A 71,223-nucleotide genomic window follows, 5' to 3' on the forward strand; every position below is an offset into this window, starting at 1 on the left:
AACGTGAACATAGATAGTACACCTCAATAGACTTATATCTAAATTTAAAAAAAAATTATATATATATGTATGTATATATATATATATATATATATAAATTTGAAATTGATGAATTTGATAAATGCATGTCAGATGTACATTGCCTATACTTTCTTTCTCACTTGGCAATGATGGTGCTGCTGATGACTGTAAGAATGAAAGTTCAAACGTTTTCCCTGAACCTCCTAAACAAGGAAATTATTTGTCCTTTAACTGGTCTATTGAAAAAGCAAGCAATTTTAAATCAAAATTAGACAATCATGTAAAGAACATATTAGATGATCTTGGCAATGCAGAAGGTACCATTACTCAAGCCAGTATAGATGGTTTATGTTCTCTTCTTTCAGATTCTTTTATTAACGCCGCCATAGGGGCCGATATCTGTAAAAAGAAAGCTGAACATCCCTGCCTTTTAAAAAGTCTCACAACCAGGAAAACAAACCCTGGTTTGATCATGAATGTAAACAAGCAGGGACATAATATATTTTCAAAATAAAAATAGACTGAAGCATAAAAGAAAAGGTACGCAAGGTCAAGAGAGAGAAGACATTAATGTGGATATTGCTAAAGCATCAGCAGTATATAAGAAGTTGCTTAGGAAAAAGAGGAATTTGTTTAATAGATCTCTTCATAATAGTCTCAGAATATCAAAAAAAAATCCCATAATACAGCCTCAGGAATTCTGGAAAATTTTGAGAAGTGACTCAAAAAAGACAAAAACCAGTAAGGTTTCTCTACTTGATTTTGTGCATCACTTCCAGGGCTTGAATGCAATTCAGCCTATATCATATCCTAGAGAGAATGTATAAACCAAGCATGAAACAGAAGCAGATTTAACAATTGATGATGAATTGAATGCACCCATCACTACTGAGGAGGTTCTTACCATGATAAAAAATTGAAAAATAATGAGGCATGTGGTACAGACCAAATTAGAAATTAGTTTTTAAAAAATTCATCGGTTATGGCTATTGAAGTAATAACCATTTTTTTTTACATTGTGTTAAGAAGTGGAAAAGTGCCCCATGACTGGAGTGTTGGTCTAATTGTTCCTATTTTCAAAAATAAAGGTTCAGATACGGATCCAGATAATTACCGCGGTAAAACCCTCCTAAGCTGCCTAGGGAAAATATTTACTTCAATATTGAATCGGAGGATTACACTGTTTTTTTTTTCAAGATAAGTCAGAGCTCGGTGAGGAACAGGCAGGGTTTCGAGGGGTTCGCAATTACCCCATTTTTAAGTGTGAAAATGATACCGTTGATGTTGTCCATGATTTTGTATATCTAGGAGTGAAGCTTAATTACAATGGGAGTCTCAACAAGGCAATTTCTAGGCAGGTGATCCAAGCTAGGAAAGCCCTTTTCTCGCTATATCATTTAAATCACAAAGGCTAAGTTTACCGCTAGATATTCAATGTGAGTTATTTGACCATTTATAGTTCTTCCAGTACTTATGTATGTGAGGTATCGATGGGACTTTGAAAATTTGAGTCAAATTGAAATTTTTCATCGGAAATTCTTAAGATCCATCCTTAAGAATTTGTATGGTTTATGGTAAGACAGGCCGTATATGATATATTGAAGTTCATATTAAGTGTAGAATGATAGGTTTTTGGTTAAGTTAAAGGGAAGTCATTGTAAATATACATTCAGACTATATGATATTTTAAGGTCAATTGAAAATCGCAACAACACCCCCATGTTGTCAAAATGGCTGTCATACATTTATTTTGAATAATGCTGGTCTATCATAGGACATGTGATGGCAGCGACAAGGAGAAGGGCACAGTGATACCTGGATCATTAATGCTCTCAAGCTTAGATTAACTAATATTGCTATGAAACAGGATATTATGTCAAAAATATGGTCTAATAGCGTTTGTATTAATTATCGAATTTTCAAGACAGATATAGTTGTTCGAAATTTATTTGTTAACACTTAGCAGACGGGATGCAATTTTGCTATGTCGTTTCAGGTGTAGATCATACCGTAATACCAATCGATAATGGGAGGTTTATACAATGTAGAGGACAGTGATATTGAATGCCCATGTTGTGATTTAAAAGTTAGAGGGGATGAATTTCACTACATTTTTGTTTGCCCTTTTTTATGGAAGACAAGGCAGAAACATTTAGGTAGTCAATTGCCCAAAGGCAACCCCAGTACATTGCATATGGAAAGTATATTTAACAGATTCAGTTTTAAGCATTTAAAGAATCTTGTGCGTTTCATAAAGATTATAATCTAGCATTTTGATTTGATTCCAAAGGCAAACAGGCTTAGTCCTGATCCTGTATATAACGTGTATTTTAAAAGCGTATCTATAGTTACTCGTAGTGGTTATAGACAAACCAAACCACGTGATATCCTAGATCTGTAGCCATCATTTTGTACGTTCAGTATAGTTTATAGCCTATACAGTATTTTATTTGTGCTTGCCAGTTTTTTTATTACAGTATTATATTATGTGTATTGTCATTATGTATATATCAGCCCTCAGTCGTATATTATTTTTGAACATGTGTTGTACTCTCATACCCCGGAAAGGGGTTGATATGACAGAGATAATAGAATATCAAAATATCAAAATATCAAATAGACTTGAAGCCCACCAAGATTTTCCAATTTTCAGATCATCAAATCCAAAGCAGAATCATTGACTGGATTCAGTTGACGATGGCACAACATTTTACATGTACATAACATGGTACATATTCGGACCCTTGTTAGTGTCCCGACAATCTAGATTTGGCCATAAATACTTGGGTTTGTTTATTGTTTATTTCATTTCCGTCACAATCAATCAAGCATATACAAATATGAAAAATAATAATACAATACTCAGAGCGGCTGGATAAGCCTCACTCAGTAAATATTGCCATCATGGCTTACTGTTTTTCAGGAGGGTCCAGTTACATTTACAAATCATTTTACTGCTCAAACTACTAATTACACAATTACAAACGAACAAATCAAAAATATATCAAATTCATCACTAATATAAACACATAGGCCTACAATGCTTTTGTACAAGAAAATGGGGCCTGGATGATATATATACTCGATATTAGGGATCACAGAAGTGTTTCTTGAGATATCCGCGTCCTGACTGGTCAGAATTCACGTTGCTAAAAAAAACAAAAAACAAAAAAAAACAAAAAAACAAAAAAAAACAAAAACGGAGGGGGAAGTCTGGGCCGAGTCACTTTTAGGCCGATGAGATACATGCGGCCTGTCCTGCACCCGTAAACACAGGGCGCGATCGAGCAAGGCATGCGATGAAAAAGCCGTAGGTACCAGCTGGTAGGTACACGTTACACTTTACTGGCTGGGTATGGGCATGCATGCAGTACATGTGAGTGTTTGCGTCAATGGTGTGGCCGTCAATTAGGGAGGAAAACAAGTAACAGCAGTCGTATTAGGACTTGATGGTACAAATTCACTGATCTTATTCTTGTTAAGCTACGTACTCTTCAGGCAGTTGTGGCCTTATTGCATTGTCATGGCCTCAGCCAGGCATTTGAATAAAGACGTCAGTTTGCGTTCCGCTACGAGTCGTCAAAAACATCACCAACCTCTATCCCACGAGCGAGGTGGTTTGGGCGCCACCACCACAGACTTCAGTCCCGTCAACCCCGGGAGCGCAGGGGACAGCGATGCCTCGCGCCAGTATGAGAAAGAGCAGCTGATTATCACTCTGGGCGAGGTGAGGTTTATGAGATTCTCACCATTTCGGAAGTTGTAACATTAGTCAGTGTGGCACTGTAGTACTCGTCTAGATCTACTCTGCATATCACTGACTTTGACAAGATCGAACTAGGTAGCAGCTATCTAGAAAAATGTCTGATAAAGAAAGTTTGTAGAAAAATACATTACACTTGTACATCATACATGCTAACGTTATATTGTCATGACGGATGTTTTGAAGCTTATCTTTTTGTTCAGTTTGTTAAGTTTACAGAGATGACAAGTTTCTCAAGTGGCTGGGAGTGTAACTTACTGTAAGCAAAGCAAACGAAGGGGACGGGATATAGCAGGATGCCCCCCCCTTCTTATTTACTATTAGGAGTAGAAAGTAACAATACCAATACAATAGTAATACTGGCATAATATAGCCATTATAGGGGTTCTAAATTTTACAATTTGGCACACATTTTCATATAATTCAATTTTGCTGCATAATTTTCATCTTTTCATGATGGAGGATTGTCCTGCAAGACATCAACTTGAGCATCCTTTTTTTTTTTTTTTTTTTTTTTGGGGGGGGGGGGGGGGGGGGTGCAAATTTTGGCCAAGGCCACAACTGCACAAGGCCCATGCCCAAGGGTGAATGAGTACCTAGTAGAATGTATAAACTATGACTGACGTCAATTTGACCAAAAAATAAATAAATAAATAAATAAATAAACAAATAAATAAATAAAATAAGATGAAGTAAGATGAAATAAATAAAAAAGAGACTTGGTGCATTAATAATCACTCCTGAGTGATAAATTCCACTAAAACCAAAACAACAACAGGAACAACATGACTTCCCCTACTGTAGTAGATAGTAGAATTTTAGAGACCTATATGGATGATTTATTCAGAAAAAAATAAATAGCTGTGAGATACAGCCATTTAGTGATTTACTAGTAGGCATCACGATATACTTTGGATATTGCATTTCTCCGTTCAGTACTGTGCTCCACAAATGCGAATGTAACCACTCGCAAAAAAAAAAAAAAAAAAAAAAAGTTGTAACAGAAGAAAGTTGATCTTACTCAGTTTAGGATAAGGAGGCTTCTCATCCAATGCTTTTTAATTGATCTACCATTACAGCAGGAGCCAAAGTTCATATAGACAGCAAAACTTAATCACATTTGAAATGAACTTCATTATGAAATTAAAAAGTTGATACTTCTGTTACATTGACGTCGTGCAGTTTGCTGACCCAACAGTTTATGCTTGTGGACTCAATGAATCCAGTTAGCAGTAGACATTACATTAGTAAAGTTTGAAGAAAATTGGGCAATTCGTTCAAAAGTTATGAATTTATCCAGAGCCTTCTGCACCAAATCACACTGCTGTCACTGTGGTTTGATATTGATCCGAGGAAACACCCTAGATTTGTATTGTGTTTTTATCATTTCTCCCCAGCAATTCTATCAAAATGTTATGGTACTCGCCCTGCAAGCAGCCCGGAGCACAAATGAGGCTTCTTTCAAGGACATTGTCGATGGCATATGCAAGGACACGACAAATTACATCTCAAAGGAAGCTCAAATAACAGCTTTCGCCCTCCTCATGTACCACTATGGCCTCGATGACGTCAACAATGCGGAAAACTCTGCCAGACTTTGTGCTTCACTGGCCCACCTGGAAGTCAATGGGACCAAGTTTCGCAGTCCACTTCTAAAGGAACTTGAGGTAAGTTCTCTGCAAGCAAACTTTTGTTTTTGTACATTTGTTTGACTGTACTTCTTTCTTGTGAAGCAAGTTTGCTTTTCGTTTTTATTCTGACACATGCTAGAGCAATAACACCTTTTGTACATAAAGTGTATCAATCTTGGAGCTCATGTTTTTTGAAGTTTGACACATAGTTTGCATGACAGCAGTGTTTTCCAATTTACAGTCTGTTGTTCAGTAATCATCACATACCAAAGTCACACATGGGCAGCTCAGAGTTAGAAATGTGTCAATAATGCCTGACTGTTTAATTCACCCCTCCCTCCCCATCCAAAACATTTTATGGACTGCAGAAGGACTTCACAACAAGGGCATCCTGGAAGGGTACTGACCCCAACCGATGGCTTGCATTTTGCTGTTATCTGTGCAGCCTTTTCAGGCACCTGAAAATTGGAGGAGAGTTCATCACTTTGCTCATCGAACCAGTCTTCACATGTCTGGAGAGTGTGAGTGTATCTTCTCTCAAGTCCATTTTGTGATCTGCTCATTATCACACATTTTGTCTCTCGGCCAGACAGTTTATGATTTAAGGTGATTCAACTTTGATGCTTTGGACAGTCAGTATACCATTTTTAATTGAAAGTACACTGTATCTTGAAATATTGCAATGCTTTTAAAGCTGATGTAAGATGAAGCAAACTTCCCTGGCACTCATTTCTTTTGTCCCTGCATATACATTTTCTTTACACAGATTCTCTCAGACTCTGACGCCAGTGATGAAGAAATAAAGTGTGCGTGTAATCAGGTAAGCCTTCTGTCGCTCTAAGAATGCATCTCCTCGAAGAATCACATTCTGATGTGGCACAGTCCCACAGAGATATCACTTCAATGTTTAAAATGAAAGAAAGCAAAACAATATACAGTCAACCTTGCTTAAGTCGACCTTGCATAAGTCATATACATGTAATTGCCTAAGTTGAAGGTCTTTTCAGGCCTTTTCTCTCTATATTCTATTGAATTGAATCCCTCATAAGTCAAATTTACTCTAAGTCGAAGCTATTTCTTCAGTCCAAATAGATTCAACTTAGGCAAGGATGACTGTTTATGCATTCAAAGAAAATGTTGAGTTTTGGATAAATGAAACCTTTTACTGTTACCAATGGTAGTTTGTGGCGTGTTTTGTGACTGCATGAGGTATTTCCTGTGCATATATTTGATGGCTATGAAAACACGTAAAGGATGCTATCAAAATCATAAAACTGTTGTATAGTTGGCTTGAAGCAGACAGTGATAGTAGGGTCAATATGCCATTTTTGCATACCAGAACCTGGGGGTGGGGAGAAGTAGGTTGTTTATTCTTTGCATGATCAATTATTGTCTTTTGCTGTTTACCAATACATAATGGACATGTGCTGTTTAGTTCAGAGTGATAATTTGAAATTATGACATGAATATATAAAAGGAAGAAGTAGTCTGCCTAAGTTGGTGCCTACCCCAAGATTGTAGGTTCCTTATACATATATGTGCACAAATATATGTTTTTCTTATTTGATATACAGTACATGGTGACTGAATTGAAAATGATTAACCTTGAATATTGTAAATTGTCATTCATTGTATTCTTTTTTTATTTAAACTGTGTATTGGTCATTTTGCCTCTGACTAAAATTCTGCTAGGATCAACAGCTCAGACCCCATTTGATTCCTTTTCATATTTGATTACAATTTGTACATGTCATGAACAATTTGTTTTAGATGTTTTCTTCACACTGACATCAAATTATTTTCGTTTATTTCCCCTTTCCATGTGAATTCACATTTACAACATCTTTCATGACAAGATACAAATTCCATATTTTGATAAACCACGTGTTTGTGTTTGATATTGACATCACATTGCTGTTACAGTGCACTCCCATTATAACGAACACGGTTATAATGAAATTCCGGTTACAATGAAATAAAAATTCAGGCCGCAACATTACCCACACTGTGTATTCTTATTGTTTATTTGTTCGGTTATAACTAAATTTTGATATAACGAAAGAAGACTGCCAGTCCTGAGGACTTCGTTATAACGGGAGTCCACTGTAGTAGTCATAGAAAGAAGCCATAATGTTTGTCCTTTTGTAATTTTTCATATCAATGATGTCAGCTGAAGGAGCTTGGCTCCATCCTGGATGGCCTCAAGCAGATTCAGATGGAGGTGCTCCTCAAAGTGATCAAGGAGAAACTCCTGGGATCCCAGACCTCCCACTTCTCTCGCCTCCTCCTCTTGGAGCTAGTGGAGCTAAGAGCAGGCGGTTGGCGGCTCAACGACACGCAGAGGCAGTATTACTCTGAGGTCTTTTGCTAACAATCAGAGAAGAGACAGTTGGTGGACACAGTCTGACCTTTCATTTTGCATGGAGGTATATTTTGTCTGGTGGAGCAAAAACAACCACAAAAGACAACGTCAACACAAAAAACAGCAATGATAGCAAAAGCAAGACCAGACTGCTTCTTTGTTTTCTGTATTCTTTTTTTTGTGTGTTGATGCAGCTGTTATAATTGGAAAAAAGGAGGCAGCAGAGTGAAGCTGGAGAATTGTGTTATCATGTTATGCCTTGGATGGCTGATACATTGTAGTAGTACTAATGAGGTCTATAGGTGTGACAGAATACTTGCCAAATATTCTTTTCCCCCACCCATTCCCCCCCCCCCCCCACCCCCCCCCCCAAAAAAAAAAAAAATGGAGAAAGGAAAAAAAAAGTAGCATTTATTGGTACCTGTCAAATGAGAAATTTGTGACTCTGGAATTCCCAACAACAGTTGGACTGGGACCTAAGAGAGAGAGAGGGAAAAAAATTGTTTTCAGTGTATATAATCTCTTTCCATTCAGATTATTGTTGATGGAACCATTAAGCCAAATGATGGAGACAAATCATTCAAGGAAACAGTATGATGCTTTAGGATATGCACATCAAAATTGTTTTTAAGAGGTACCATATGTTCATTCGCAGATGATGTTGATATGTGTATAACAAATGCTACCATCGTGCTGTCTATGAGTCAAAACCAGGCAATGTTCAGGGCTGGTGCCACGTTTGTAAAAGTGGGGAGCCCAGTCTATATTTCTAATGCCACTTCCAGGTTTCATCAGCTGACAAAAAAACAAAGGGCCTTCCGCGCAATTTTTTGATGCGACTTCCGGGTTTCTGCAGCTGACAAGCAAAAAGAAAAAGAAAAAAGAAAAGGCCTTCAGTGCAATTTTCTGAAATTTTGGTACAACTTCCCAGGTTAATCAGCTGACAAGCAAAAACCAAAAATTAATGGTGAACTACATTTTTCTGGTGCCTCTTCTGGAGTGAAAAAAAAAAGGGCGGGACCCAAAGTGGTTAGACCCTATGTATTCCTATGTACACTATGCAAAAAAAGTGGGGGCTTTCTTGTAATGTCTGCCAGAGTAAGTACATTGTAATCTCATTTGCATAAAAACAAAACAAAAAAAAAATAGTAATAAACAACTGACATACAAGAAATGTTCATGTGGAAAGTCCCACTCTTGTATAGAGATGCTTTGAAGCTCATTTCCTGGGATGTGTTTATAATCATGTTGTTGGCATATCGGTGCATTGTACATGTGCAATTGTTATAGATACATGTACAATGTACCCCATACTTTGTATTTTCTTTAATATGGGAGATTTTCAAGGCACTGTTGCAAATTCATTAAAAATTCATGAGAGGACAAGAACATGTATGTCATAGTATCGTGTCATAATGGTCATAACAAAAATATTCTGTACAGCAAAAAAACTGGATTTCCTCTGCTCTTAATCAGTCAAACATTTGCAAAAGGTGAGATTTTTATGTCCTGTCACAAGTTTTGACTGATGTGCAGTTTATTAAGATTGACACTTTGTTGAATGTAGCTCTACTTTTCATGTATTGTATACATTTCATGAGTAGGAGCCACTGAGAAAGGGGGGGGGGGTGGCTGTGATAAGAAAACAGACAAAAAACAAAGAAATCAAAAAAAACAGAAAGATGTCAACTTCTCTACATTGTTCCCGTGAAATGAGAGGGAAGCGAGCATTGACCTTTGACCAACTAACCACAAACACCGCCCCCTCATGCCAGAGGGCCCCCCCCCCCAACTGTAAAATGTTCTACGGCTCCCAATACAGTATGCGCCAAGTTGTTACCGTTTTCCTCTTTTGCCAGGTTTCCATTCTTTTTATACTCTCATGTAAATAATAGTCATTGTGTTTTGTAAAAAAAAAAAAAGTTATTCTATTATTGCAATAAAGTTCTTTGAGGTTCATTTTTGTGATGTGTTGTCTTTGTCTTGTATGGGGCAGTAGTTGCCCCCCCCCCCCCCTCCCAAGTTTTGAAGCATCCTTTTTCTCTGTAATGGGATGTAAGGTTTTTAACTACATTGTAATTTGATCAGTGGATGACAAATTCATGTCCTGTTATCCTATATAGTGTAACACATGGCATTACCATGATTATGATACCTGTCACCACTCCACTTTTGTTTTGTCATTGCCATTGAGCACTATTCATCTCAATAGACTTGGTGCAGTACACTGTGAAAGACATACGCAAAAGAGGTGACAGATACCTGAACAATGATTTAGCCATTGACATTATCCCTATACATAGCTGGATACTAATTTTTTGTAAATACTTTTTTCTTGTATGATTTTTGAGATATTCTTCCAAAAATTTTACATAAGGTTGTTGAATTTCACTGCATTTGCAAAATCCTCATGAAGGAGGGGAATACTTTGTACTCTCTCCCACATGCTCCACCTGATCTATTGACTTCATCCACATATATACAATGTACACACTTATTAAGGACAAGTTCACCTTCATAAACATAAGGATTGAGAGAATGCAACAATAATAGTAAAACACATCAGTGAAAGTTTGACGAAAATTGGACAATCGATGCAAAAGTTATGAATTTTTTAAATTTTTGTGTTGGAACCGCTGGATGAGGAGACTACTACAGCTTGTGAGTCATATGCGTACAACAGTATAAAGAAAATGTAAAAGAAAATTCAACCTATTTTCACTTTTCTCGCATAATAAAGGAGCTCTTGACTTGCCTCTTTCTAAAGGCAGGGGGAATAATATTACCCATAACATTTGTCAGTAACGAGTCAGGGGAATGTGTATTTTTTTCAAAAGATGGAATTTTGTGAAATTCTCTTTATATTTTCCTTATATTGTTGTACGCATGTGACATCTAAGTTATTCATACACTGCAGTAGTCTTCTCATCCAGCGGTTACTGCACAAAAACTTCAATAATTCATAACTTTTGAACGGATTGTCTGATTTTCCTCAAACTTTCACTGATGTGTTCTACTAATATTGCTACATTCTCTCAATCCTTATGTTTATGAAGGTGAACTTGTCCTTTAAGTGTGCACCAGATTGCTGAAATGATCCTTCATGTGCGTGTTGTGTGTGTGTGTGGGGGGGGGGGGGTGGGGGATAGACTGCAACAGTTCATGACGTCACACATGGACAATGACCAAAAGAGAGAATTCCACTAAATTTCATTTCTTATGAAAAGTACACATTCCCTCTTGATATGACTTCCTGCTCTGCATGAAAGAAGTAAGTCAAGCTCTCTCTCAATATGCTATTCTAGAAAAATGAAAATACTGTACATCCTGTACACATATGTTGAATTCTCCTTATGTGTTCTTTATACTAGAACATGTATCGTCGACCATACATGACGTCACGAAATATACTATTTTACTACACACTACCCCCCCCCCCCCCCCCCCCCCCCCAATGAATAGGGAGCTTTAGATTTTAGACGCGCGGACGTTCAAAGGAAAAAAACATGATCTGAGCTTGCGCAGTAGCGCGCTAAAGTCAATCTATTTTTAGCTTGCGTCGCCTGAGTTGTTTACTACGCGTACTGGGCTATTTTCACGTCCGCACAGTTTGCGACGTAGAGAGCTTTTTCATGCACTGATCATATGGGGGCGCGATTTTATTTTTTATACGTTGCGTCCCAGCGTAATCTAAAGCTACTTTTCCACACGACGCAGGGAGAGGAGAACGTCCAGCGCAAGCGTCGGCTCAAACGTCCGCGCGTCAAAATCTAAAGCTCCCTATTAAAAAAAATGGGGGGGGGGACCTAATACAATTAATGTTCTAGTACAGTACTGCATATCAGGTCCCATTGCATAAAACTTTTTTCGGAACCTTAGTAAATTCAGGTTGGGATTTGCCCAACCTGAATTTTTTAAGGTTGCTAATCTAAGAATGTAAAATCCGTTGCATAAAAACTCTGGTTGGGAGCTTCCAACCGGAATTTTGTGATTTCAACCGGAAAAAAATCCGGTTGGAGTTTTATGCAACGGGCAGTGGTCGCCGCAGTGTTATGGGGACTCGCGCTACCGCCGATGAGGGCGCAAATCGGGGGAAATGGGGGAAAACGAAATATCCTTGATCACTCGTATCAACTCTGTACTCTGCGATATCCGTGCTGCTGTGGTGAATGCTAAATTTATAGAGCTGGGGGCACGAAGATCCTGTGGTTCTTTGACGGCGTCAGTGAGGCGGACATCCTCGATCTTTCGAGCAAAGTTTCAGTAGACAAGCAGACTATTATGGAGGTAAGCTATTCTTCAGTTTTTATAATGCGAGTAATGGGGTCGAGTCATAAACATAATACATTACAAGCGCAGTGCTCTTAGTAATGTTAGTGCAGTGGCAATGGCAATGCAGTGTGATTATGATTGTGTGCAGTGTTGTCTGTCTGTGCAGTGTAGTGTTCCTCCGGCCCGCGGGCGCGGCCCTTAGCCCGCTGGCAGACTAGGGGTGGTATTCTGTAAGCGCGATCCTTATTTCGATCCTAGGAGCGCGCGTAGGACAGAAAATAGGATACCCTTAGGACAGGCAAAATCGGTATTCTGTAAGCCTGTCCTAAGCCTATCCTAGGACAGTCATTTATGAATAATGAATATTAATGAGGAAAGACAGGACACGCCCGGCGCAGTATCTATAAGCCAATCATCTGGCTAATTTTACGCAATGCGCGCCCAAGATCTACATTGCTCAAACATGCGCTTCACGCAGCTCTTACTGTGCGAGGAGTTAAAATGTATTGTCAGTCTAATTTTACAGTTAAGAATACAATTTTGATTATCAAAGCTTTAGCACGCACTTAGCCCACCATAATAGATGTGACCTTACGAGTTCCATTAATTAGCATTTAAAGTTTTTGCAGAAATTAGCTCAAATTTTGAACTTTTGGAGGATGTTGGGGTAAACTGGGATATCATCACTGCATGCCAAACTTCGCCCTTAATTCAAAGTTATTATAAAATATATAAGATTTTCTTAAATAAATATAAATAATAATAATGATAATAATAGATGCACTCACAGACACACACACACATGCGCTCACATTATTCTATAAATATGATCGATATGCTTGTAATAATAATGTCTTGCTTATAGTTAGGACCTACTGTTTGTCCCACTTAAACCAAACCAATGTTCCACTTCTCCCAGGAAAAAAAAAAAACAATGATAACACAAATATGAGACTTATACGAATAAAGCGTAGCAACCCGTTATATGGCTAGCATCAAAAGTCTTTTGGTCCGATACACGTGTGCCCGGCCATTCTAGATATTAGAAAGTTATTCGAGAAACTTCATCAAATCACAATTTTTGTCCCTCTTAATTCACCCCGCTAGCTCTTCCCTATCTTTATGGTAGTATAGACTAACATGCAGGGCAATGATAACAGAATAAATAAACAGAATAAATAAAGGAGATTACTGATAGATTAAACAAAGATATAAACATGGAGCTACTATAGCTCCATGATATCCTTGTATACGGGTGCTGTTCGCTATTCCGAAGGTTCGTTAATCCGAAACACACAAATTCTCCATACCTAGAGGTTCGTTAATCCGAAAATGAAAAAGGGTTCGTTAATCCGAATATTTGTGGCGTTATTTCGAAGGTTCGTTATTCTGAAGATTTGTTAATTCGAAAATGAAATTTGGAATAACGAACCTTCGGAATAACGAATCTTCGGACTGGAGCATTCGGAATAACGAACCTTCGGAATAACGAGCTGTAACCGTATAAACACGTAAGTTCACTACATTTTGGAAAAAAAAAATGTTAATCCATGCACATGGACTGTTAGGTCACCGGGTTGCGTCACACACTATACGTACGTCTTAACAATAATGTGAGCGTATGGATCGTTGCGTTACTAATACTTTACATGGCCGGCGGAACACAAAGAAATACATAAGGTGTCATCACTTTGGGCCCCCACAATTTTTTTTAACCCGGAAGTACGTAAGTGGCACTAAATAGAAATAGATAGAGATCTTGAAGTGTGCGGAGCGCGGTAAGGTTATGTTTTTCCAATGTAGACTTTTTTTTTTATTCGCTTGTCAGCTGAAGAAACCCAGAAATGGAAAGGGTGAGAGGAGCTGAGGACCTTTTTTTATTTTTTTTTCTTGTTAGCTCATGAAACCCGGAAGTAGGCCCCCACGCTTTTAAAAACGTTCAGTCGGCCCTGCTTTATTCTTCACGCGACCTAGAAGCACACTGCGTACGTTTCTTTTTCTTTGGTTACTAGATCTTCATAGCAACGACTTCGAGGGTCACGTAATGTGGGCGGCGAAGGTAGGCTACTTGCACCGCGTCCGCATGACGTTCGGGCAGACGTTGAGCATAATAATAATGATAACAACAATAATGACAATAATGATAATAATAATAATAGTAATAATAATAATAATAACAATAATAATGATAATAATAATAACAATGATAATATTAATAATGATAATAATTATTATCATTATTACAATATTAATTATAATTATAATAATAGCTTTTGTTGTTATTGTGTACATAATGTACTTTTTATTTATTTTGTGCCGAATAAAATGAAGTGTGAATTGAATTGAAAATGGCGAACAACAAACAAATAAACACATACCAGCTAGATAAAGAATACAACTGTTTCGAACTTAATAGACTGCAGTTTTAGAATCCTCAGTATGAAAGGGACAGATAACTCTGTTATACGATTCATGTATCTATTTTCTTGTTCATGAACATACAAAATAAGAGACAGTGGGTCGTCAGTAGGCCTATATACGCAATAGCCCGGCATAATCACCAGAGAAAGATTGCCTAGAGGCTATCCTTATTTTTGCTCCTAAACTTGATCCTACTTGTGCTTACAGAATACCACTTATCTTAAGATCTCATTAACATCTAATTACATCTAATTAACATATCAAGTTACGCCCCTATCCTAAACTGGGAGAGAAATAAGGATCCCTGACGTCACTATCCTATTTCTCCTCCTACGCGCGGTGTTACAGAATACCAATCGCGTATTTAGGAGCGAGAGCTGTCCTAGGATCCTTACAGAATACCACCCCAGACGTTCCGGCTGGGACCCATCCAGTACCCACGCTGCCCGGCCTACTGGCTTGGGGCCTCGGGCCGAGTAAACAGGGCTTTGCTTTGCATTCATAGCCGCGTATGCACGTAGGTTTTTCATGTAGATGTCGGTGAATGTCACAGTATGCTGCATGTGTAAAGACGGCGATATGAATGATAATTCATTGATCAAGGCAAGGCCAGTGAGGGCTGCAGGGGCAGGGCACTCTACTCTGTTGTATTAACTTTAGCCTTAACGTTAGTTGTATGACATGTAGCCCCGGAGACCCGCCGCTCTGTACATTGTACGTTGGGGCTGCTGGTCGCAGTTATATGACATGCAGCTGCAGTACGTCTGCAGATTATGGTATTTACTGTACAGTATGGTAATTGCGAACACACATATCTCCGCATAATTTCAATATGTGCAGGACTAGTTAATCATAGCCTGACAGTGACTAGACTTGTGACAGAGCATTTGCCATTGTATGGGCTGAAATCGCAAAAATATGACACATATAAGTATAATGTAGACACTAGAAACACCAAGAAATTCACATTTTACCTCATGTTTAGAAGAAGATGTTGATTTATCACAAGATTTTATGACGTAAATTGTTTGAAATGATTATGTTGGACCTTTTGGTAAACAATACAAAATTTGAGCCTTATTTGCCAATTTTCTCTTCATCGTCCGCTCAGTACAAATGTGTTTGTTGAATCTTGGATGTCATGATAAGGAATTGCGATTCTGGTGCATGAATAAGATGTAAAAAGACATCAATAATTTGATTATGAAAATCGTGTCCGGAATTAAAATGCGATTTTGCACTGCGCTTAAAAAGTTAAAGATAAATTTTTGTAAATGGGTTGACATGAAGTCTATTTTTTAAAAATTAGAGCAAACAATTCACATGGTTTTGCAAAATTTGTAATTTTCAGGACTTTTTGAATAACCAGTGTTATTCTTGCTTGAAATTTCATCCTCTGAGTAGACCTACGGACTTCACAGCCACCAAATAAAAGTGTGCGGCGATACGATCCACTCTCCTACTACTACTACTGTGGAAGTGGGAGCACCCTGAGTAAACAACCTGCAACCCTGCGGCTTACTCGTGAAATAGGCCCCACCACAACTGCCTGTCTGTACTAATACTACAGTGGCTTTCCTGTTATACTCGTGAATAAGCCAGTTCGGAGATAGCTCATGTGCACATGGGTACAAATGACCTTTCGTTTCTCTCAGTTGGTTAGGCACTTCACTCAATTCAAAGTGACATAATCTAGCAGCTTGCCCAACATAGCAATTTATGGAACTTGTATTCTAACAAAGTTCTTTAGAATAAACCTGTGTAGATGAAGTGACCAGAATGGTTTCTAGTCAATCAACACTTTGGGAAGCATCGATTTCATTGTGCTGTTTTGAATACATTAACAAACTTTTTCTGTTAACCCTGCCAAATAGCAGGCTTGCTGTCAGTTGGATGTACTGGCAGGCACCATTTATAAGGATTCCATGAATTATCATAGCATTACAGATGCTTATTTAAAATCTAAGTGAAATTAAAAACCAACCTGTCTCTCGGTACAAATGACCTTTTTCTACTCGTGCTCAAACTGGAACCCCGAACTGGCTTATTCAGCCCCTCTGAGTGACATTTAGCGGTACATAAGCACAGTGGTGGGGCTTTCTTCCACAGTATAGTACTTGTGAATGCGACCCCACCAAACGGCATATACGCATGAATAATACAGTGGTGGGGCAGATTTCCGCATCATAGCATCTTTCATCTTTCCTTCTTTAATTTTTCCAGAGCTCTTCTTTCTTTTCTTTCCCCCTTTTATTATTGGAAGGACTTCCTAATGTCCCTCGACTAATTTAACCATAAATTCAACCCTACTAAACCTAACCCTAACCCTAAACTAACCTTACTTGCCAACACATGGATGCATGCGCACTGTGGTAGGGCCGATATCAAGATTTTCCAGTCTGCTTTCTTTGACTCTGTATAATGAGAACAAAATCATGAATTCAGGAACCTCTAAAAGTGCCCTATATCACCAGCAGTAGGCTGGTATATCTACTACTAGTAGTTATTTACTGCATCTATGATTCTTTTTAAAAAAAATCTAACTTCTATACCTGATGTGGAATTTTCCCATTTCTACTGCTTGCAGACCGTCCTCATCTAGCCTTTTGTCAAGGCCCTCCGACTGTATGGTAAAGAGAGCCCTGCCGAGTGGGGTTCCACGAGGGCCTTTTGAGATCTGCTTAGCATCCTTTCGTTAGCCCTTTGAATTACCTACTTTTGCTCCCGATTTCGGGAGCAAAGATCGACCAATCTGCGTGTCTGTCTGCTCGAGCCTGATTTGCATACAGCGAATGCATGCCACAGACCGCCACTGGTGGTCAGTGATGCATGCAAACAGGCCGGACAATGCAGAGACGAAGGATATGGGGAGTGCGCAGTTATTTTGATCAACGGGAACCTGTTAATAATGACTATTCAGTAGGGTTCATGTGTCATCGCGCGCCTGTTACAGCGAGAGGGCCGTGACAAAAGGCTAGTCCTCATCATGCTCATGGTCTTGAAAAGACATTTTTCTTTGTGTTCATCTCCTTTCTGCCATTCATTTTCAGTAAATTGTTAGTGTGCTACGCTTCATAGATATCTATAATTGTTCATATTAGTAGTATGGGATGACGTATGGTGGGAGACATTCCACCAATATACATTATACATCTAGATACGATGTACTGTGTATGTAAACAATGAATGCCTAACGCAGGCGCACAGTATCCAGATCCTTCAAGTTCATCAGTTGTCATAAGCTTTCGCTTGACCAAATCAAGAAAATCATCAATTTTGATGAAAAGGGAATTTTGGAATACCCAGATTTAACAAGCCTTGAGATATTAATGATTGAACTACATTTGTACGTATTCAAATTGTAAAAAAATCCAGTTTTAAAGTTAAATTTTACAGCTATATGTCCCATACCACCAAGTAAGAGACACAAAATCCTAATATACGCAGCCCAAATGCTTTGCGTTTAGGCTGGTCGCAGTTTGGGCTGCATGAACTAAAGCAGTGTATGCATGTAGATGTTTCAACATATTTCTACAAGCTCATATAGCATTTTTATATGCCGTGAGATGATGAGATCACTTCAGAGTCACATTTGCTCGCAAATAAGCAGTCGTATCACCCATGCCATGCCTAAACATGATTATGCACTTTCCTCAGTGGGGATCTGTAGGCCTATAGGCTATAGCTTACTGAGATTATGAAATTTTCCTTTATTTTGATGGTAGCTCTCCAAGAAGATGGATCCAGCACTGATGAGAGAGAGGGAGGCGTTCATGAGAAGGGCAATTGCTCAGCCTACCATTGAGAAGAAAAGACCCACTAATAAGGCATCCAGCTCATCTGAACCACCCAAGAAAAAGAGTAAACCTCAGCTGAGCTTTTCAAGCCAAGGTAGATCTAATCTGTATTTGAAGTTGTCCTTGTTTTTCAGCAGCCCTTTGAGTTATGACACACATACAAACAAGAACCAATACAAGCAAGGGCTTTGCATGCATAGATGTAAATGAAAGGGAGTGCTGTGTGTATGTAACAATGGTAACATGTTTAGGGGTCAGCAGTGCATGCTAAAGGTACTGTATCATGATATAGCAAGTGAACGACACATTTAGCTTGTAATACAATCATTGTTCACATATAGGCAGAGACAATCATTATGGAAGCTTACTTTACTTTATTCCAATATTACACATCATACTTCAGGTTGGAGATCCATAGTCTATGTCAGTAGTCCAGCATCTCAAAGCTGATGTCTTTTAGTATATTTCTGTGGACTGAATAACATCAGAGTGTGTAAGTTGGAAGCGTACTAATATCTCCTTTTTTCAGTTACTTTTAGGCACCATTGTCTTATTGGAAACTCTAGGCAATGTTTGAGTTTTTAGTTGGTATTGAATTTTATGAAGGTAAAAATGCAATTCTTGACAATTCATCAAACATCAGTAAACAGAAATTAACTTCAACTCTTTGGACAAAAACAAAACAAAAAGATGTATATATACATAATACAGGAATATATGAGTCCTGACATTCACCACGCTTCAGTCACCCCGGCCTCTCTATATCTTTCTGTGCTTTATATCTTTATCTCCATGTTGAACAAACACAGGCACAAGCTTGAACAGCACCAACTATAGATTCCAGTCTGGGAGCTCCAAGTACCGCTTTGGCGTGCTAGCCAAGATTGTCAATTTTATGAAGGTAAGCACCGATTCTTTACCAGTTTATGAAACATAAAAAATGGCCAGACTAGTCTTTATTTTCTTAAGAATGCAGGTTTGATTACCATATAGACACAGACTTTTTCTACAGCTATTGCATACATTCATTTATATAGATTATGTAAGAGGGTAAGTTTTCTTTCACATAATGCTAATGATGTTTGAGTAGTTAGCAGCAGAGAATGTGTGACAACACGTATGGGAAGGAAGAGCAAACAATATTTCAATGTTATAACCTAATTGATGTCATGTGTTATAGTAGTGATGTGTCTAGTGCTTCCATGTGTCATGCATTAGCCTCCCATTGTGACCACAGACTTGTACATTTTGGCCATAGACCTCAAAAGTGTATGGGAGTTCAGAGAGTCCTCAGTAATTTTTGTCCCCGCCGAACGAGTTCGAGCAGGGGACTATGAAACGGGCTCCGTACGTGTGTGTGTCCGTGTGTCCGTCCGTCCGTGTGTCCGTCCGTCCGTCCGTGTGTCCGTGTGTCTGTCCGTGTGTGATCAAAATCTTCAATTTGCTACTTCTCTGTCATTTATGAGCCAATTTTGATTCTGTTTGCTTTATATGATAGCACTACATGGGAGCTTTGAAACTTCTACACAGAATTTCAGTCGTGACCTTTGACCTTGACCTTTGACCTATATTGTACATTTTGCTACAAAATGCTACTCCTTCGCCATTTCTAACCCGATTTCGATTCCGTTTGCTTTATGTGATGGCACTAGGTGAGGGCTTCAAAACTTCTACACAGAATTTTGACCTTTGACTTCTTTGACCTTTGACCTTGATTTTTTGACCTATATTGTACATTTTGCTACAAAATGCTACTCCTTCGCCATTTCTAACCCGATTTCGATTCCGTTTGCTTTATGTGATGGCACTAGGTGAGGGCTTCAAAAGTTCTACACAGAATTTTGACCTTTGACTTCTTTGACCTTTGACCTTGATTTTTGACCTATATTGTACATTTTGCTACGAAATGCTACTCCTTCGCCATTTTTAACGCGATTTCGATTCCGTTTGCTTTATATGATGGCACTAGTTGAGGGCTTCAAAACTTCTACACAGAATTTTGACCTTTGACTTCTTTGACCTTTGACCTTGATTTTTGACCTATATTGTGCATTTTGCTACAGAATGCTACTCCTTCGCCATTTCTAACCCGATTTCGATTCCGTTTGCTTTATGTGATAGCACTAGGTGAGGGCTTCAAAACTTCTACACAGAATTTTGACCTTTGTCTTCTTTGACCTTTGACCTTGATTTTTGACCTATATTGTACATTGGCTACAAAATGCTACTCCTTCGCCATTTCTAACCCAATTTCGATTCCATTTGCTTTATGTGATGGCACTAGGTGAGGGCTTCAAAACTTCTACACAGAATTTTGACCTTTGACTTCTTTGACCTTTGACCTTGATTTTTTACCTATATTGCACATTTTGTTACAAAATGCTACTTCCGGCGGGGACATATGTTACGCACCGCGTAATTTCTACTTTTCCTTGTTTTTTTTTTTTGTTTTTTTTTTTTTTTTGTCACAATTTAATCTTTTGCAATCAGAAAGAAACTCTGTAAAGGGGCTGGCAACAAAATGGACAGCATGACTTGGAATTGAAATGATACAGACCTGATGTGTGTTCACCACCAAATGAAACATCCTGTAGAGGAGTTTACCTACTAGTGTACCGTAATAGTGAAAAATAAGATGCAACTTATGTAGAAGTGTGACCCAGATTATTTTTCTGACCACACAGGCCAGGCATCAGCAAGGTGACTCGTATCCACTGACCATTGATGAAATCATGGATGAGACAAATCAGCTGGACATTGGCCAAACAATCAAGACCTGGCTAGTCAATGAGGTGAGTTTCTGTGGCCATTCCAGAAGCAGCCTTCCTTCACTTAAAATTGCTCATATGGTATTCCAGCTATTAGATGTCATGAAAATGCTTTATTTCCTAGCTTTTTTTTTTCCGGAGGCAATATGCAGGCATTAGTGCATGCAAACTTATGAATCATAATGTAAGAAATTTCAGAAAAAGAGATGTGATGAAAAATGTGAGGAAAATGCAGGAGGTTTTGTTTCACTAATTCAAGACCATTGTATTTTGTTCGCATACCATTGCTGGGCACCTGGACCCGGGAGAAAAGGTGAGGGAATTAAAAGATTAGAGCAAGAGGATGATCTACAATATGTACATGTCCTGGATTTAGATTGTTTATTCAGGGAGGTGGGACCACCTCCCTGGTTTATTTGAATTGTGTAGAAACATACCCATAAAACATGGCACCATAATTTTGAATAGAGTCAGAGTATTTTTATTTATTTATTGTGGACAATGAATTATTTTCTTCTCTTTTGATTAATTTACATATTGTTTTTGTGTACAATCCAAACCAGTGCAGAACACATCAATTGACAGTTTCCTGGATTGTGCCAATCCAATGAGTATGGCTCTAGCACTGTTGGCCAAGAGTGTGATTCAAGTTTTGTGGTAAATATGAAACATATAAGCATGGTCACGACATTATAGAGACCTCTTCCCATACCACGACCCCATGCCATAACTCCAGTGAAAGATGGTCTTTGCTCATTTTAGCTCAGACATAGTGACTCTTTTTTTAAAATGTTTTATGTTCATGTCACAATGCAGGCCCTGCCAAACAACCCTAAGATCAAATTTGAGGATGGCAAGTATGTCTTCCAGCCAGCTTACAACTTGAAGAGCAGAAAGGACCTGCATCGCCTTCTCAACAAGCGAGACCAGCAGGGTCTGGGGGGAATCATGATGGATGACGTCATGGAAAGCTTACCGCATGCTCAGGTTGGCCTCAAGGTGAGACACCTACATCTACCTACATCAAATGGTCTATGTAAATACTGGTCGGTGATCAGTCATGATGCAGTCATGTGACTAATGCAGTGAGGACTGAAATAGTTATATTGTCTCCAGGGGCATCATATCAGGAAATGTAGTCCCAGACTTTGACTCACTGCCACCAGGGGTCAGTTTCATAAAGTCATCACATAAAAGTCTAAACATAAATCTCAAAATAGCTAAAGTCGCTCATATGTAGCTATGAGAGACTTCCAAAGAGAAGTATAATCCATTTCATGAAGTCTCTCCAAGTCCGTCCTAATAGAGATCAAGTCTCTCATAAGACTTTCATAAAACAGACCCCAGGGCTAGAATGAAATGATGTGTGATTATGTCGACCATATACTGTTAACATTCACATTATCATGCTCTGCTGGATAAGATGAATTTCACTTGTTTGTCTCGCCCACCGGAGGTGAAGGCGAGACTAAGGGATCCAAATGGCGTCCGTCCGTCACAAATGTTAAAGTTTACCTGCAAGACTCTCTTTTGATGCATAACTTGGCAACTGTTACAGCAATGGCAGCCACACTTGGGTGATAGAAGCACTAGGGGTATCTTCATGTTATGGTGTTGTCAGAGGTCATGTGATGATGTCAAAGGGCATTTGAGGTCATATATTAAAGAGTATGTGCAAGACTCTCTTTTCTATGTTAAAGTTTACCTGCAAGACTCTCTTTTGACAAATAACTTCACATAAGTTGCTTGGATTACAACCTTACTTGGGTCATAGAATCACTGGGGGTACCTTCATGTTATGGTGCCGTTGGAGGTCACAGGATAAGGTCAAAGGTCTAATTTGAGGTCATACGTTAAAGTTTACTTGCAAGACTCTCTTATCACACGTAACTCGACACATGTTGCTACAATGGCAATCAAACTTGGGTGATGGATGCACTGGGGGTACCTTCATGTTATGGTGCCGTAAGAGGTCACATGATAAGGTCAAAGGTCGTATGAGGTCATACGTTCTAGTTTACTTGCAGGACTCTCTTATCACACGTAACTCAGCACATGTTGCTACAATGGCAATCAAACTTGGGTGATGGATGCACTTGGAATACATCTATGTTATGGTGCCATTGGAGCTCACATGATAAGGTCAAAGGTTATTGCAGGTCAATGTTAAAGTTTACCTGCAAGACTCCCCTATGATAGATAACTTTGCAACCATCGCTCCCTTTTCAACCAAACTTGGGTTGTAGATGCACTTGGGGGACCTGCATATTATGTTGCCATCAGGGGTGACATGGTAAGGTCAAAGGTCATTTGAGGTCATATATTAAAGCTTAAAGGTCACAGACAGGGGTCAACAAACTTTTAGGGCCCAATGTTAAGTTTTTATGGCACGTTTTGTGTATGGCTCATAACTTTTGATCCCTTTGTCCGTTTGTGACCAAACTTAGATGGTAGATGTCCCTTGGGGAGGTGAAGGTCATCACAAGGTCAAAGGTCACAGACAGGGTCAACAAACTTTTAGGGCCCAATGTTAAGTTTTTAGGGTGCGTTTCGATTGTGGCTCATAACTTTTGATCCCTATGTCCGTTTGTGACCAAACTTGGACGGTAGATGTCCCTTGGGGAATTAAAGGTCATCACAAGGTCAAAGGTCACAGAAAGGGGTCAACAAATCTTTAGGGCCCATTGTTAAGTTTTTATGGCGCGTTTCAATTATGGCTCATAACTTTTGATCCCTTTGTCCGTTTGTGACCAAACTTGGATGGTAAATGTCCCTTGGGGAGTTGAAGGTCACCACAAGGTGAAAGATCATAGGTCAGTGAACTTCTTGGAGTTAGAAAAATATTAATTTCTTGTACGCAAATGGGCGAGACACAATTTGGCACTTGCCTTGTTTTTATTCTGTGGTGAGCTTGAGAGAAATTGAGAATGTATCTCAGCACACTAAAGTCAGCAGCAAATAGTAATTTTCAAAAGCCGTGAAGGTAATTCGAACCATAATTACCTCGTGAATGACTAGAGAGAAAGTTTTACAAATGTCTTGAAAGTCATGGTTGAAGCTTTAGTTACAAATATCCTTTGAAATAAGAAAAAAAAAAGAATGTGGGTAAAGAAAATTGGAAGTATGTTTAAAAAATATATATTTCATTATTTGTTTGTTTTTGTTTGATGTATGGCAAAAGATGATTTGTAGATATTTCCAATGACTTTCTGTTCTTGTTTTAAATAGGAAAAGAGAAGAGAAAAAATGGGGCCCTATAAAGAAATAATTTGCTCCATTCAATCACATTCTGACGGGACAAACTTGCGTGTGACTCATAAGAATTTTCTCCATTCTGTCATGTTTTATATCAGAAACTGGCAGATCACCTGATCATCCTAACACGTCCTGACAAGAAGAAGGTTGTGTATTTCAATGACAAGACATTCAAGCTACAAATTGATGAAGGTGAGAGGGAAGATTACACATGTCTGTCAGTGGATGCCGATTTCTATTGTTATATCTCCTCTGGTTTTATTATAGACTATAAAGGAACTTTAAAAGTAACTTTAAAGTAGAATTTCTTAGTCTTAGTCATCGCACGATCTGTGGAGGATGACAAAGGTGTGTGCATGTATCACATTGTTTGTCATATGAGCAAGTTCCTTTTTTTTTTTTTTTTTTAGTTGATTACCCTCAACCCATACTGTATACCTGCACTTCTCAACATGTGGCCCACAATGTTGGCCAAAAAATGAATACAAAAGTATTTGTTTTTTTTATCTAATTGTGCCTTGAAAAAAATATGAGCCAAAATAGGCCTCTGATCAAAACAGGTTTAGAAGTACAGCCTTATACCACTCTACCACTTTTTTAACCCGCTGCAGAACAAATTAGAATGCTGCCAGACACCCATGGCAACCGTTACCCATGTACTTAGCATGCATGTAGAAAGCCACATTTGTAATCCATGGAATTGTCTTGCTAGACATTCCTCTGTGTTAATGTGTGTATTAGTACCAAGTATGTGTATGTGAGTGTGTGTGTGTGTGTGTGTGTGTGTGTGTGTGTGTGTACAGAGCAGTATCTAGTGTCTTGATGCGTGCTTGCTTCTTTCCCTCTCTATTATGTGTTCACTTAGAGTTCAAGGAGCTGTGGAATAGCACACCGGTAGATTCCCTTGATGAAGAGAAGATTGAAGATTATCTGAAGAAGCAGGGTATTAACTCCATGCAGGACCATGGGCCCAAGAAATTTGTAAGTCCAGGACCTGTCCCTTCTTGAACAAATCTCTTCATCAGCTTTGTGCAGCCTCAATGTATGAAATATTTCTCTTTGTGTATTTTTCTATGTAGGTGCAGGTACACCAGTGGTATGAATTTTGATATAGAATTATAAATTGTGCCAGCTTTTGTTCAAACTTTCACACTGTGTATATAGTATCAGTGTAAAAACTATATGTTGACAGCATAGGTAAAGAAAAGAAATTGATTTACCTGATGGCAGTTTTCCTGTGTGTAATGTAAGAGCTGATGAGCCATTTTTCGACAAAGACATACCATTAGTTTGTTGGTATCAATATCAGGAGTGATATAATATGTAGAATCAGTTCCCTTCATTGCTTAGTTTTTTCTCATGCCATGTGAGATGCTCATTCACATGTGAAAGGGGGACTTAACCTCTGTCACATACTCATTTCATTTCTAATTCATGTTTTATAAAGCCTTTAGTCAGTTCATTGGCTGGAGATTTGATGATGTGGTATTTTAAAATGCTGTGGGGTTTTTTTCCCCTTGTTTGTATGCATCTCTTTTTCTGATTCTTTTATTTTTCTTTTGTTATATTTTTTACTTCAACCAGAGTGCTCCCCAGAGAAAAAAGCCCAACAGGAAGGTGCATCGTAAGTTTAAGAAACTCAACGACCACGTCCAAAACATTCTCAAGGACTACACCGATGAAAAGAAATGAGTTTCAAATTGTCTTGAGTCCGTCAAACTGTGGTGTTCTTCTCATGTTTCCTGACGACCAGTGACTCAGATGCAGAAACTACAAGTTCGACACTGCAAAGACTGACAACATTGGTGGAAATCAATTTCACCCACAAACAAAATGAGCTGTGATATCCAGGGCTGGATTTCTGGATAGTATAGGAGCTCTTCCCTTGTGGGCAGTTAATGTACTGAAATAGCTTCAGTGGAGAGTAGACGAGTCTTGCAAAACTCTCCACGGGGATGACAGTGCAGTGTCTTTTACGGGTCAGACATCCGAGATACATATGGAAACTCTCTGGATGTTGCTGAAAAACCATGGTGGAGAGAGACAGAGCTGGCCAAAGTGTAGACAACAGCAACAAAAAGAAGCAAAATAATTTGTTTCACAAGGAGGCCCTGTTGCATGAAAAGATACACTGTCGCGCAAGTCAGATAAGTCAAAATGTAAGTCAGGTATCAGCCAATCAGGAGTATTCAGAGACTATATTTGACTGTTTGACTTATGTTTGATTGCAACTTTTATGCAACATGGCCCAGGGCTGGCATCTGGACTACAGATTCTACTGTAGGAGGACTTTCTGGCTGTCAGAGAAAATTTGCATCGCAGAGTACAGTATATGCTCTCTGAAACACGAGTGTTAAATTTCTTCTGTTCCAAATGTGGCATGGACATGCTGAGTTCTTATTGCTGTGGTGGCCATCGATTTGTGCTGCCAGTATGTCCATGCAATGGTATATATTATTAAATTGCAACTGTAACAGAGATGTGGTTGCTTTTGGTTTGTTTGTTTTTTTAACCAGGACAACCATAAGTGTTTGGAAATAGTGTGCTTTCCGATCTATTTTTGGTCGCAGCAAACAAGTGTGACAATATGGACCCTGTGAATTTTTGTGTTTGTTTGTTTGTTTGTTTGGTTGGTTGGTTAGTTTTTGATAAGTTATTACATGTCACATAGTGGCACAACATCTTTGCAGCATTAAAGCAAATTCTGAATACAACTCCATAACAGAATTTGGCCAATTTCTATGTGTTCCCTTTTCAGTGAATGTAGTTTCCATAGACACCCCCATATTCATGATTCCATTGGAGTGCACTTCCCACGCCATACTCAATTTGGCGTTGACAAATAGAGTGAAAGTAGACACACAAATGGTAGACGTTTCATCAAGTCAGACATGAGATGAGAAAGTTTTAAATTTTACAAGTTTTCACAAAATGGTGATACATGCATTAGGAGTGACCACATGTGGAGGGATGTTTTTCTAATGCAGAATGATTTGTACGTGTAATCCTTGAGAAAATTGTTTTATTTGGTGGTTGTAGATTTGTTGAGAATGTCACATGATCATAAAGCACTTGGTGATCAGATGAAATAAATATCCATTCCCATTCAATGCCTGTACTTCCAATTTTCATTGCTGAGTTTGTATACTCTTGACATCTTCAGCATATTGTGCCTGATTGCTTCATATAATTAGAGCATTAATCCGCTTTTATTTTTAATCCTCATTTTTCTTATGTGCCTGTGGGGGAGGAATGCAAAACAACATACAATGTATATATGTATGTGTGTGTGTGTGTGTGTATGTATGTATGTATGTGTGTGGGATATAAGGAAAGAGAAAAGGGTCCATAGCTTTGAAATTATTATTCCTCTAGCTGTTCCCCCTATTTTATGTATTTATTATTTGTTTGTTTGTTGTTGTTTTGTTTTGGTTTTTTAGGGGGGGGTGGGGGACATACATGTATATGTATTTAACCTACATTGCGTATTTGTATATATATACCTGTGTGTGTATATATATATATATATATATATATATATATATATATATATATATATATATATCCCTAGTTGGCACCTTAGGGAGACATATTGGGGGGAAGTGTCTTCATTAGGGAGACAACTGGTAATTAAGGAGACAATTTTCGTGTCTCCATTGCGTAAACTGCCATTGAACATGTATGAATAAATTTGCATATAAAACAAATGGAAATGTCTTCCAAATGACCCATCTAGGAGTATATATATATATATACACATATATATATATACATACACATACATATACATGTATGTAGGTATGTATAATGTCTACAAAATGTATGTAGAGTATGAAGGAAGATTGCACAAGTTGACATCACCCTAGTGGACAAAATACAGTGTAGTATGTCAATACATTCTAAAAAGTCCAGATTCTTGGTCCACTTCTTCACTCCTTTAGAAAATCTCCTCTTGAGTCAACATTAAAAAGGCAGCGACATGATATCTTGTTTCAATCTGGGGAAATCATGAGCTACTTGCCTTGCATAAATTAACAGGTACATATATTTTTGCTCTGGTAGAAGCGGAAGACACAAAGAGAATGCTCTACTACAATGTACTGGCAATGTGGTTGAAATCTGGGCAGTGACAACTTAAGGCATTGAATTGACATGTGGCCTAAAGCAGGGCTCGACACTAACTTTATTTTTCGGTGGCCCGATGGGGCCACCAAAATCATCAATTTCAAATTTTTGGTGGCCCAAGAGAAAAATTTGGTGGCCCGAAAAAAAAAAAACATTGATAAAAGTCCATTTTTTAAAAATAAGTCGCACACTCACTGCATGCATTTATGCATTTCTGGCACAAAAAGTTACGAATTTATTGACACACTTTTCAAAAAATTTTGGTGGCCCAAGGTGGGCCACCAAATTTGCCCTTTTCTGAAATATGGTGGCCCGACTTTCACTTTTGGTGGCCCCGGGCCACTGGGCCACCGTTGGTGTCGAGCCCTGCCTAAAGGTACAATGAAAGTAAGTGCATAATAGTGTCACAGGCTCTTCAAAATGGGCTTGATTAAGCATGTGTGCATGTAAAGTACATTGTACCAGTAAATACAGAGGACTGAATCGATGAACTTTGCACAAAGGCATATGGCACATTATAGTCAAGGACAAAAGACAACTACCATATGTATGCTTTACTCAACTTTATTCATTTCTCCTCATCAAAGATGTACATGTACCACAAGATAAACACAAGATACATTGTTTAGGGCAGGGTCGTCTTCTGGGGAATGCTTCAATCATAAAAACCTCTCACATGTCAGTCAGTTGCAGGTGTTTGATAATTCTAGATACATCATTCCCTCTTGAAGCACAATGAATATCCCACAATTATTTCATCCCAACTTACTTTGCTCATCGCTAAATGTGTGACCAACTCACTTTACCAGTACCTACAGAGAAATTTTGCACATGTGAAATGTGATTTCTCCATACTCCTTGTCTTTAATAAATACAGTGTAGTATTGAATTGGTGTAAAGAATTCTTTGAAGAGTTTATGTGGGAAAAGGAATTTCGAGACACAGTTTACAGCACAACACAAATACACTACAACACTCTTCATTACAATGGATCAAAATTTACTGCCTCAATGCCTGAGGAAAAGGGTTAAACTTGGCATGGCAAACCTAGAAGCATTATATAAATTAACTAACAGTTGCACAAAATGCTATCATATAAACTCATATTAACATATGTAAATGTGTATCGTCAAAGGACCTGGAAAGGGGGTTGTAAATACATGTATAGCTTTTATTGTCATGCTTAGACTTCTTCCTTACACATGCACACTTGTTCCAATATCTACAGAAATGCATCCACAGTACGACTTAAATAAACCTTCACTATGTGTCGACAAGGTGGGATTTAGTTTCTGAAAAACATTTTCCTTAAAAGGACAATGAATAGCACATGTCATTAGATCAACTGCATTAGTCTCTCCTTCGTGTTTCCCGTTTAATCTTATCAGGGTATTATATGAGATGATTTACACGTGTATTTCATAATGTGGGAGGAATGTATCCCTACACACGACCTTGTCTCTTCACACAGCTGCATTTGATCATAAACGACCTTCACACTTGGCCGGAACACAATTAGAAAAAAACTAGAAATGTCGCTATGGCGACTGGTATGCCTCCGCCATAATGCATGATTCTCCTAATAGGTCCATAGTACATGTGGACAATGTGTGATTACATTTTCACAAAATTGGCAAAATATTAAAATGACATGTTTGTCACAAATGTATCAAATGTTCACCTTCCTTGACCTATGTTTAATTGGATGAATAGGAGAGCATGTATTTGGGAATTTAAGAACTTTAACTTCGACTTGGACCCTTTCATAAGTTTACGCACTTGAGTTATTTTCAAGGTATGGAGAAAAAGTGCAATTTCTGTATTGAACAGTAAATTGTTATCATTTTCATCTGGCCTTTGATTCATAAGAGAATCACTGTCAGGCAGAACATACATAAATATATACTAAGTTTAAAGATAACTTGAGCCACTTCCAAGATATGGAGAATGAAGTAAGTTCAGCACTTTCACTTGATCTTTGACCTTTTGACCTTTGACCTTCTTGGCAAAAAAAAAAAAAAAATCCCAGAGAATCTCTAGTGGGTTATACATGCATACATCAAGTTTTAAAAAAAATAATCCTGCTGGCACAGCATAAATATAAGAAAAATAGTAAAATTTTGAAGTATTGCCCTTGACCTTTGACCCCTGACCTTTGACCCCATGAACCCCAAATTCCCTCGATAACCACTGCCAGTCAGTACACGCATATATACTTTGTTCCATAAAGATACCTTGAACAATTTCCAAGATACAGAGAAAAAAGTGAAATTTTAACATTTTACTTGACCTTTTGACCTTTTGACCTCATGACCCCCAACTTTCACCAGAGAATCTTAATTGGGTAATACATGTATACACTAAGTTTCAAGAAAATATCTTCAGGCATCGCACAGATATGGGGGAAATAGTGAAATTTTAAGCATTTGACCTTGACCTTTTGACCTTTGACCTTGAGCATGTGCACCCAAAAGTTGATAGGCACAACTTCACCCCCTAATACACATACATGCCAAGTTTCATTAGGATACCTCAAAAGGTTTTGATAGTTACCCTGTCCACAAAATTCATTACGGACGGACGGAAGGACGGACGGACAACCCGAAAACATAATGCCTCCGGCACCACTTCGTGGCGGAGGCATAAAAAAGAAAAAGAAAAGCTTTGTATTCAACATAGCAAGTATTTTATCAAATAAAATCTAGAAACATGAACTCCTGTAACATCATACTCTGGGCTTTACTCACCATCCATTGAAGGAGAAGTAACATTCCAAAAGCATACTGGGTGCAATTTTGGTTTTCGTTTCAAACAACTCTATATAACATACTGGTAATTTGAAATTTATCACTACATCCATTACACTGTAGGAAAAAGCTTCGGATAATATGTAAAGGGGATATGCAAAATAAAGACAGACATCTAGAATATCATAGACCGGCCCAAACTTTAAAGCGGATTCACCTATAACCCTTGAGCAAGCTATGTTCTAAGATCATGGACATGTTCTTCCAGGCAACCAAGATGAAATGAAATGACTCAATACCCTTACACCAATAAAGCCTTCACACTTAATGCTACCACAAATCAAGTATTCATAATCTCAGGACAGATATTCATTCTATTGCATGGACAAATCTATAGTGAAACTGCAATGTTCATAAGATACCATTTTAAACCATCTAGTGTTTCCATCATCAAAACTGCACTGACTATATATTAGTTAAAATTAATCAGTTAAAATTAACTGTTGGCAGGAGGTTTGAAAGTTTAGTTTTTGTGGCACCATTCTCTCAAGACATTTGCAACATATTTAATCTGAGAATGCATCTACAAGTGTAAATGACATATCTCAGAAATAAGAAAGATATATACAGCTACAGCTGTGCAAGACATGTTCCTGATACACACAAGTCTATGCTGAGCACTTTTGGCGGGAAAATCATGCCAGAATGATATGTGAAGCCATGCCCCTCATGACCTACCAGAACTGCTCTTGGCCCATTACGGGCATGCCTGAATGTCCCGCAGCTCTGTGTCAATAGAGTTTAGCTCTTGTTTTGTAGGTCCTAACTAATGGCAGCAAGAATTAACCGTACTCTTTTAAGATTAAACTTGTTCAAGGTTGTATGATTTACAGTGTCACTCATTAACAAAGGCCATGTATGATTGTCAATGACAGTTAACAAAGCACAATTCCTCAGTTGCTCTAAGTTGTAAAGTGTGGGATAAACTTTGAAAAAAAATATATATACATATTGGTAGAATATCAGACAAGTCTAAGGTTAGTCACCACAGACTCTCAACTTTACCGTTTCCACAGGACTAATTTTATGAGTTTCATTTTGTCTCTGCAAGCAAGACCTTTCTAATTGGTCATCATAAATATTGCCAAAATTCAGAACAAGTACAAAAGTACTGTCCAAATAATGCCTTTTCCATGGGGAGCCGCCTTGTTCACAGCAATGAACTTAGAAAGCGATGGCAAAGGCATGGAACAACCAGTGTACAGTTGTGTGCCATGTCCACAGACTGAATCCACCTTGAGGTCAATGGCTTTCCCCCTTCTTTCCTGCTACCTGTTGGAGAATTATACAAGTAAAAAGGTGATGAAGTAAATGATGACTTTGGATTGCTGCAACAATGAATCAAAACGATATTAAAACAATTTTTTTTTTTTTTTTTTTGTGGGGGGGGGGGGGGGGATAGATACAGTGCACTCCCGTTACAACGAACACGTTTATAACGAAATTCCGGTTACAGCAAAGTAAAGTTTCAGGCCACAACATTATCCACACTATGTTTTTCATTGTATATTTGTTTGGTTATAATGAAATTTCGATTTAATGAAAGAAAACTGCCGGTCTGGAAGACTTCATTATAACGGGAGTCCACTGTAGATACAATGCAGTAATAGTGCTGTTGGCTATTAAAGCGAGTTTACCCAGTAATCTAAGAAGGGGTGGAAATAACTTTCTCTACAAGACAACTAACTTGTAAGTGATCTTGAGATCTGTTACTTCCTACGATACCATAATACCGACACAACTTTTGCTGCTCACAAATGTCTCATAATAGGCTGCATATGGCAATTATATCCACACTGGTACAGAAGAAAAGAGCAGGAGGAATACACAGTCATTCAAATGTACAGCACTCTAAATGTATAGTTAAGTACAATATACAATTAACTCACAAAATTGTTGCCTCATGTATTAAATTCAAAACTTAGAGAACAAGAATTTTAAAAGTGAGTCCAGGTTGGTGTTTTCTACTCCAACTAGCCTACAGGAAGTCAGTGATCTGCCAGCTTTTAAGTTAGAATACTGAAGGCTAACTTGTTCATAAATATTTGAAACACTCTGTGTCTACTAATAAGATGTTTTGTTGCTTGTTTGTTTTGACTTTTCCTTTTGCACTCTGATTGTCACTGCCTCACGATGTACTATCAGGTGACCATACAGTGTTAGATATACAGTACTACAAATGTCTAGCATTCATGATACAGTCTGACCTCTCCTATCTGGACATGTCAGGAAAGGCCCTCATCCTAATATAAAAGCCTTACAATCGTGGCGAGTGGTTTGTGCGGGACGGAGACGAACGCAACACGCTGCCTCCCCCCATTCTGTATCAAATGTCGTGACACCGAATGAGAATAGTGCTAGTGCTGGCTCAATGGGTCAGCAAACACCACTGAGACTCGAAATCACCTGACCCAAAATGGCTGTCCGAGCCATGCGAGCTTCCGAATGGACGCACACTCTCAGTGCGCATGCGCATGAAGAGAGGCCAAAAGAGCCACATGTCTTCTGGCCTCTCTCCTCCAATCACCGCAGCTCGCCGTCACAATGTTTGTGTATGATGCGTACACATACACACACACACACATGTCTCAGTGGCAGCATTGTCCCACACGTTTATGGATATAGCACTGAGTCTGGCATTGCGCAAATGCATGCACAAACTTCGGTCGTTCGGGAGTTTACAAAATAAAGTACCATTAGGGGTGAGGATCGTCCGACTTTAAGGGATTTGGCCGGATATGTGAGGCTTGATGTTTAATACATGAAGCTGCCAAAGAATGATCACCTGTACCATGTCCTGATTTGATGATAAGTTTTCTGTCCATGTTCTTGCTGTGATTTGGGGGGTAGTGAATGTCTGAATGCATGTTATTTAGATGAAAATTAGATGTGAATGTACGTTGATTATGTCGGGAATAATATGTAATTCATGTGACTTTGTGTAGGAATTTTGTTTGAGTTTGAAATCCCCCCTTTCTCCGTAATTATTAGATTGAAAATAAAAAAATCACGCCGATATCGCATCTGGATGGTTGAGAGATTCAGATAAAGTGAGGCCAGATAGGAGAGGTCAGACTGTAAGTCCAAGATAAGAGAGTAAGTACATACCCTTTTAAATTCACCCATGTTTGTCGTGTTGGTTCGTGCTCCAATGAAACCTAAGTAGTCTATCCGTGTCGTCTCCTCGTCTCCCTGGTTATTTTTGACAAATACCTGCAAAACAAGCAAAGTTCAAAGTACATAGAAATGACCATATTTGCAGCAGTGCCACATGAAAAAGCATGCCCCTTTGATTTGACAACACAAACTCAAAGAAAGTAATTGTAATTTATCACTGGTGTCATCACAGATACGATTTCCAAAATCCTGATTATTTCATGTAAAGAACACACTGGACTTGTTGAGACAGGTCATGGCAAATATTAACCCTAACTAGGGCCGGAGGCTATGTAGGTAGTTGATGGAGCCGGGGGGGGGGGCCTCCCAGGCCCCCCCCTCCAGATCTCGGCGTCGACCGAGTCCGCGCGATCGCGACGAAAATTGGCACACACGTTGCCTATGATGTAATCTAAAATACCTTGAAGTCAAATTTTAAAAAAATTATCATTTATGCTAAATTATGCTAATTTATGCATAATGATGCATGAAATCAGACTATTTGGTATAAATCACAAAATAAAGCTCAAAACAGGCAAATTTTTTGTGTAAGTATTCTTTTAGTGTCCTTAGCAAATGTAATTTAAAAAAATTGTGATATTAGAAAAAATTCTTAAGTATTTCATTGTTTTTTGAATTTCTTATGTATTTCTTTGTTTTTTCGACTTTATGTTTTTCATTGTTTTTTCGATGAAATTTGTCCGCGACATCGCTTCCGAACAAGAAAATATGTTATTCATTGATTTTAATCCATAAAACACCAAAATAATCATGCTTTTATGAAATTTGCCTGTAAGCACAGTTTGCATTGAAATTGTACACGAATTCACGTTTTTGAGCAATTTTTGGCCTGACATGCATGTACATATTTATGCGTAACTTCGAATTCGCGCGCCTGGGCGTCGCAAATTTGGTGTCAAAAGATGCGGGAGACTCGAAAGAAAAAAGTCATGAAACGTCGCGGCGATAGCTTTTTGCGATTGCGATACATCGCACGAAAACGTTGAGGGGGGCCTCGGAGGCTCCCCCCCCCCCCCCCCCCCCCCCCCCCCTCCGGCCCTAGTTAGGGTTAACATGTTCTTTGAATGTCCTAGAAACATGAAGTTTATGAAATTCCCTTTACATATCAATTGAACTGTAGTTGTTTTGTTATACAGCAGAGTAAGTAGAATCACACTAGCATCATACTGGCATACATCATACAAAAGTCAGGGCAAAACATCTGTTTTAGATTTTATGCAGAACCTGGGAGGAAACATCAGGGACATTTTAGCACAAAACTAACATAACAAATTCTCTAAAGGTGTCAACACAGTCACTCATTCAAAAAATTGCATGAATAGTTCCTGTATGATGCCACATAAGATAACAGTATATACAGAAATTCAAATGGCCATAAATTGCTGATTTGTTGTTGTTACAGTTGCTGTTGTTGGCAAAGAACACTTACAGTCACATTTGAAACGTTCTGGAATTTCACAAATCGAAGTGGGATTATTTCTCCGGCCAATTCTTCTTCGGTAATCCTGTATAGAAGGAAAAATGAAACACAATTAATTCTATATTGCAAGGCAATAGAGATGAAGATTTTTTGTTCTACATCCTAAAGCTCATAACCATAAAACATGGCACAATGTTTTCACAATGAAAGACAGATTTGTCACTTGAACGCATTCCTAATCACGTCTGTTTGTTTGCCGTCTTTTTGTTTTTAATTTTTATTTGTGATGAGAACGCAATGCATAACACACTAGGAACATAAGAAGCATGGAACACTGAACAACGGGCCCTCTACATTCACACGTTTTTTTTCTCAAATGAGTTTTTCAAAATGAGCTCTTGAGACACAAAACAAGCTTTCATGTTATTTTGTAATATGATCACTTCCTTAACTTTCTTCTTTTTCAAATAATGGAGAGTTCAATTGCAAAACGAGTGAACTCCATTCTTGTTCATTCAAGATATCTGCTAGAAAAACAAAGGAATAATAATGAAACAATTGATATTTCAAACTATAGCTTCAAGACTAGTCCTCCGTACGTAATAGGTGAGGTATCACTGGAAAGGTTCAGTCTTGCTATATCTGATGATGGACTTACTTTAACCCGTTGAGGATGAGTCCCGAGTTTACTCGGGCAAGTGTCTATGGAAAATGTGTGTTGTAGCAAAATCAGTCCACCCTCAACGGGTTAAAATGTGCATGAGGTTTTCAGGAAGAAGATGAAAATGTACAATTCAGGCCCCCATTTGGACCCTTCCAACCACCCCCCCCCCCCCCCCCCCCCTACCCAAGAGGGGCACCCCTGGATCTCCTATGAACAAACTTGAAACTACAGTCATTAATGTACTCACTCATAGTATTATCTCAGCTCTATAACTTCTGATTCTAGAGAAGATTTATAAAGATTCCTTCATTTGGGGGGTTTGGGACTCCCCTGGGGGTCCCCTGGGTGGAGCATGGTGCCCATTTTAAACAAATTGAGATCCTAACCCCCTAGGATACTACCTGCCAAGTTTGGTGAAAATGGGTCATGGGGTTCTCAAGAAGACGATAAAAATGTACAATTTAGGCCCCATTAGGACCCCTCCTCACCCCCTCCCCTGGGTCCCATGGGGGGCACCCCTGATTCTGCCATGAACAAACTTGAAACTACAGTCATCAATGTACTAACTCATAGTATTAACTAAGCACTATCACTTCTGGTTCTAGAGAAGAAGATTTTTGCAGAATCCTTAATTTTGGGGGGCTTGGGCCCCCTGAGGGCCCCCTGGGTGGGGCATGGTGCCCATTTTAACAAATTGAGTTCCTAACCCCCTAGGGATGCTACCTGCCAAGTTTGGTGAAAATGGGTCATGGGGTTCTCAAGAAGAAGATGAAAATGTACAATTTAGGCCCCATTAGAACCCTTCCCCACCCCCCTCCCCTGGGTCCCAAGGGGGGCACCCCTGATTCTGCCATGAACAAACTTGAAACTACAGTCATCAATGTACTAACTCATAGTATTAACTTAGCTCTATCACTTCTGGTTCTAGAGAAGAAGATTTTTACAGATTCCTTAATTTTTGTTGGGTTTGGGCCCCCCTGGGGGCCCCCTGGGTGGGGCATGGTGCCCATTTTAACAAATTGAGTTCCTAACCCCCTAGGGATGCTACCTGCCAAGTTTGATGAAAATCGGTCTTGGGGTTTTCAAGAAGAAGATGAAAATGTAAAAAGTTTACGCACGACGCACGACGCACGACGGACGACGGACGACGGACGACGGACGACGGACGCCGGACGAAGGGCGATCGCAATAGCTCACTTGAGCCTTTGGCTCAGGTGAGCTAAAAATGGCATTTAATCAATTTTGAAATCAAACTCTTCAAATCTCTATTCACACTCACGTCAGCTCCTGGGTGCCACTTGTCCTCTCAGCCTGGTCAAAGCCCATGGTGTTGGGAAGGTTAATGAAGAGCTTGATCTCCTTGGGCCCATTCAGCTTGGGGCCCAGGAGCCTCAGGGAGTGCAGCTTGACGTTTTGTTGGAAGGACAGAAGGATCATGAGCTGAAATGATACAAACCCAGTAATGATGAAAGTGAAATTGATAAAAGAGATAATTATGATAATGTACAAGTAGTTGTTGTTGTGATAACAATAATCAATATCATCATCATCATCATCATTATAACTGCAATAATAATATGTACATGCCAATTTATTGTGTTTGACGTAGTATCCCTATTATGTCAAACCATAATGATCAGACCACAACGCTGAAAAAGCAATTTTATAAATCGTAGGAACACGTCTTCCTACAAGTTCCCCAGCATGTCAGACAATGCTACCATCTTAAAAATCGCGGGAATTATAATAGCTTCTTAACCACAGATTTAGATTGATTTGCTGTATGTGTGACTTCTCTTGTCATTTACATACTAATGTATTAAGTACATGTATCATGTGCAGAACCTGGACAATGCAATGTAAGGATCGGATGACAAAAATCCAATCATCCACAGACTTCTGGAAAAATATCTACTTTGCGTGCAAAGCTGTATCACACACATCACATGCTTTAACTAGGAATGAGCTTGTCCAAGTGTGCTCCAGTGGCTAAGCATCACATTGTTTTGTCTTCTCCTTCATCTTAGAGTTCAAAAGCTGAGTATTAAAGACAAGTCACACATACAACACAGCAAATAAATCAAGATCTGTGACTAAGAAGTTATAATTTCAGAAAAAGACAGTAGCATCTGATGATGTACCAGGGAACTTGTACGAAGACGTGCTACAGCAACAGCAAGTAGATGTGTACATCTTCAGAGCTTACCTGTTCATCACAGTCAGACTCTAGGTACCCCTCCCCTTTTTTGAGGCAACCCTCCAGGACATGATCATCACTTTGGTTCAGACACTCCGAATGCCTCTTGTCGATCAGGCTATTCAGGTCAATCTAGCCAGAGAGAGAAAGAGAGAGAGAGGGAGAGATTCAAATAATCTATCGCAGCACTGCTAAAGGGATCATATAGTTTTTGTTGAGACCTAATGTCAGGTTTCCGCTATTATTTGGTGAGATAATGAGAAACCTCTATTAAGGTATGGAAGAGCACGTAATTCCATGAGGGATTCAATGTTTATTTGATGAAAATTGGTGTTGAAGTGGCTGGGATATCCAAAACAGAGCAATCCTAATAAAAGGTGGGGGCCCACCATTTATTAGTATCGCTTTGATTTACATTGTTTTGGGATGTCTCAGCTACTCCAAGACCCATTTTCATCTGATAAACTTTGAATTCCTCTTAGAATGGTATGCTCTGTATTATTTCATAAGTGGTTTCTTGGTATCTCGCAAGAAAGTTATAAGCCCAATTCTCATCTCCACCAATACTATATACCATCCCTTTAATGCTCTTCAGGTCAATGCCTAGCTACAGAGGGATTGACAGGATTTAGTGCTACACTGTTACTGATGCAATGATTAAAAACATTGACAGTGGCGCAAGCAATGGTATGAGCCAGGTGCATTATTTCACCTCTACTTCCTGAAACACACATCACTTGCTCTCTACTGGATCGTTGCTGAAAATTTGACCAAAAAAAAAAATAGTCCCAAGTATTAGTAACAGTCAAAAGATAGCTTAATTCTCATTCTTCAATTATGCATGTTTTGTTTATGATTTGACAAGTCTAATCTCTCTGTCACAATGACTTCTCTGTGTGTAGCCTGTGGCTAATGATCACACATTCTAAAATCCTCTTTAATTCTGACTGTACATCTTACTACATTTATCACAACACACTGATTTCAATTTAAGACTGCTATAGCAAATATACTGAATGAAATGCAACCGAATCACTAATGACACATTTTTGACACTCTATTACTAAGGAAAATGACTGCGGAATCCTCGATGCTTCCCACACCAAGCCTTCAGAGATCAGAAAATTATCACAGTGAGACAACAGAGTGGAACAAAAGATATTGTCTAATTGGGTATCACATTTTGTCTTTCATCTGGGAAAGTTCATCTTTAAAAAAAGATAAATACTGATTGTATTGAGAGTGCTTCCCAATGGGTTTTAAACAAAGGTCACATTTCCTATTACGTCAAGCTCTTACTATCAACAACCAGTGATGGAACTTCAATGACAAAGAATTAAAACAAAAACCACACACACACACAAAACAAAACAAAACAAAAAATGATCCAGTACATACATATCCAGGCACACCAGCATCTGCTTCTTGTTGACAATGGCTCTTGATTTTTTCTTCCAGGCCTACTGGGTCAGCTCCTTTCAGTTCATCAACTTTAGTACCACCCTTGAGGAAGACGAAGGTGGGCATGGCGGTGATGTTGTACTGGCGTGCTGTCTCCTGGTAGAGGGCAAATAACACAAACCAATGGTAATAATAATAATAATAATAAACCATTTTTATAGAGCGCAAATTACATTCAAGTCTCTAAGCGCTTTTAGAAATGAGAAAAGACAGATACATGTGTAAGAACACACAAAAACAAAAGAAGAAAAATACATATATATCAACCTAAAACACATCATTACCCAATTTACAGAACAATAACAGTTACTTTACAAACAAATGAGACTTCAATAAAGACTTGAACTGATCTAATGATGAACATTCTCTGATATCATTAAGGGCTGATTCCAAAGTTGAGGTATTGAATATTGAAAAGATCTTTGACCATATGACTTTATAGTTACTACATTAAACAGTTTTAACAATTGTTTGGTACAATGACAAGTCTGTCTCCTTGTCAACAATTTTGATGGGAACTCTTTGATTTTAATACAGTCGACTCTCCTTTTAACAAAGTCCTTGGGACCAGCAGTTTTCTTCTTTATAAGATATCAAAATTTTGTCATGACCGAACAAATAAATAATTTTAAAAAAGAGCAGATAATGTTGGGACCTGAATTTTTACTTTGTTGTAACCAGAATTTCATTATAACCATCTTAGTTATAACGAGAGTGCACTGTACTATATCACTTGATGCCCTTCAGAAAAGTTACAATTCAGATATCGCTCCTAAACAGTGAGTGTATGCAGAGCTGAACGCTAACCCATTTTTTCTACTTGTCTGACTTGTCTGTTGGACCAGTACATTCATACCCAGTTTTTTTCCGATTTCTTACTGGTCCATTCCTGTTACTGGTCCAACAGTGAGTTTTACTGGTACCAGACCGTCGGACCAGTGCCATAACTGGTGTGCAGCGTTGGTGTGTGTGTCTGTCTGTCTGCTTTCTCTGTTGGTGTAAACATGTGATTAAAGGACAAGTTCACCTTCATAAACATAAGGATTGAGAGAATGTAGCAATATTAGTAGAACACATCATTGAAAGTTTGAGGAAAATCGGACAATCCGTTCAAAAATTATGAATTTTTGAAGTTTTTGTGCAGTAACCGCTGGATGAGAAGACTACTGCAGTGTATGAAAAACTTAGATGTCACATGCATACAACAATATAAGGAAAATATAAAGAGATTTTCACAAAATTTCTTCTTTTGAAAAAAGTACACATTCCCTTGACTCGTTACCGACATATGTTATGGGTAATATTATTCCCCTGCCCTTTAGAAAAGGGCAAGTCAAGTGCTCTTTTATTATGCGAAAAAAGTGAAAATATGTTACATTTTCTTTACATTTTCTTTATACTGTTGTACGCATATGACTCATAAGCTATAGTAGTCTCCTCATACAGCGGTTCCAACACAAAAATTTGAAAAATTCATAACTTTTGCATCGATTGTCCAATTTTCCTCAAACTTTCACTGATGTGTTCTACTAATATTGCTGCATTCTCTCAATCCTTATGTTTATAAGGGTGAACTTGTCCTTTAATGAGCACATGAACAGTCATCATACACACAATGACAATCCTCTGAATAGTTATGCTTGTTCATTTCATAGGCCTCCATTTAGATACACAGACCATACATTTGCATTCTGCCTGGAGCACTAGAACTTACCGTGCACTGGTCTACATCCACTTTCAAAAAGACAGCACTGGAATACTTTGTTGCCAATGAAGCAAACGCAGGGGCTATTGTCCGGCAGGGTTGACACCTTAGAGAAGGAAAAGCAAAGATTGTCATCCTAGTTTTGATTCTAAAGGGGCTATAATCACTTAAGTTCAAGCAATATATATGGCACTCTGGCTGACTCCTGCTTGAAGGGAAAATATGTAATTACATCATCATATTCTTAAATTTGGATAAATATAGTGCTGACACAGGTTCAGCTTCCTCAGCTCGATGAAAGTGTTTACTGTTAACTTTTAATCTGACAAAGTATGAGACATGCGACATAGAAGTGAAATGTTCACTGAAATTTGCTTCTTTTATTTTTATTTTTTTTTTGGGGGGGGGGGGGGTGGGGCCTGGGGGGTGGAGTAACACTTACAGTTCCTGTCCTTGCCCATTGGCACCAAAATTAAAATAAATGTAGCTACTACAAAAGTACCTGTACAGTACTACTGGTACTTCATCATCATGATTTTAATCTAAAAATTTTATTTCACTTTCGACACTTGGACAATGTTGTGTCTTGACAGTGTGTCTACACTTCTAAAAGAGTCGAAGAATGCGTGAAGATATTCCTTCAAATATTAAAAAAACTGTAAAATGTTGGGGAATGTGTTTTGGATGTCACATTTTCTGTAGACCTCATTGTTCAGTTGATAAAGCCCGTCTCATAAGACACGAGTAGGCCCTAGTAAAATGTATTAATTAATTGTAAAATTCAAGCAACAACAAAATGTGTGGTCACACTTTTATCGTATAACGGCTAACGCAATAAAACTAAATTTACATTCTAAAGAAATTTCGTATGTGCTCTGTGTGATAAAACCTATCATTATGCACTACAGCCAATGTATAGAATTCTAGAGCTCCTTTGACAAATTCAAATGTTAGAATTCAGATTGTATGATCACTGTTTTATATGCTGACACTACAGTGACAGGGGAACAGTAGCGACGCTTCTCAACTTACAAAATATGTAAGGTATGGGACTAACAAACTTACCATGACGCATTGAAATCAACGACCACTAATTTCGAACCAGCACTTGCAACCTTCGGTTGAAACTGAGAATCTTCACTTATTGTGTGAAGGTTTGCCATTTTTTCCTTTTACTATCCTTGTGCAAATAGCAAGAAACCGTAAATTAATATCACAAGTGTCCAGACTCTTGTGGAACTTCCAACTAATGCAGATTTGTACTATGTATTGTGATATGCCACCACAAATCGAATCGGATCGGATCTTTGCTACCAATTAATCGGATACTACATGCCGGGTACTTTATGCCCGCCCTAGTATCCAATCTAAGTTCGGGGGGTGGGGGGTCAGCCAATCAGACTAATGGCCCAGTCACAATGTCGGCGATCTGTCGGGGATTAGTTTTGGCCGGGGGTCGTCGTAGAAAATAAAGAATCCTTGAACAATCCTAATAAAAGTGGAGCAGTCACATTGTCTGAGATTTTTTCAAGGATTTTGACCCGGTTTTGTCGAAAAATCGTGGGATTAGCCTCCGATCGCCTCCGATTGCATCGGAGGCGATCGGAGACGATATCTGCGATCGTCTTTTCTTTTAATTGGCATCTTCAAAATCTTCAAAATCTTCTGTCACAGCCTCCTGCAGCAAGAGCGTCTCAAACTTTTAGCGATCCGGTCGGAGGCGCCCTTATATACACGGCGATTTACTACGATTCCACCGTACGAATCGTCGGAGACGATCACAGAAAGCATACGAATCGTCACAGGGCGCCTCCGATTCAGTCGGAGGGCGCCGGAGACTACTCGCAGACATTGAATCTCAACCTGAATTTCCAATCCCACACAGAATCTTGCGACTAGTCTCAGATTATTCGGAGGACGCCTCCGATTAATCGGAGGGCATCGTATGTCATCGGATATTGTGTCTGGGATGCCAAAAATGGGTGAAAAATCTTGCGAGCAATCTTGCAATTTTAAGTTCAAAGTTAGGGACCGCCGCGACGGGTGTGGCGATGCCTAAAAAATCTGCGACAAGCCGCAGGCGTCTGGAGAGCGCCTCCGACGGGTGCAAAATCGTGAGATCTGTCTCAAGATTTTGTTAAAATTTCCCGGGTTTTACCCATCGCCGACGCATCGCAACTGATTTGTGACTGGCCCATTAAGAATTTCTCAAAACTTGTCGGATATAACAATTGACTTGTCAGATATTTTATCCAAGTTCCTTCATGAAATGCCCCCCTGTATGCGCGCTAGCTAGGGCTGTGCTGTATAGTGTGCGTCCGTAGGTTCGCTTTGCCCAAAGATTCTTGTGTTATTGTTATACATTAACACATGCATTACTTTTTTTTCCTAAAGGCAAGCAGAAACAACATATTGCTGAGTGAAATCGATTGATTTATGACGCTAAACAGGATTTAATCAACCTTTTACCTCAACTGAGCTACTTAAGCTCTTTAAGATCAGTGAAGAATTAAGACTAGTGAAGCATGTTAATTATCAGGGATACCGGTGATAATATTTGTTGAGCAAATTTAATTGAATTTCTGCGTATCAATTATAAAGTTCTCTAGTAGAGTGACCATTTGACCCTGTGCTGTCCAGTATCGCCGTAGGCCTATATGTGATCTTCTTCTCTTTTTTTTTTTCTTTTGAAAAGATTTCGTAGTAGGATCGATAGTTAATAGAGCGTAGAGAATATAATATCCTTCTTCTCACAATTCGTTGATTCTATAACGCACAATTATACATACCGCGCTGCCGAGCTGCGCCTGGTGTTGATGTTGCAGGAAATGGTCCTCCAATAGGCCTAATTGAAAATTCAGTTATTGCGCTTTCCCATTAGTTAGCACATGTAAGAACACAACGCGACACAAAATATTGAATGAGGTATCAACCATAAAGTAGCACAATGTTGAACGTTCCTTACGAGACTACGAAATTACAGATGGAAAGACAAAATAATAGTGAAGAGAGATAGAGAAGTTCGCAAGCCCAATGTTTGATGATGAAGTTGGGCTAGTTCATAACTTGACGTTTCCGTGCTCTAACGTCGAAAGCTATAGTCAAGAAATGTAGTGTGCGTGAAAAGTTGAATTTTGTGAATGAACATTGTTTTGTAACATGCGTGCGAAACTTCTTCGAGAAGTGAAGCGAAGGAAGGAGATTGGCTAAAGGATGTCCATATATCTCGCGTTGCCATATAGTGACCGAAGGTGAAGTTACGTTAATTGTTTGCGAGGAATTTCGGGCAGATGATCATGAGTGCTCGCAATACAGTTGGCCAGAGCGGTCGTAAAAATGTGCTTGTACTACGTTGTAAAGGGCCCACGATCGGATTATGGTCAGCGAGTGGACGGAAACATTTCTTATAGAAAAGTTAGAAAATGAAAACATGACTCATTGTGCTGCTACACTATCTTTCTTTCTTTCTTTCTTTCTTTTTGTTCAAATATTAGTTTGTTAGTCTAGTTGAGGGTAAACGAATCATGTTCTTGGATAGGTCCAGAAGTTGTATAAACTGCGCAACCTATCATTTAGTTGAGATGGGGGTTCAGGACGAGGTTTCCAACTTTTTTGTCGAAAATGAGAAATCTCTTATGAAATAGGAAAGAGCATACAACTTTAAAGGGGATGGCTAGTAACTGATTAGTGGTAATAAGTGGGAATGCTGGGGGATGATTGTTCCAATCCTTGTGGGATTCATTTAAGAGTACATTATGTATCTATTGCTGTGTGAAAATTATTCGCTTCAGAATGGTCTCATATTCAAGTAGTGTGCAGTTTAATGTTTCCGGGTTAGCATGCCTGTACAGTGACGGGGCAATTAAATGGAGGCGTGCGAATCGACAAAAAGGGAGCTTTTGCATTTTTAGAATTGAAATTCAACGAACTGGCGCACGCTTTAAGCTTTTGCTGGAATATCCGGAAATTTGTATATCACAGGCCCTACTATAGTGAAAAGACGTATCAGTGAATTCCAAAAGATGACAGATGCCGCGATTTAGCCGTTATTACACGATCGAGAGGTGGCAGTTTTATTGTTCCACTCACATTGTCTCTTAATAGAAATTTTCTAACTTTTGACCCGAAAACATTTGTAAACATTTCCATCAAAGTGTGCACCTGATCGTTCAATTTCAATTCTAAACTTGCGAAGCTCCCACATGTGGAAGGGGGACACCCCTAGCCTTCCCACATCCTCCCCTTTTGTTCCACCTCCATAAACTTCACTGCACAATGAGAGACACACACGCAGGTCAAAGAGCGACAGACAAAACGATTTCACATCACTTGAATATTCGTTTTTTCATCCTTTTTGATGGTGGGGTGAAAATTTTGTAACTAATATGGTATGCCATCAAACGTGGGGGTTACAATCCCCCCCCCCCCAAAAAAAAAAAAATGTGCCACAGTAATCAAAGGTCCATTTTCTTCACCCATTATACGCATTCACCGCCCCAACCCCTTGAAAATCCTAGCTAAGGGCCTCATTGAAGTATGTATATTTTGTTGGTAATTACAATATTGGCGGTGAAGCTACAAGCCCAGTTAGACTGTCACAAATAAATCTAGATCACAGATGTTTCTTTTCTTTCTTTCTTTCTTTCTTGTGCTTGCTAAATCTGAGGTATTGCACAGGTGGGCGGTTTATAAGGGCGCAAGGGGGGGGGGAGGCACGTTTGTGCAGAATATACTTATAAAATGTACCGTCTTTACTTTTTGCCCCCTCCCTACTTCTTTGTAGAAAAATGCAGGGTCTGACATTTTGAGGTGTTTTTTATTTTGTTTTGTTTGTTTTTGTTTTTCGCTTGTCACCCGATGTTGGTAGAGAAGCAGCACCTAAAACTGTGAGGGCCTCTTCTTCTTCTTCTTCTTCTTCTTCCTATTCTTCTTTCTTTCTTGATTGCTTGTCAAGCGATTTTGGAAGGCAAGTAGGTTTTGTTTACTTGACAGGCGACTTTGGGACGGAATTGGCAGCAAGAAAGGAAAAAGAAACAAATCATGTTTCAGTATATATATATATATATATATATATATAATCAGTATATATATATATATATATATATATATATATATATATATACTGTATATATACTGTATATATGTATATATATACAAGATACATATGTGTGTGTGTGTGTGTGTGTGTGTGTGTGTGTGTGTGTGTGTGTGTGTGTGTGTGTGTGTGTGTGTGTCTTCAATGCAACTCTTGGTAGAGTAGTTCAGGTCAGAAAACCTGCATGTCCTTCTGTAGGGCTTACATCTACAGGGAGCAACATCATTTGAATTGCACTTGTAGTTTGTTTATACATGTACTACACTGTATTTTAGTTCCAGTTCCTTCACTGTCGGGGACCACTAAGTTTTGAGTAATGCATTTACATACACAATGTATTGAGTTATTGAAATCATCTTTTAAAAAATGATTATTTGCGGTTCTGTAAATTCGATGATGCATTTGGGGTTGTGTAATTGTAACATGCCAGTCATATAAATCATTTTGTGCGTTTTGATTTAATGAACAGCAGAAGATGAATGTTTTAAGTCATCTTCATTTTCATATCAGTTACTTGCAGTAAATGTCCTTCAAACTCCACAAAACAGAGCAATGAGCAGACACGGACCCTGAAGGTAATAAAGCTTTATTTAATTCTGTTCAGCATAACTGAGGTGTAAAGAGTTGTTCTTTGTGTGATCATCATTTCTGCAATTCAATGGTTAGACGTAGCACTTGGGTATCTGTAAATAAATACATTGTTTACATCTCGTATTAAGCAAATTGAAGCTACATACACTAGATATTTTATCTCTAAGCAACTGAAAAATGGCAAACAATTTTGACAGAGAGAAAAAAATCGAAATCAAGAACTAGGTATGATTGATATCTTCCCATTCATGTTACTGGCTATTCTTGCTGTCTAACTATTAAAGCAGTCATCTTTTAAAAACAAAGAAAAAATGATAATGTACCATACAGTATAATGCTGGATTAAGTATTCAGTAATTTTGTCTACACTACCAGGAAATCAATTGCACTTATCTCCTGCTTGCATCCATCACATTGTTCAAATTTGTGGATACACTTAATTCATGTGGAGGGTTGTCAACCAACTTCATGCATTTAATTAAGGCGCATTTTACTCATAGACTTGCCAAATGATTTGACTTGTGATCAGCATACATATAGATATTTTGAGGTAATACTTCCTGACAAAGTAAGCACAACTAAGCAATGCCCCCTACTCAACCAGCAAAACAAAGTCTTCTCTCTTATTTTCTTTGAGAAATCAAAACTGTGCAGCCCACCACAAGCACATAGATTACCGATACTGAGAGTCCTAAAAAAAAGGAAGAAAGCTTGATGATATAGAGGGTACAATATCATATACTCTGTGTTACAAATACAGTCAGCACATTTGCATACATGTACTTGACACATCATCTAAATCGGGCTGTATAGTTCTTCTTGAAAGACATACCTAGAACATTCACACTCCAAAAAGAAGACTGAGGTTGTGCAACTAGAGACCGAGTTGCTGAAGAGAAACCTTTCTCCCTCTTGGTTTAGTAAGGTTCCCCAAAAAAATATGCATTCACCCACATTGGGACTGCTACTTGTGCACTTGCTCAATGCAACATATCTTATCTCTGGGTTGCAACTACATTAATTCAATGTACAGTATTCATACCAGCATTTTCAAACCCTGATATACATGTAATTCTTTTCTTTTTTTACAAAGAATGGCAAGGAAAATATTGTAAAACTTTGCCTTTATTCCTAATCAGACAGACATCATGATTATTCATACAAGAAGGGCTCTGACAAGAATATTGCTTTAAAGATCCATTCCATATAAAATTTTGCTTTGAACACTGAAAAAGACAGATAACAACAGGGGAAAAAAAGGGAATCACAACAAAAAGAAGCACATGTCTGTGAAGACCTTGGTAAATTAATGATCATTTCATTCTTGTGGGAACACCAGAATGATTGCCTGCACACATAACTGACTGTGATACCTCACACACAGTATTCTTCACTTGATTCATACACAGACAGACAAAATGGCTGAACACTCTTTTGGCTTTGTACGAAGGATGTTCCTTTCTCCCTCTGATCTCAAAATGCCTTACAGGAACTGAATGCCTTTGCCAGAAGTAGATCTAAAATATGAAGCCAATGTGTTTCAAGAGTAATGATCTCTTCAGAACATACAAGCTGGCCTTTGCTGGCAACATCACAGCCATTAAGACAAAAATTTCTATGACTCTGTGATACTGATATGAGCATGACTTTCTCAAATGATTGCATTAAACTATTCAACTCTTTGCTGATGTTTCTGTTTCTTTTCAACTCACAGCCGACAAAACTTTACAAACATAGATTTCTTAGTGTATCGGAATCCGATACATTGTACAGGTTGGATGAGCTAGACATACCAGTCAGTGAATGAGACCAGATAGATGCACAAGTGCAAATTTGTAGCAAATATTTCAAATGTAGGCCTGTTCCTCTGTACAATCTTTTTGTCTGTCAAAGACACCCAGTGGTGGAACAAAAGATCACACACTCGCTCTCACACCGCCGTAGGGCATTACATAAAATCTTTCTCCCACTTGCCCCAATGGTCACTTGGGCAAGGACCCCTTACAATACTCCAAACAGGCACGTGTCCATTCATTTCTCCACACTTGCCTAACCGTGAGTATTATTTGCCCTTGTCAAGAGGGCATGTAGCATTGCTGCACCCTGACTTGTGGCCAAGAAATTGTGAACAGCGGACATCTACCTGATAGACCAAATTTTGTGCATTGACACCTAATACCTTCACACAACCATACCAATACAGACCCATTTCACATGCAATCTGGTGTGATCCTTGTCCTGCAGAGCCAATTCAGCCCCTTGAGGAGATCTTTAGTTAGGACTTATCAGATATTAGCAAGTCTGCATTCCTGAAATGGAGTATAGTCTGGTGTATAAATATAAAAAAACAAAACAAAAACATGCAGAAACATTTGCACTGGTTTCTAGCTCTTTGGCTTTGGCTTGCTCTTCCCAAAGACACTGTCCAACCCAAGACCAGTGAAGACGAGCACCACCCCTATCCACTGCCGCGATGACATCGGGTTGGCAAAAATGATGACGGAGCCGAGGATGGTAAAGAATTTCCGCGTCGTCGTGATGATGGAACAGGTGAGAGGACCAAAGGTGGACACAGTCTCAAAGATAAAATGCTGCAGGAGGGGGGGGGGGGGTGCAAAAAAAAAATACAAGAACTTTATGTTCAGCTACATGGAGCATTGGCTGTACATTTCATCCAAATACTACATAGCTATGATGACATGATTTCATGTCATACCCACAGCCACCACATACCAGCTCCTTTAGATCTCCTTTATTCACATTCTTTGTGACAAAGACTGCATTTTTTATCATTTGATTTACTTGTGTGAACAGACCCCTTTGTTTGCATGCACTAATAACTTGTGGTTATGCTGCATTCCTAAATATTTAACTATCAATTTTGCCTTGGGAAATCATTTCAATCATTTCAACATTGGTGAAAAAAACATAATTGCAAGATATGAAAGCCACACCTAATCAAAAGAGATATACATGTATAAGCAAGTTATCACAGTCTGTTGTTACATTCTGGTTTCATTTCCTTTTTCTTTCAAGTGTGCTTCATGTCACTTAATGATAACGTTAAGATATAAGTTTATAATCAGGATATTAATTTTGCACAGAGTGAACTCCATTAAACATTATAGTTCACTTGCATGGATTGGAGAAAAAACAAACAAACACAATGAAAGTTTGTTAAAATGGGGGGGGGGGGGATTAATGCTAACTAAATTTGAAGCTACACATGCCTGCAAGCAACAGTAGCACTGGTTGCAATTGCATATTATGTAAATTTATTTATTTATTTATTTATTTGTTTTGTTTCAGTAGGGTAGCTCTGTCAGTGGCTAAACACTGTTATTCTCAGAGGCCCTACACATATAATAACGTACATCACGAAATACATTGTAGACACATTTACCAAGAAAAATAACATAATGTACAATTACGGTACACTTACAACATGGCCAAATAATTGAGCATTGCGGAGGATGGTAGAAAAAAAATAAATAACATCATTTTTATCATTACAGTTCACTGGAAAGTGATATGCCAAGACATATCTAAGAAAAATCAAAATGTCTAGGTTACAGCACATGTATATATTGCATAATCCATAAATTCTTCATATCACTTCAGATTACATAGGCCTAATTGTAATCTTTTTCAGAAACAATGAACACACAAATTCATTCATTTTTATTATTATATGATAACAGGGCCTTTAAAAACAGGCTAGCTAAATAAACAGATGAGGCAATCTCATCACCACAAAACTCACCAACTGATCTGATTGGTTGATACAAAAAAAGACAACACAATTGGTCCTTTGCTTCACATCTTTAAATGATTATATTTATCATTTTCTGTAGGAAGTTTAGAAGCTGGTGATTATACCCCTGCCCTAAACAAAATGGCTATCATATCATTTTTGTAATTGATCTAGTACAAGAATATGTGTGGCACATGACATCAGCACCTCATCTAATATCACCACTTCACAATATCATGTGAACACTATAAAGTCCACTAAATCAATTATTTTCAGTCAAATTGTAGTCGTTTTTCTGTTTCAATTAACTGCAATTAAAGTCAGTTTGAATTTGAACATGGAATAGAATTTCCAGGTAAAGTCTCTTTGTCAAACTCACCTGTCCAATCGCACTTGTCAATCCAAAGAAAACTATGTCAAGAAGCACTGATGGATGGCGGAAAAGGAAAGGAATAAATTCAAAGACTTCTCCAGTAACCACTATAGCTGTAAAAGAGACAAGAAAAAGAGAGCAGAAAACACAAACAAAACTGGTTTAAATAATTCATGTTTACTGCATTTAAAAAATCAATCATTCTGAGCAAGTTTTACGATAACATTGATATTCCACCTATCATGCTTTACTGGGTACAAACACTTTCAGCATTGTATTGTGGTATACACTGAACACATGTATGTGATACACATGTACTTCAATGACAATATTCACTGAGGTCAGAACACTCAACGTTAAACGATGATGTTGTACAGGCATCTATATTGATGGCACTACTTGCTAAGCAACTAATCATTTGCTCACCAACTCCCAAGTAGAGTATAGACCACATGTTCATGTTGAACATCATTGGGTGAGGCCTGGTCTGGAAACGTCCCCTCATTTTCTCCTGAATGGCACCCGTCAATCCATCACAGGTCAAGGAAATAATCTGGGTATGAAATGCAAACGTGGCAGAGTTTAATAACAACAATAATTAAGGGGAACCCAAACCCGAAAAGCAATGTGAATTGAGTGAAAGCAGCAACATTAGTAGAACACATCAGTAAAAGTTTGAGGAAAATCGGACAATCGATGCAAAAGTTATGAATTTTCAAAGTTTTAGTGTTGGAACCGCTGGATGAGGAGACTACTAGAGGTTATGACGTATAAGCGGACCACAATATAAGGAGAATATAAAGAAAATTTTCTAAAAAAATTATTTTTCATGAAAATCACAAATTCTGTCAACTTGATACTGACATATATTATGGGTAGCAATTATTCCCCCTGCTTTCTGAAAGCGGCCAGTCAAGTGCTCTTTCATAATGCTAGAAAAGTGAATTTTTGTGGCATTTTCTGTATATTTATATTGTTGTCTACTCATACGTCATAACCTCTAGTAGTCTCGTCATCCCGCTGTTCCAACAACAGAACTTTAAAAGTTCATAACTTTTGCATCGATTGTCCGATTTTCCTCAAACTTTCACTGATGTGTTCTACTAATGTTGCTGCTTCCACTCAATCCACATTGCTCTTTGGGTTTGGGTTTCCTTTAAACACAGCAGGAAGAGTGAGAACACAGCCACATAGTGAGCAGAAGTGGTACATGACAAAGTATTATTAGAAGTCTTCGTTGCAGTAGTGGAAGAAGTGGCAAGAAGTGGAAGGAGTGATTTTTAAACAGCAGAAGTAGAAGTAAAAGAGGTATTAGAAGAAACAGTGATGATTACAGAGGTAATCTTGACATTATAAGTAGGTAGTACAGTGTAGAAATAATGGTGAATATAGAAGTAGCGGCTGTGAGAGAGGAGATATAATTATGTAGAATAGTTTGCAACACCAATAATAATGAATGTAGTACAATGCAGTACAGAGCACTCTCATTTGAACGAACACTGTAACATTACAAGGAAGTTGAAATTTAGGTCCCAAAATTATCACCTACATATCTTCAATATAACGAAAGAAAACCGTCTATCCCACGGACTTCATTGTAGTGGGAGAGCAGGGTAGCAGTAGTAGTAGTAGTTGTTGTAGTTGTAGTTGTAGTTGTAATTGTAGTTGTAGTGGGGGAGCAGGGTAGCAGTAGTAATAGTAGTTGTTGTAGTTGTAGTTGTAGTTGTAGTTGTAGTTGTAGTTGTAGTTGTAGTTGTAGTTGTAGTTGTAGTTGTAGTTGTAGTTGTAGTTGTAGTTGTAGTTGTAGTTGTAGTTGTAGTTGTAGTTGTAGTTGTAGTTGTAGTTGTACTTATAGTTGTAGTAGTAGTAGCTTTTATAGTACTAATAGTTTATAAAAGTGGAGTATACAACTTCAGATGAAATGGATTTAAGAATTCAAGGTGACCATCAATCTGGATATATCCGCAACATACACTTGTACTGCTTGAAGGCTGGGTTTCAATCAGAGATGTATTTCTTTTTGCGAGTCCAGGGAAATTTGTCAGCTTGTGAAATCATCAGCAAATCTCATCAGCACTTACCACTAATATTTCGCCAATTCCCAGAAGGTGGTCATCGTTCTTCTTTCCTCCTTTGTCCTTGTAGACAAATGTCGCTACCCCGCACACAATCAGCAAGACACACAGATACTTCATGAGAGGGTAAGACTTTCTGGCAAGAAGTACACCTAGGATCATAACTGCATCATGGAGGAAGAGAAATGGCAAGGCATAATCCAATGCATAAAATCGTTCCAATTAGGGCTTCATCTTTGGGTATGATGGTCATTCCATGATGATGAAACCACTTTAAACCCAATAGATCAGTTTATTTGGGGTTTTTTTCAATGATGAAAAATAAGTGTTCAAAAGTGTATGCTTTATGGTTCCATATCATGAGTTACATTGATAACAAACTATGACAGTAAATACATTATCTCGCATGATAAATGCAGAAAGTAAACCATACTGTATTCATGTACCCATAAGAAGTCAAGGGACTTGCAAATAATTTACAAAGAAAGTCAGGAAATTCAGGCAAAGCCACCCCCCCCCCCCAACAGACACACACTCACATGATAGGATACTTGTAGATCATCATTTCAGAAACAGATAAAAAGTCAAGAGTTAATGAAAGGATTCATACTACCACTTGTTTCAGCATACTGTGAAGACATTCAGGAAAGCTGAAGGTGCTATTGCTCTCTGTTATTTGTATGAAAAATATGACCTACAGTGATCGTTGCTACGTACAGTAAATGTTTCAGTTTTCTAACCCTAGGTTAACCCAAGATTAATAGGGACTACCTATAACTGGCACTGTGTGTGTGGGGTGGAGGTGTATGGAAGTGTAAATGTGTCTTTACCTTTATCACACTTGTAACAATCTTCTCTGCACTTTAATCTCTATCAGAATATAGTAAATCTATCTAAACCTAGGCATTAGACTAACTGTTCCCTAAATAAGGTGGACATTGCAAGGTGCTTAGAGGGGATAAAGGGTTCACAGCCACATCTAGAACTCGTGAAGTACTCACCAGGAATGGGTTTGCAAGACTTCCCCAGGACCTGAAAGGGATAGCTGACATAGCGGAGAGCCATATTACTGGCCACCATGGCTCCCAGGTAGGTCATTGAGCTGGCTGCATAGAGACTGGGGGACGTGAGATCCGCTTCTTGCTTCGTCAAATGTATAACTGGAGGTGTGGACGGATATGAGGGGGGAGGGGGGTGCGGAGTTCAAGAAAGAGGAGATGAAGGAGAAAAGTTATGATGGCTGGTCCTTGAATAAGAATTGCAGCTCCCTGATGAGGAAGCTGTAATTATGCACTGGTATGACACAACACGGAAATATACATGAATGATTTGTCAAGATGCCACACTAAAGAATAGACTGCATAAGAATGAGACAACTCATGGTATTCATCATCTAATTCCTAATTCTTTTACTGTGATAAAGTATTTTTTTTTTTACTTTAACTGTTTTATCGTGCGTAAAACATGTCAGACAAAACAAAAACAAACAAAGGTATTCAGAGCATAAATTTCAGCCATGGCCATAGGAATACTCATACCACATAACTGTGCATACATTCTTCAAAATAACACCACAGCCAGATCATAATGCAAATCCCAGATCATAATGCAAATCAACACCAAAAAACTGATCATTTTTTTTCCTTTCAACACCACAGACTTATCCTGATGATTTTATCAAAATTTGTTTTATATAACTTTTTGAGTGATAAGTACTGTTGAAAGACAAACAGACAAAACTACAACACCACTGCCCTGACAAAGATAATAATAACCACTATACATCAAGTACAGTGCAGCATACAGCAGCTATGAATATCATCGCCTTACTATTAAAACTAAATGAATATACATGTATCTGCATTGGAAATTAGTATATATATATATTACATGTATTTGATTTGTGCAATCAGCAGCAGCTTTGGGAGACATTTGCAAACCAATTGTTGCACAGGTTTCCCAGGGTGCACATGCACTTATTTTCTTGCAAGAATGAAATTAACTGTACACAACCCTGTCTCTGTGCACAAGTGTCACTTCACACAGCATCTGGTCTGGCTGGAATTAAATATGATACAGTACAAGTACAAATGTACACCTATAGGCCTATTTGACTCACCTGCTTTGGAAAAGATGGCATTAAACACACATGGTAGAAACAACAGGCATAGGTAATATTCAAATTTTTCCTCGTCGGGTCCATAGGAACTCTTAGTGCTATTAAACAAGATGAAAATAAAAAGAAAAGAAGAGATCAAATTGAAGTTAATTCCATCATTGTTTAAGACAAGAGTATCACAATACATTTTTTGAACATTCCGTATCATATACCTGCATGATTGGATCACACAAGACAATAAACTTGTGCATTTTACATGTTCTTGTAGGACCTAGAATCAGCCCTTTTACTTGAACGAAAGATCGGTCTGCATATTGTCGTCGGGGATATGTTCTGTGGAGACTGCATCTGGCTTCATAGAATCCCCTACCGAGGAGAGTCATAAAAGTAAAAAACTCCTCTGGCCAGACGAATTTTTCTGTCTAACCTTTTACTAACCCTACGGCATTGTGATACGAACGTGTTAGGGTCACCGGTGTGATGCTATAAATGCAGGAGAATATCCAAAAGGAGAATATCCATTGATCGAAAAGTAGGAGTACATTGTATGAATAACAATACACAGCCCTGTCACTGTACACAATCCATGGCATCGGGTCGGGCTAATGTATAAATTAATTTAAAGAAAAAAGTTTTAAAATATCAAAAAATCAATTCTATGATATGTTTATTGCACATTGTATACTTCTTGCAAATTGAGTCTAAATGCAGTAGCTACCATGCAGCAGTACCACAGCCTATGCTCACGCTTTTCAAAACACCTTGGGATTTAAATCTAAACTTAGTCCACCAACTCATCACATTCAACTGAATTCAGTACGGTATATATAGTGCTGAGTGATACTCTATCCAGAGTTTTTCAGCGTATTCATCCAGATCCAGATCCAGATATATGGCAATTGTGCACTTTACTATACAGTAGATACACTGTTTGAAAACATATAAATCAATAATCACTGCACCAATAATTTCCACGATAGGTAGTACAATGTATTACTATTAATACTAATAGTATAGAAAGATCCCTGCAAACCCAAAGACAAAGATCAATCTTGAGTCTTGAGACTGAAAGGCAGAAAATGTAACGTAGAATAGAACCACTACTGGACTTGATGTGATGATTTAATACAACTACTTGTACCTACATAGACCATAGACACATGCCCTTAAAAAAAGGAATGAGTAATTATTCTAAGCGCTATTTTAGTATTAAGATAATTTTCTTTCTCTCTTTTCTTTTTTATCTCCAGCGAAATGCCAGGGAATTATCATCGGCTTGGATGTACAGAAGGCATGAAGATAAACTGGTATACTTACATCCTTTCTTGAAGGATCCCAAAACAAAAGTAGCAGACAAATACACCTGTAAAGCACAGAAGTAGCTTGCTTGTCGACCCCTGCGCTAACTGCATGGCGGCCCTGTCTTTCGGGTTGTTCTGCGCTGGAAAGCTCCGCTCAATCTGTCGGCTGCTCAGAGGTCGCACGATTTTCTGATCCAACGTCGATTGTTCTAGCTCACTGTTTGACAGATCGATGGCATATGTCTCGCCCTGAGAAGTCATAAAGATATCAGCCGGCCAACTAAGGCCTTCCAATGGAGTGATTGGTTAAATTATCATAATATCAACTCTCTCAAAATATCCCAACAGCCAATTGTCGGCGGACACGGCTTTCTTCGCTGTGATGTACATACAGTATGAGTACAAGGCAGTGGTTCCCCAAGCAAGCTGTGATGTGAAATGCTTCTGTGTATTATTCATCGTAAGTACACGTGTAGATTCAGAAATACTCAGGATAGACTCTAGTCAGCTGTTTTAGCAGATATTTTTAGATCCAGTCGTCGTGCTGTACGATAGGTTCGCGTAATGTAAAAATATTAAACGCCTAGAAATAAGTCTAGGCAAGTTTATGCTGGCGGAAGTAGAAATTCCCCGAAGTGGACACCAAAGATCAAGAGTATGGAAGCAAAGCGCACTGACACTGAGGAACCGGTAACGAGTGTTAGAGTACATTTATTTTCAGAGTCAGTCCATCTATTTTTTTCTAATTTAGATATGTTTAATTCTATGTATATGCTTGCTGTTACCTTAGAAAGTTCACTTGCAAGACAATATAAACATTTCATTGATATCTACACTTTCCAATGTCACATTGTTACATGTGATGCTGATATTACAATTTCTTGTTTTTCTGATAGAGCCAAATATCATAACCTTCGATTTATCAGCATTTATGTACATTTAACTTCTTTATAGCATTTATTGTTATAACAAACAAAGATTGTAATATGATCTGTAATTCTTCCTTGGTTTTTGTCTTACAATTATGTATACCTATATATTGTCGATGACATTGTTATGACAAAATATCATGTGCTAAAAAAATAATGAATATAATAAAATAAATGGCCCACATGTGAGTCACTCAACTTACCTTCAACTAAAATTACACATTTAGTTCTGCCTGTAATAAAGGATTGGAACCATTTATACTCTGTACCTTTATACCACATGATTACATTTTCGTCAATTTATCATGAGATATTACGACAAAAGCTTTCCGAAAATCTAAAAATACACCACCTGTTCTACCATCTTTAGAGTTCATGTTTAGAAGATGTTCAGGATCAAGGATGCAATAATTTGTAGAACGGAAGGGTCGAAAACCAGATTAATTATCTTCTGGGTGTACAGGTAATGAATGTTCATTTAGATGTTCATACTGTTTCGGATTCCTTTTTCTAAAATGTAATTTATCATGGACAAAATAGATATGGCTCTATTTGTTTTATCATCATACACTTTTCTGCATTGGAATTAGTTTGGCAGATTTGAAATCTTTTTGTATAGGCCTACTACAAAGGAAAAGTGTTGCATTGATCTTTTACAATACTTCACGCTATACCATATACACAAAAAAAGTATTTTGTAACTTGGGTGCACTCCAGCAAGACTCGATGTATATTTTACATGCATCAACATTCTTCAATTCTTTTATTACACATTCTTCAGTGCATGATATCAGTACGGGATGAAGTCCTGCTATTTTCGTATACAGTTGACTAAAATTCAGCTGTTTACAATTATTTCACAAAGATGAACACGGGTGATGTTCGTTATTCCGAAAGTTTGTTAATCCGAAAATCACATTATAAGCTACGTTATTCCAAAGGTTTGCTATTGAAAAGCAAACACATTCCATAATCTACATACAATGCATGTTTGTTAATCAGAAAGAGAGAAAGGGTGCGTCAATTCGAACATTTCTTGGGTCATTCCGAAGGTTCGTAAATTCGAAGTTTCGCAATTTCGAAAATGAAATAAGGTTCGTTATTCTAAGATCTCCATAATCTGAAAATAAGATAAAGATTCGTACAATCCTACAATGAAATAAGGCGCATATTGCATATTCATCAGAAAATGAGACGAAGAGAATAAGGAACATACTTTGTTTCCGAATTCACGGACCTTCGGAATAACGAAGTAAATAAAAACAGTTACCTAACTGTTTTTTCTGCCTTCATATATAAAAGGATAATAGCGGCAAGTTCTTTCCTCTGTTGAATTGCAAAAATATTGTCGAGCTTCAGGGGCTCATTTGCCTTGTGTTGAGCTTACGGACCGTATTTGTGTATTAAGTGTCTATTCCATGGGCCTATTTTAGACGGTGCCTAGGAATGGGCCTGCTTTATTGAGTGCATACTTCGTGGGCTCTGTGACTCATGAGCTGTACGACTCGTAGGAGTGTGACTCCTTATAAATGGGGCTTTTTTTTTAAAACAATGTCTAGCTTCATTATCCCTATATTATTATGAACAATGATTAATCGTGAGTGTCGAGCTTGTGATGAGATGACTTCGGGGCAAGTGCTTAATATCAGAAATCACATGGGGGGCATTTCATGAAAGTTTCAGTCGCGACAAGCTGTCAGTCTCTGATAATTACCATGTAACTTGCAGTGACAAGGGCCCTGTCTTATGAAACTTGCGACAGAAATCAATCAATCACAAATCTCTAGAAAGCTGCAATCAATCGCAACCTGCTGTGATTGACTGATTGCAGTTCTCCGTCTTAAATTCAATCATAACTTTTTTTACAAGATGGATTTGCATTCAATTATTGTAAAGTTGTGATTGATTTGAATCAATCACAAGTCTTTATAAGACAAGGCCCAGAGCTTCTCAGCCAATCAAAACCATAATTTTACTGAAAATGTCAGAGACTGATGACAGCTTTCATGAAACTTGGCCATGTAAGTAGTTCGTCATTGGACACTCTTACCGTTCTTTGCGCTGGAGTATATGCCATTTGTATAATAGATGTGTATAATATTGCTAACGAGACATTTTTGTTTCTTTTTATCTATTTTTTAATCAAAAAAATGACCTTATTCTCATCTGCGTTTGTAGAGGAGGGTCCTGTTTTCACCATAATAACTGCTTGAGAGATGTTATCTTAGAATTACACTTTTAGAGTCGAACCAAAAAAAAAAAAAAAGATGTTCTTCACACCCCTTGTTTCACTTAAAACGATAGATTCTGAGATCTTTGCCACGTGATAATGGGAATCAGCGGAGATTGCCTAACTTTAAAGACAGTATATTGGTCCTAATCATTAATCATCATCACACGAGACGAGTATGTGAGCGGAGGTGGACGCGACGCCAGTTGTAAGAGATACATGGTCACCCGGTAAAGCAGTCAGCGGACTGGTCAAAACCTCCACCATCAACCCGTTTTCCCTTACACCAACAACGAATAGGGTGTTGCATGAGACAGCCAGGTCTTGTCGAACAAAAAACTCTTGCTGGAAATTTTCTATTGTATTCCACACAAAGCTTCTTGTTGTCACGCTCCAGACCCTGTATCCGTCGGTAGTGAAGAGGCACTCCACTGTGGTTCCACGAAAAGAAAACAATACAACGAATAAAAACAAAAAATTAGATATTCAAGAGAAACAACTCACGTCAGTTTAATTGTTGCTTTGCCGATTATCAGAGTCAGCTTCTGGTTCTCGACACTTACAGGACCTTCTCATTCTCACTGTTCGGAAGTGTTCATGACGTGTTTGGTAAAACAATTCCCTTACACTTTAACTACATTTCATATATATTCTTCCTTGCAACTCTCTCTGTCCCCTTATTCTGCCATCTCCACTGTGCAACTTCAACTTCCAGCTCACCACTGCCTCTCAGTTGTCACTATCTTAAGGTATTGCTTTTCTTATCCATACTATATAGCACACTGTGTCGGCCCCCTCTTCAACTCTTCTCTTTCCAGGCTCTTCTTCCACCAAGCAACGGCCCGTAGTACAAGGACTAAGAACGCAAACCTTTCTCCCTCTTTTACTTCACCAGGCAAACCTTCACCAAAGAACACATAAAAAATAGACATGTTGCTATGGCGACTGGTATGCCTCCCCCCCCCCCCACATTGGATTTTCCCAATTATCTTTCTCGAGTATGACTTCACAAGTAAGCTTACGTGAAGCGTGTTTAAATTTGTTATTTATCTTTTATTCACATATTTAGCTAGCTTTGTATCAATAAAGAAATAAAAAAGAAGAAGCATCACAAGGCGTGGTATGTAGAAGTGAGTAAGTAAATTAATATCAGCAATAAATCGTCAAAAATCATTCTTTCATGGCAAACATTAACATATCAGGTGAAGTTATGCTTTCTTCTAGCGAAATATAACAGATGTTCCGGCGAGTAGAAAAGAATCGTGAGGATTCAAAAGGAAAGAAAATGTTGTTTTCTTTTTGTTATCTCTACTTTGATATCATTACAAGTAAAAAACCATATTTTGATTCTTATTTTATAAAGATGCCATGTGGATGTATCGCTGACATATAAAGATTGGTGAACAATTTTTTGAACTGTTTCCCTAACTGCTTCCCGTAGGAGACTTGAGAAGAGTAGTCATGAATTTACTGTGGCATGACTTCTGACTTACATTTGTACATCGCAGTTATTTGGATTCTTATGGCAATCCTTTGTATTTCATACCTTCGCTGTAAATGGCGATGCTCATGAATGTAGCTGTATTTTCGGAACCCCAAATCATTAATTCCTTTGGTGAGATGTTAGCGATGGATTGACGATATAAGGACCGACCCGTTACGGACCAGTAGAGATACCTGTAAAGCGGTAGTAGATAAAAATATGCATTTTTCTTCTTCTTAACCATTACTAATTCACCAAGCTTTATTGCTTAGTGTGAAAATGTTTTGTTGCATATCTGCCCTTTAACAGTAATGACTCAGTTATAATCTAATCTTGATTGTTTCTCACTTTTTTTCACAGAACGTACATAAGCTAATTCTATCCCATTTGAATTTCAACAAGATGTCTGTCGTACCAATAATTCTATTCGATATCTTGATCCGAAATCATTTCTTAAGTAAAAAAATGACTTTGACAAAGAAAATTCAAATTTTTATGAAAATCATGTTTCCGTTTGTGAGACTTACTTTGGCATTACTATTCAACACCTGATAACCAGTTATGCCAACAATCTTTGCTAATTTTCAATGTCAGTAACAATATACTTCAGGAATATTACAACTTGAGAAATATTTACCAAGGCTAGAATGGGGTAGCTTTTCACAAACCTTCCAACGTCATCAACTATGATGCTCTCTAGCATGCCGACATCCCTGGCAAAGCGTTCCAGAAGCGTGAAGTTCAAAAGAGAAACGACAACAATGTCCACAGCCGCAGACGAATTTTCAAATTCTTGAGAAGTAACAAAGAGGGCGCGCTTTGAGTCAGAAAGGGCGAGCTTAAAGCTTTGATCATCCTCTGGGGAGAAAGAGAGAGAGAGAGAGAGAGAGGGGGGGGGGTCCGTCAGAAACTGATTGTGAACAGATTTTTATTTTTCCTCACGAACTGAAACATATGAAAACAAATATACCATGCCATTGTTCGAGGTTCTGGTTGCTACTATTAACATGAGGTCAGTTAGTCCTGAAGGGGGCGCAGTCCTGAAGAATAGTATAGTTCAACATTGAAAAAAAGCTCATACAGCCCTCGAGTTATACAGCCCATTAGTTTGACACCACGTAAAAATAACCCACGAGTTCGACATCACAACACGTTGGCCTCCTGGGCCTTGTTTGCTTAATGTCGAACACACGGGCTGACTCGTGGGCTGTATAACTCATGGATTGTAGACCTATATGACTCATGGCCTGTGACTCGTGGGCTGTGTGATTCGTGGGTGCCGAACTCATGACGTGCACCCTAGGTAACACCTGTCAAGATTGGTGAAAATTAAACCATGCATTTTCAAGAAGATGGAAATTAGAAAAATAGGGCCCCATTTGAACCTTAACATCCAGCCCACCCCTGGATCTTCCGTGAACAAACTAGAAACCATATCAGTCACCATTCCACTTACTCATAACACTTACTTATCTCTTCCGGTTCTAGAAAGAAGATTTTCTTAAATGGGGGGGGGGGGGAGGGAGGGTTGTGCCCCAGATGGGGAATGTTACCCATTTGCGCAGATACATTTTCTATATCATCCTGGCGATAATTCCTGCCAAGTTTGCTCCAATTGGTTCCCCCCCCCCCCCCCCCCCCGCTCGTCCCCCGATTTTTTTTTTTTTTTTTAAGGGGGGGGGGGGGTGGTGGGCCCCCTTGGGGCAGATGCTGTCCATTTGAACAAAATGATATTCTATATATCTCCCTAGGGATGCTATGGGTGAAGTAGTCCGTCATGAGGTTTTGAAGAAGAAGATAAAAGTGTACAATTCAGGCTGTCGGACCACTCTCCCCCCTCCCCCCTCCCCCCCCCCCCCCAGCTCCAAGAGGGGCACCACTGGATCCACAATGAACAAACTTGAAGCCAGAGTCATCAAATTTATACTTACTCATCGTATTACCTTATAGCGCTATCACTTCTGGTTCTAGAGAAGAAGATTTTTAAAGATTCCTAAATGGGGGGGGGGGGGGGTTGAGCCACCCTGGGGAACTCCAAGTTGGGCATGGTGCCCACTTGAACAAACTGAGATCCCATCCCCCTAAGAATGCTAAGTTTTTGAAAATCCGTCCTGGAGTTCTCAAGAAGAATATTAAAATGTACAATTTAGGCCAAAATTTGGGCCCACCCCCGCCTGTGCACGACCCCGAACGATGAGTGATGACAATAACTCGCTTCAGTCTTTAGCTCAGGTGAGATATATTATATCATATTATATTATATTATATCATATCATATTATATTATATTATATTACATTATATTATATCATATCATATCATATCATTGTTATATTATATCATATTATATTATACCATATTATATTATATTATATTATATTATGTTATGTTATGTTATATTATATCATATTATATTATATTATATCATATTATATTATATCATATTACATTACATTACATTACAATACATTACATTATTACCGACCACATAATAATAAAAACTCAAACTTACGGTACACCTTTCCAGGCTTTCCGTTTATAATGTCAGCCCGACGGATAGAGTGATCATCGGTTGTCCAGTAGACTACATGATCCCGTCGATCATACGTAAGACCAATGGCGCGCTCTGGGAATGTGCGGGAAATCGTGAAATTTACTGTTGTTCCTTTCGCCACATAAATGTTCTGGTCATCAGCCAAGATTACAGTGGCGTTTTCTATAAGAGAGATAAAAGAATTAAGAAAGAACACAAGGCAGCGCAGAAATTGTGCATTCGGATATAAAACAAAGGATTAGACCTGTTTAATCATTATTAGTATATAAAGTGTTTCTATAGAGGGAGAGGCTGCATGCTTCTGCCACTATCCCCTATGATAGGCAGCCAATGAAAATGACCTGTATAGTGACAAATAAAAAGCTGAGTTTTTGTTTCCTTGTGAAGAACTCATAACAATGTTTTCACATCACTTTGCATTCGTTAGTAGATTAAATATTGTGCAAGATTAGATTGCTTTTTCTGCAGGCATGTCAGGGAAAAAGTGGAAACTATAATCTTTGCTTTAAAAATGCAAACGTTGGCCAAAATCGCCCTATTTCTGACATTTTCATTCTTAGATAGTTTGGGGAAAATTCAGTTGATTATATTTGCTATATAATTTGGATCATTTTCTATTTTCCTAAGCATGCACGAAACTCTCATGTGTAAACAAAGTTGTAAGAAATCTGAAAGTGTGTTTGTTTCAATTCGCTTTGTAGATTTCTTCCTTCGTTTCCAAAGAACGGCTTCAGTCGGAATTGTGCATACCCTTGTTCTAAGATCAATTATACAAAACTATTTCAGAGCAGAAAATCTTCCGCAAGAAGGTATAAATAAATGTACTATAGGTTTGCCCTGAATAATCAGATAGTTTTCATTAAGTTATTGTATTATTGTTTGATTATTCACCGCCAGACACATGAAGTGTGTTCAGCTATTTCACGTCCTGGATAAGTGATCAAGTCAAGTCATGTTCTGTCTTGTTCTGTCATAATGTATGGTTGTTTTAATACCTGCGGGTTTTTTCCTTCTCGGCCGACAAGAGACGAGTTCACGATATGGTGGACGTTTCATGCGCTTTACAACGAGTTCAAATTCACACCGGTCTGTGCAGATCACAGCTTGACATGAGGCAGACTCCCCAACCACATACCGCAAGCTCACTGTCCCATCCAATATTATGGTGGTTCATTTTGGGTGTAAAACACACAAACATGCAATTGAACAAACACATGAAATCCGCCAGGATGCTTCGGGATAAATTTGAACTTGATGCATTGGGTGCACGTCACGAGACCGACACCCACGAGTCATACAATCTACGAGTCATACAGCTCACGAGTCATACAGCCCATGAGTTCGACACATTTAGCCCCGGCGGATTGTCCCTGTTGAACTCGTGGGCTGTTTTCACCTATATAGTATCGAACTCATGGGCTTTATTTGCCTTTGGTGTCAAACTCATAGGCTGTATGACTCGTGAGCTGTATGACTCATGGACCTGTTTTCAATGTCGAACTCGTGGGCTGTATATGACTCGTGGGTATCGGTCTAGTGGGATGACCCCGATGCATTGCCCCTGGTGCCCTTTGGAAATTTCTAAGATTGGAAATCAATCTATGAGACTGTAGTTAGGGATAAATCCAAAATTAGACTTAAAAATTAGATTGACTTCTTAAATCTATCAGATTGAAATTTTCAATCTAATTTTGGATTTGTCCCTCATATAAATCTAAGGAATTTAGAGAGATACACTTGACTCTATAGTTGTACGTATCTTCAACATATCCGTGGATATATCAATTAGTAATCATTCACCAATGTACGTGTGTATATCATTATGTGCAATAAATGTCATATAATTGGCAGAGGAAACCGAGCCAAAAATTAATTACATCAAGGGGTTAATAAAACAATATTGTCATGCCCTCAAATTGATAAAACAATGGATAGGAGTTTTTTTCTTTTTCTTTTCTTTTCCACTGAGGAGGGAATCCACAATATAGGGGATTTTTTATCATAATGGTGGCATCTCACTTAATCTTGTTTATCACGATAATAGCTATTGATAATTGTGTCAGCAGAGATATCGTGCAATCGAGGTGTGCATTACAAAAAGTATAGTTTCACTCGACTTATTTGTAGCGATAGTAAGTAGTTAGTTGCTCATGGAAATTACGTTGTTGTTTTATTTCTGAGGGTGACAGTGATGTCGGAAGGCTTCCTGAAACAAACCTTACAAAATGCAAAAAAAAAAAACACAAAAAACAACTGTTGAAACTTAATATGCGTTCCAAAGATCGGAAGATTATAAGTACTTTGTGAATCGCCTTCTTTCCTCATAAGTTGAACCAAAATGATACCGAAAAATAACAAACCTTTTCACAACATGATTATATAGAATAGAAATTCTTCAGGCAGTTTGTTGTGGATTTTGCTTATTATGATTTTGTTCGGGTTTATTATCAATTAGCTCTCTTCATTTTTCTTTCAGTTTTTGTAGAAGAATGAACTCTTTCTTCATTTTGGCTAAAACCAAAAAGGTATATAAATTTGAATAGAATGCATGGCCTGAATTTAGTTTTAACAGTTTTTTTTTCTTTTCATGGGCAATCATGAGCATTCGTTAGTGAAAGTTTACTGTCGTTGAATGTCACACTTACAAGGGGATACAGGGAAAATTAAAACACCTGTATAGCTTATTATAGGAAATAGGCCGAGGGGGAGGGTGATGGGAGAAACTCACCAGCAATGCTGACCGTCACAAGTAGAATTGTCGATCTCATGGTGGGAACACTGTCGTAAGATTCAGACGTACACCATGATATTAATGTCAATTCAAGTGTATCAACATTGTCACAGATTAATTTTTTCCGTCATACCTAAAACAAAGACTAAATGGGAAGAAAAATTGAACTCGTTGAAGATTAAGCAAACATATAGGGACATCTATACACAATACAATTGGTGAAAATCCGATATCCGTTCTCGAGTTATTGGAAGATTAAACTTATTTCATGTATTTCATATCCCATATGACCTCTGAACTTTGACCACATGACCTAAAAATGTAACTATTTCTTTCTTACCTCATTAGAAATATACCCTGCAAGTTTGGTAAACATTATGTTAAGACGTTCTCAAGTTATATTGTGCACACACAGACAGATCTACAGTCAGACAAACAAACATAGGGAACCGAAAACATAACCTCCTGTATAGGTTTCATCTACATGTACTTGCGGAGGTAATTATGATATCATTATAACGGACATTCCCGGTATTCAAAGCGGTAGGATCATGGGCACTGGGATGTAAAACAATATAGTTCTTACTTGTTTTCCACCTTACAGAAATGATAGTCTATAACATATAAGCTGGGACGGGCAATACATGTACCTACAGCGATCAAACTTACCTTCGATCTGATTGCCGTCATCAGTGGTTTCTGCCCTTACTGATCTCAAAACTTGAAGTTAGACTAGAGATAAATTCGATGCCATTAGAAGCGCCAGTCGAAAGCTCTCCTAAAGGCATGTTTGTTTATGTGTTGAATGTTTGCGTGCCGTTGCGACAATATCTACATGTTAATAGCTTACCTTCATATCCGATCTGATAGGAACAACACATTGTTCTCGTTAGCAACTCATGAGGGCGTGGAATAATGTCATAACATGTTTACTTTGAAGAAAAGACGTCGAAATTATTATTGGTATATTTCCTTTTGCCTACCACAGACAACCAAAAATCTCAAAGTAGAATTCCCTGTTTACTCAACGTGCCTGATATTCAATGTGGAATTTTGATTTTCACTCAACATGACTGTGAATTTGCCGACAAGATCAGTACCATTAATCAAATTGAAACTTAAGTCTAGATTATTAAAGAGAGTGAAATGAAGAAAGATTTCAGATTTCAGGTTTTTGCGACCGCATATACGCAAATTGTGTATAGGCTTAATGGGATGATGTATCGGCGACGTCTTAGCTGCTACCACTGATATCTAAAATACTTGTTATGACGTACCATCTAGCACTGTGTTAGGATACGCCGAAAAAATGGATCGAGATTGATTTTTTTGTTTTGTTTATGTCTTCAAATGAAATGATTTGATTTGATAAGCTGCAAACATGTTGATGAACGTGTGAGATGTGAATATCTATTTCAATTACTAGTTATAAAAGAAATGAATCAAGGAAGATATATCGTATATATAGGGAGACCGGAGTCAATGAACTTCGCTATTGATCCATAGCTTCATGTGTTCATCTCCCTGAAAGCTCTATTTATATATACATGCGCAATTTTTAGCATCGGGTGTACCCCTTCCTACCAGAGGCCAAGTCTCCAGCTAACGACAATAATTTGTCTAGCATAATTTGGGAAATAATATTAGACTTTTTTAGCGTAAAACCCACCTTGGAGCCCCAAATCAATCATAACGATTTCTTTTCTACACTGCTAGTTGATGTGAGACGAAAATGCATTTTATGCCATTCTATAGCTCCCAGCCAAAAACGAAAACATACTTTTTCATTTTACGTGTTTTAACTGTTCATTTACATGATTTAGGACAATCATATTCTGATATTTATGTTTTACATTCACATCATGACAGCGTTAAGTTAAACTAAGGCTATAAGATCTTTCGTTTAATGGCTGTAAGTGTAATTAACTTATTTGACAAGTATGTCGGAAAGATTTCTTTTTAGGGGGCGGGGTTACCACATGGTGACGAAAAATAAAGTTAATTTTTCATTTTTGACCAACATGAATGCAGTTTTCAAAACACGAACAACAACATGAAATAGCAATTTGGATCAAGTTTGAAACAGTAAACATTTTTTTTTTTAAAGTGGGGAGGGGTGCCATTATGTGAAAAAGGTGAAATGGTGATGACATACACGAATATAGGTTGGAACTATACATTTGAACTATATTTCTTTCTTTTCAACTTTGTTTTCACCCGTTTTACAGCATTTGCCAGTATTTCTTCCCTTCTTATCATGCTTATAATTATTGATCACGTTTTTATTCTGGGTTCCAAATCCACACTCTCTTTTTTTTTTCAATTAATATGGCTGTCCTACACTAGACTGGAGTTTAAGTCACTAATGTTTTATTATATTGAATATTCGCCTTTTGCCATCTGGATTTTTTTATGGTATCTATTTATTCATGTATTTTATTTGTCTGTCCTTCTCTTTCCTATATTCAATTACTACTATAGTGACACCTATTAAAAATTGCTATGGCGTAATAAAATGTAATATCGAAATGACATCCCGGAGCAATGGATGAACCAAGATTAATTAATTAAAATAAAATGATGTACTCTACATGATACGTTTTAACATATTGATGTACGTGAGAGATAATAAATGTATCATTTCATACACTCGTTTCCTTTGTGAATAGCTAGAATGTCGTTTAGATCTCTTCATGCAGGTGTCATGTGTGAATCGGTTTTCAATAATCGCATAAAGGGAAAAATTGAAAGTTAATTAATTCAGCTTGTAACAGCGCTCTTGTGGATACAATTTAGTATCCGTAAAATAAAATGTAATATTAGACATTTCTTTGTGCCACTCGCAGTTACTTTTTCATTATTGAAAACTTTGGAAAGAAATGATTCAAGTGTGAGAAATAATTGTACCAAAAAAGCATCGTCCAGTACCTTTTCTATCCTGATTTTCTAATTTTGTATTAATCTGTTTGATCTGTGCACAACATTGTACATATATATGGAGTACCCTCTCCTATATACCAGACGAAAAGTTTCCACTTGACAGGATTGATTATAACCTAACATAATATTTGGCATAAAATACGTCAGTTTTTGTTGGTGTTTTCTTCATGTGTTCATCTGAAGGGAGTGCCTTGGAGCCGCTATCCGTGCTTCCTTTCTACTCAAAATCGAAGCAAGGCGAAAATACGTCCGTTGCTATTAACTGTCCGCCAAAGGCTAATACGTGTTCTTTTTGTTTTGTTTTGTTTTTGCTTTGCTTGTTTCGTTTTACCCATGCTTATTTGCATGCCGTTACTATAGTGTATGACTATATTTTGTTGTTAAATTTTACATTCACATCCAACCTGATAGGCGCCCGACACATCTCATTAGGGTTTTATGAGAGCGTGAAGTTGATAACAAGTTACTCCGTGTTATGCCATCAGTATACGTGTATTAAAAACTTTGTTGGTTAAAATTGGGAAAGTGCATCAAAGGGTTTGCATTATGTGTGTGTGTGTGTGTGTGTGTGTGTGTGTGTGCGTGTGTGTGTGTGTGTGTATGTGTGTGCGTGTGTGTGTGTGTGTGTGTGTGTGCGTGTGTGTGTGTGTGTGCGTGTGTGTGTGTGTGTGTGTGTGTGTGTGTGTGTGTGTGTCTCCCGGATGGCGTCGAAATATCTTCAAGTGGAATTCCACTTTTGCTCAACGTGATTGTAATTTTGCGGGCAAGACCACACTATAGCTTAAATTGAAATTTGAATCTACCTTAATTGATAGAGTAGTGTTACACAATGTTTTCCGTGGCGCACGGCAGCTCCGTTTGCCATAAAAGCAGCTATCAGACGCCGCTCTCATGGCGTCTGGTCAGCCTGGACTACACAGAATATTTCCCGTCGAGTCCTAATACCACTTGGGTTGTCTGTAAAATCTCTTTGCCCTCAACCTACCGCCACCAAGTTGCGTGGTGCGAGATAAGGCTCTTGAATAGACCCTAAACTTCATCAATATCTTTTCTCAGTACTGTTCTCCAGAGCGTGTACTTTCTTTTTATTACTTAGAAAGGTTGAAAAGGTCCATTTAACTATTTGAACTGAGTTATACATCATTTCGGCTCTTTCAGAATCAAACCTTAAAGGGATGGTATCGTCTTGGTTGAGATGGGGCT

General features: G+C 38.2%; 4 protein-coding genes across 4 annotated transcripts; 2 read left to right on the forward strand and 2 right to left on the reverse strand.

Annotated features, from left to right (window-relative positions):
• The first annotated feature begins 3,442 nt into the window (after nucleotides 1-3,442).
• On the forward strand, nucleotides 3,443-8,008 carry LOC139730946 (MIF4G domain-containing protein B-like). The gene is made up of 5 exons (XM_071641828.1): nucleotides 3,443-3,748; nucleotides 5,182-5,451; nucleotides 5,784-5,936; nucleotides 6,182-6,235; nucleotides 7,586-8,008. Exons 1-5 carry the CDS (start codon nucleotides 3,545-3,547, stop codon nucleotides 7,784-7,786), a joined length of 882 nt encoding a protein of 293 aa, XP_071497929.1. The 5' UTR covers nucleotides 3,443-3,544; the 3' UTR covers nucleotides 7,787-8,008.
• A 3,948-nt stretch (nucleotides 8,009-11,956) lies between these two features.
• On the forward strand, nucleotides 11,957-27,143 carry LOC139730947 (general transcription factor IIE subunit 2-like). The gene is made up of 8 exons (XM_071641829.1): nucleotides 11,957-12,064; nucleotides 18,196-18,361; nucleotides 19,077-19,168; nucleotides 20,952-21,059; nucleotides 21,852-22,034; nucleotides 24,389-24,482; nucleotides 25,156-25,271; nucleotides 25,875-27,143. Exons 1-8 carry the CDS (start codon nucleotides 12,059-12,061, stop codon nucleotides 25,980-25,982), a joined length of 873 nt encoding a protein of 290 aa, XP_071497930.1. The 5' UTR covers nucleotides 11,957-12,058; the 3' UTR covers nucleotides 25,983-27,143.
• A 3,982-nt stretch (nucleotides 27,144-31,125) lies between these two features.
• LOC139730948 (thioredoxin-like protein 1) lies at nucleotides 31,126-43,103 on the reverse strand. The gene is made up of 8 exons (XM_071641830.1): nucleotides 42,912-43,103; nucleotides 41,856-41,952; nucleotides 40,079-40,237; nucleotides 38,690-38,812; nucleotides 37,763-37,923; nucleotides 35,829-35,904; nucleotides 34,331-34,435; nucleotides 31,126-32,494 (listed from the first exon to the last, which is right to left on the reverse strand). Exons 1-8 carry the CDS (start codon nucleotides 43,007-43,009, stop codon nucleotides 32,465-32,467), a joined length of 849 nt encoding a protein of 282 aa, XP_071497931.1. The 5' UTR covers nucleotides 43,010-43,103; the 3' UTR covers nucleotides 31,126-32,464.
• A 4,421-nt stretch (nucleotides 43,104-47,524) lies between these two features.
• On the reverse strand, nucleotides 47,525-57,517 carry LOC139730949 (solute carrier family 35 member B1-like). Its single transcript, XM_071641831.1, has 7 exons — nucleotides 57,171-57,517; nucleotides 55,854-55,951; nucleotides 54,736-54,894; nucleotides 53,741-53,898; nucleotides 52,086-52,212; nucleotides 51,666-51,772; nucleotides 47,525-50,123 (listed from the first exon to the last, which is right to left on the reverse strand). The coding sequence occupies exons 1-7, from the start codon at nucleotides 57,413-57,415 to the stop codon at nucleotides 49,917-49,919; spliced, it is 1,101 nt and encodes a 366-aa protein (XP_071497932.1). The 5' UTR covers nucleotides 57,416-57,517; the 3' UTR covers nucleotides 47,525-49,916.
• Between the last annotated feature and the right edge of the window lie 13,706 nt (nucleotides 57,518-71,223).

This window comes from Diadema antillarum, unplaced genomic scaffold, assembly GCF_040938485.1.
Source record: "Diadema antillarum isolate AM-2024a unplaced genomic scaffold, OU_Dant_1.0 seq00000345_RagTag, whole genome shotgun sequence".
In the NCBI taxonomy this organism is placed as follows: Eukaryota; Metazoa; Echinodermata; class Echinoidea; order Diadematoida; family Diadematidae; genus Diadema; species Diadema antillarum.

Excerpts from the sequence above, each read along its gene's own strand:
- LOC139730946 (XM_071641828.1), top strand. The coding sequence starts at position 3,545 with ATGGCCTCAGCCAGGCATTTGAATAAAGACGTCAGTTTGCGTTCCGCT. Across the intron at positions 5,452-5,783 it reads CACTTCTAAAGGAACTTGAG|AAGGACTTCACAACAAGGGC; the intron begins GTAAGTTCTCTG and ends TATGGACTGCAG. Across the intron at positions 6,236-7,585 it reads TAAAGTGTGCGTGTAATCAG|CTGAAGGAGCTTGGCTCCAT; the intron begins GTAAGCCTTCTG and ends CAATGATGTCAG.
- LOC139730947 (XM_071641829.1), top strand. Across the intron at positions 18,362-19,076 it reads GCTGAGCTTTTCAAGCCAAG|GCACAAGCTTGAACAGCACC; the intron begins GTAGATCTAATC and ends GAACAAACACAG. Across the intron at positions 21,060-21,851 it reads AGACCTGGCTAGTCAATGAG|GCCCTGCCAAACAACCCTAA; the intron begins GTGAGTTTCTGT and ends GTCACAATGCAG.
- LOC139730949 (XM_071641831.1), bottom strand. The coding sequence starts at position 57,415 with ATGACTTCTCAGGGCGAGACATATGCCATCGATCTGTCAAACAGTGAG. Across the intron at positions 53,899-54,735 it reads GTCTTGCAAACCCATTCCTG|TTATGATCCTAGGTGTACTT; the intron begins GTGAGTACTTCA and ends TCCATGATGCAG. Across the intron at positions 50,124-51,665 it reads TGACAAGTGCGATTGGACAG|CATTTTATCTTTGAGACTGT; the intron begins GTGAGTTTGACA and ends CCCCTCCTGCAG.
- LOC139730948 (XM_071641830.1), bottom strand. The coding sequence starts at position 43,009 with ATGGCAAACCTTCACACAATAAGTGAAGATTCTCAGTTTCAACCGAAG. Across the intron at positions 38,813-40,078 it reads ATGCTGGTGTGCCTGGATAT|ATTGACCTGAATAGCCTGAT; the intron begins GTATGTACTGGA and ends CTCTCTGGCTAG. Across the intron at positions 34,436-35,828 it reads AGAACGTTTCAAATGTGACT|GTATTTGTCAAAAATAACCA; the intron begins GTAAGTGTTCTT and ends CTTGTTTTGCAG.